Source organism: Cryphonectria parasitica (genome assembly GCF_011745365.1).
Source record: "Cryphonectria parasitica EP155 unplaced genomic scaffold M406scaffold_9, whole genome shotgun sequence".
NCBI lineage: Eukaryota > Fungi > Ascomycota > Sordariomycetes > Diaporthales > Cryphonectriaceae > Cryphonectria > Cryphonectria parasitica.
Genome location: NW_024468917.1, coordinates 1,330,546 through 1,398,057, shown reverse-complemented (window position 1 = coordinate 1,398,057; position 67,512 = coordinate 1,330,546). Strand labels below are relative to the sequence as shown.

The window sequence follows — 67,512 nt, the reverse complement described above, 5'->3', positions numbered from 1 at the left end:
TTGTGACGGGAATTTCTTGTCTGACCCCGCTTCTGCGGTTGATGTTCCCTTGCGTGTGAGAGAGTGAGAAACAAATCCGCATGCATGTAGAAACGTAAGAAAGGGACCCTTGGAACGCCACCCCTCATCGACCTCTTCTTGGGATGACGTTGTCGAACCATGGGATCGAAACGAAGGCGCTCGATGAGATCGCATCCTGTGTTATTTTCCTCTCCCTTCTTCTAGTCCCCCTCCCCCTGCGCCTAGATACGTTCCAGGCGGTGGGCAGTGCAAGACGTGAGACGAGAAGCTTCCCGATGGTATTTCTCCGGCATGGGCATGTTCCGTAAGTGGATGAGAAAGAAGAAACATTTTTGAATCGAAAGGAAGCCTGCTGACGTATCCTGCCTGCTTAGCAATTGCACACGTTAGTTTGTAACATAGTATGACAAGGCGAAGGGGGAGATTCCCACCCTCTCGCGTGGTGCGTGGCTTGAAGTCTCGTACATAAATCTAGTTCGGCTCAGGGGGGCTTGTTGAGATTGAAATTCCTCCCTCCTCCGACTCTCCCTCGTGTGTAGCTGCAGCGGATCATGGGCACAACGTACCCCGTGATTGGGGGCGCATGTTGGAGTTGCTTTGGTGTCATACGGTGCCTTGCAACTTTATGATGCAACGTCGGGATAAATACATGTATACTTAAGTACTTAGGGCAGAAGGCCTCTCAGTCATGTGCTATTATGAATATCTAGCATAGCGGTTCACAGCCAGCACCTGGAAAAATGTAATACTTGTATAGCCAATTCAGCAAGATGCACCTCCCAACTGCAGATATAATGACCCAGACTATTGTCCTTATACTGGTATACATGATTTGCTTCTATCATGATTAGATAGCGTGTGAAGTCTGGCTACAATTTGCACTGTTTTGTAAGGTATCAGCTGTCTCGGTACAAGGCTCTAATCATTGGACTGGAATTGTAAAGATGTTGTTACGTTCCACAGCCCTTAAAGGGGGGAAATTAGTCATTGAGGTATCAATTTCTGTAATCAATTGATGGCCATCTATGTCTTTTGATCTCATTTTTTGTGTGCGTCGACAATCTGCTTTTTAGGAATAAGCATGAATAATACTGCGTTATGGAGAAAAAGAAAAGAAGACTTGGGACACAAGTGACCCCGAGAATAGAAGTCGAGACCCTTCAAAGCAAGGAGGAAAAGTAATTACATTGACTTATCATGTAAGCTGTTTGGAAAGCACTCATCTTAATGACCAGCTAGCCGTCCTCTGAGGTATGCCCATCACTCGATGATCCACCAGCCTCAGGCGCAAGACATCCATCAGAGCTGTCCTCCGAATCCCGAACGGAACTGCTAGTCAAACCTACCGACGGCGGTGACGATGAGCCCTGCGCAAACAAGACCCAGCAGTCAGGATCACCAAGGTCAACCTGTCCAAGGCGCGCAAGCCAAGTCGGCAGCAGATGCCCAACCTCGTCATACGGTTCCAGCCGCACAAAGCCCTGCCACATGCGCACCAAGGCCTCGGCATGCGCAGCGTCCACCCGGAACCACTCGACATGGCGGACGCCGCACCCCGAACAGCCCAGGTGCTCCCGCAGGCGGGCGTTGTGCAGCTGGTGGTGGACGACGCGCTCGATCCGCTGGTGCTGCTGGGCCATGGCGTGGGCGAACACCAGGCTCGGCGCGTACCTGCACTGCGCCGCCCACTGCTTCATCCGGCGCTCGACGTTGGCGGAGCGGCCTATCTTTACGAGACCTACCTTGCGGAGAGGGCCTGTGCCTAGCCTAATGAGGACGCTGCTGGGATGCACGAAGCCGTAGATGAAGCCTGCGCTGGCGGCGGAATACGCCTTGAGTAGCTCGGATTTGATGGCCTCGTTGATTGCGCGGGTGGATTTTGGTTGTCCGTAGGGGTGGAAAGAGCGAAAGGAAGACTGGTCGTCGGGTGGTGGAGGGATCTCGTCTGGCGGGTCTGGCGTTCTATGGGGTTTGTGGTCAGAGTCACATCCTGTGGAAGGCTGCAAGGTGGGATCATGTCTGGATGGGAGCCTGTCACTTTGTGTTGTATTATCACTACTGGGGCTCGGATCCGTCGTCATCATATTCATAGTCATTGCTGTAAGATGAAGGACGCCATTGTGCCTGGGAATGACGAGCGTTGAAACGAAAAGCTGTTGGGTTGGAACCCAAAAATTCGGATCTGAATACTCAAGTAGTACGGCCCTGAGAGCATGAAAGGAGGGCAGGTTATCACCTATGTGTATTCGGAGGATTGCGTTGTGGATCAGTGCTTGTCTCGAGCTGGATGTCTTTTCGAGCGCTGTGGGCATCTTTTTCATCTTCTGAATAATAGTTGACTGGAGTACTGGCAAATCGAGATGTAACTATTATCGAGTTGGAATTGAGAAGAGGGATGAAATTGTTCCTCAAGGCCCGAGAGCATTTGATCTTATATCTTATAAAGACTGGCGAATAGTTTGTCTGTGACGCTATGCAGAATATATTATGAGTGATCTGACAATCATACACTCACCACTTCAGATTCTTGACACAATTTTCAACTAGTCATCACGAGGCCTGCAACTTATCACTGGGTCAAGACCAGTCAGCGATGCGTTCTCACAACGCACGGCATCTGTGTCACTGTGCAGAGGAAGAGGTAGGTTGAGTAGGGCCTTCTGGGCACTGAGAGCGGTACTTGTATGGAGTTGCTCTCTTGTTACACAGTGATCTAAGGCGTCATACATGTAGCTTCGCACCCCCTACATGCCACTGTCCTTCCAGCCTCCGAAAAACATATGCTGCACCATCGTCATGTCCGTCCAATCCTGACTCGACCCAGAGTGCGGCACGCCTGTAGCAAATCCATCGATAGGTAGCACTAGGGTGTCCCCAAACAGCCGCGGCTCCCTCATGCCCGTCATGTTCTCCCAGGTCACCACCGTGCCGGTCTCTTTACGCAGGTGCTCGAAGACGACCTCGGTCCATCCGGCTGGCCCACCCAGGTCCAAAACCTCGGCGTCCGAGAACGTCTTGACCGCCGCGGTCCGCTCCAGCACACGATCCACCATGGCCCAGAGCGCAGGGTGCCCCGGTGCGCCCGCGAGAGTCCATTGGCAGAACTGCACGCGGTGTGAGGTGCCCTTGATGAGCATGCTGTGGCGCCCTGCATCGGCCTCGATGCCGACAATGAGCCTAGTGCGGTCCTTGAGTCCATCGGGCACCCAGTCGGCCAGCGGGCGGACCATGAGCGTGTCCGAGTCGGAATACACGCCGCCCTCGACGGCGAGGAGCAGGAAGCGGAGGAAGTCGGCGCGGATGACGGTGCGCGGGATAGCGTCGAAGAGCTGGCGGATGTTGGCGTAGCCCGGATAGGTGGCGGCCACGTGGTCGACGAGAGCAACGGCGCCCTGCTTGTCGAGGATCGAGTAGGTGTGGGAGGGGCTCTTGGCGGCAAAGCTGGCTACAACTTTCGAGTGGACAACGCCGGGCCTGTAGGCGAGGTAGATCTGCCAGATCTTGGAGGGGATGTGCGGGAGGGCCTGGGGCAGGGTGAAGCCTGTGGAAGCGGTGCCAACCTGGTGGTGGTCCTTGGAATCCGATGCTAGTTGCGAGTTTGACCAGCTCGGGACGCCCAATAGTGTGAGATATACGATCAGAACGACGACGAGGCCGTAGGTGACAAGGCTGAGACGCAAGGCGCTTGGACTGCGCGGCGCCAGGCGAGAAAACCATGACGGGGCTTTTCGACGCTGTTTGAGTAAGCCTGCACAATATCTGTGAGCATCTCTTGATCTGGGAGGAAGAGCTGAGGATCAGAGTTAAACTCAGTGATTTACCGCCACCATTCACTTACCATCGTGACTTGTAGGCGTGTTAGGGATACTAACATCGACGTAGTCTTTGTCGCCAAATAGAATAGTAGAAGAAGAGCCAGCCATTCTGATCAGATCGCGAAAAAAAAACCGTGAAAAATCAAAAGGCTTTGCGCAATTCTCATGAGTTTTGGTCAACTGTCGCCACAAAAAGCAGAGCGACGTCCTTTACTCGAATTCTTGGAGACTACTTAGAAATCAAGGTCGGTGCACATCTCACAGGATCGCACTCGGTATATAAGAGTCGTTCAGCATTGTGTGCTGTGTCTCAGGTCGACCTGAAGGTGCCAACGGCGGTCGTGTTGGTGTGTACGGCTTCATGGTCGCTCGAGAGGGCCATGAACATTGGCCAGACGCATCTTGAAAGGACAGTGCTTGTTCTATTGTGCGGGGACTAAGGCCTGGTCCAGTAAAGATATAATTATACATGATGATGTGCTTGTGAGGCGAGAGAGGGCCTCACGAATGGTTCAGGCGGTCGCGGCCCGGGTAGAGATCCTTCGGGTGAGATGAGCCGTGTCAAGGCGGCCATATGGACGGGGGGATATAAATAACACTCATTGACGACAAGTCAGATATTGATTGAGCTGCAGGATCTTGTTGGTCTTCCATGTCCGATGAGACAAGATCAACACCTGGAAGCCGGAGGAGGAAATCCAACCACCTGGTTGGGTTTCACTGCTGCGATTTTGGCCCGAACCGAGACCTCAAACCTCTCTTCACTGAAAAAGTACCTTGACATGCAATGTTGTTCCTAGCCTCTGAATTATCTTACAAGTTTTCTGAGAGGGCATTTTTGGCCTGAAAACTTAACAGGCATAAGACGTGAGGTAGTAAGGAAGGAAATCCGGCCAACATGCTGCCAAGATCCCCTCACGGAGGTTGAGAAGCATGGGAAGGGAAACTAAGTACTTAGTATGGTAGTGTCTGTCAACCTTCAGGGGAAACTAATACTATGTACCTTCCACCCCACAGGCGGCTACGTCAGTCGTCCCCTGTTGGTTGCCCCACCACCAACACAGCAGAGGCAGGTGGGGTGGAGGGCCTAGGCAGGCGTGTTAGGGGCCCTTCGAGCCCCTCCACGATTGCGGTGCAGCTGTCCAGACAGGCATACACTTGGTGTACATGGCAGTTCAACCAGTACATTCTCAGTTCATGCTTCTACATTCACGGGCAAGCAAGCCAGCCTCGTTGTCGTCCACATTCTACATCACCAGACACTACCTGTCTGCCTGAACCTCCCTCTCGATCCAGTCGAAAAGCAGAACATGTCCATCACCGTCGACAAGATCCTCGCTGCGGCCCCCGTCACGTCGAGGGGCCAGCCCACGCAGCTCTCCGTCGACGCCAAAGGAGAGCGTATAGCCTACGCCGTAAGCTATATCACCACATGAGAAGAAAGAGAGAGAGAGAGAGAGACAGAACAGGAAACATACACACACACAGAGAGAGAGAGAGACTGACGCTGGTTCAATTGTCTTTGATCGTTCAGTCCGGCAAGTCCATCTTCCTCCGATCCATCGACGACCCCTCCTCCTGCAAGCAGTACACAGGCCACACCGCTGCCACCTCCATTGCCCGCTTCTCTCCCTCAGGCTTCTACGTCGCATCGGGCGACGTTTCAGGCACCGTCCGCGTCTGGGATGCTGTCGAGGCCGTCAATACCAAGGGCGAGTACCATATCATCTCGGGCCGCATCAACGACATCGCCTGGGATGGCGACAGCCAGCGCATCATTGCCGTTGGCGACGGCCGTGAGCGCTTCGGCCATTGCATTACCGCCGACAGTGGCAACAGCGTCGGCGAGGTCACGGGCCACAGCAAGCCTGTCAATGCCGTCTCCCTACGCCAACAGAGGCCCTTCCGCGCCGCCACCGTCAGCGACGATGGGAGTATGTGCTTCCTGCACGGCGCCCCCTTCAAGTTCGCCGGCAAGGCCAACCTGCACAAAGGCTTCGTCTTCGGTACCGCCTTCAGCCCCGACGGGTCGACCCTTGCCACCGTCGGCGCCGACAGGAGGATCCAGCTCTACGACGGCAAGACGGGCGAGCCTACAAAGAACATCGGAGAGGGTGTGCACACAGGCAGCATCTTCGCCGTGAGCTGGGCCAAGGACTCCAAGAGGCTCGTCACGGCCAGCGCAGACCAGACCGTGAGGGTGTGGGATGTCGACTCCGGCGAGAACACTCACACGTGGAAGCTGGGCCAGGAGGGGGCAGTTAATGTCGGCGACCAGCAGGTCGGCGTGGCCTGGGCGCGTGATGGGCTGATCATCAGCCTGAACCTGGATGGCGACCTGAACTACCTGGAAGTGGGCAGTGCAGCGCCGACAAGGACTGTGCAGGGCCACAACAAGAGCATCACGGCAATAGGGGCAGGTTCGGACGGCCAAGGCAAGGACGTATACACGGGCAGCTTCGACGGCCGGATCTGCCACTGGGACGTCGAGAAGGGCCTCGCAACTGTGGTAGACGGGCAGACACACACCAATCAGGTCACGCAATTCATCTCCATCTCTGGACAGGCCTACAGCGTCGGCTGGGACGACACACTACGGATCGTCGACGAGTCTGCAAAGACGTTCGCAGGCGCCTCGACCAAACTACAGGCACAGCCAAAGGGCGTAGGCGCATCAGAAGGCCGTGTCGTCGTCGCGACCGCTGCGGGCATCGCCGTCTATTCCAAGGACCAGCTCGTTGGCGAGCTCAGCACAAGCTACACACCGACGTCCCTCGCGTCATCCGGTCCCACGGTCGCTGTTGGTGACGGCAACGATGTGCGCATCTACACCCTTGACCCCTCCCACAAGCTGTCCGAGGTCACCATCCTCAAGAAGTCCACGGCATCCATCTCGACCCTCGCCTTCTCCAAGGACGGCGCGTACCTCGCCGCCGGCAACTCGCAGGGCAAGATCTTTGCCTTCAAGTCAAGCGACTGGAGCGTCGCCGCGGATCGGTGGTCCGCCCACACCGCGCGGGTGATGAGCATCGCGTGGAACGACGCCGGCACCCACGCCGCCAGCGGCGCCCTCGACACGCACGTCTACGTCTGGAGCCTGGAGAAGCCCGCCAGCCGCGTCAAGGCGCTGAATGCGCACAAGGACGGTGTTAACGGGGTCGCGTGGGTTACCGGGTCGACCAAGGTCGCGAGCACGGGCGGGGACGCCTCGGTCAAGATCTGGAGCGTGTCGGGGCTGCAGTGAATGTATAACGGCAGTGTGCTACTGGCTGCTGGACAGAGAGAATCCTTGACCTGGACGCGCATCCGGAATCCCCCCCTAAAATCAAAGGACGTCGAGAAGGTTCTGTATGCCCGTCTTGTCCGCCCCCCCCCCCCCCCCGCACACACACACACACACACTGTGAGAAGCAATCTACTTGTCGGTATACACATCAGCGATCAGTATGCTTTACCAGCTGCATAAAGATTATCTAGCTACATGATTGTCACACCAGCGCCGTGCTTAAAAATCCTCAAAAGCCCCCGTGACCTTGGGAAAGTTTTACTAGTTAATACAACCCAGCCGAGCCTCGCGAGCCCCACGGCTCAAGGCTCAAGACTCCAGGCAATGCCGGTGACAGCTTCTTCTCACATGTAGTCAGTCCCACCAGATTAGACGCCGAGTCCTGAGCGAGTTCTCCGTAATACTGTACATGTGTGACCTTTCCTAATACCTGCATGCGTTCAAAATACATCGAAAAGCCCGCGAAAACCACAGGCAAGAACGCTCGTAGATATGCAGACCGTCTAGGACCCAGTGTATGTAGAGTATGACGAGGATATGAATTATCGAATGCAAGTTGTGTAGCGATTGGATAGGCCCAAAACCCATGGATAAAGGGGTAAAAAGAAGAAGAGAAAAACCGCGTCTGCCGCGGAAGTTGGCTGAAAGGAAGGTCGTGACAAAATGTCGTAAAACTCGTCGTCGTAAAATTGGGTTGATGTCGCATATGTTTGTGTGTACGCGCGTTCTGTATTCCGCAATTTGCGAATCTCTTCCCCCAAAGTCCGCGCCGTCGAGAGCCACTTCGGCCTTTGGAGAAGAGGGTATCTAGCCAGAACGCCCGAAAAGGAAAAAAAAAAAAAAATTCAATCAAGAGACCCAATCGTCGCTGTCCAGATTGTGCCTCAATTTGGGGGAAGCCCTATCCAGATAGGTCGATCATAATGCTACCACCAAGAGGTGGATAATTCAAAGGGGGAAAAGATATTTCACACCGGAAATGAATTCCTTCAGGCATCCGCCATCTCCGTGTCAAGCTCACCATCTTCCTGAGGGCCCCAGTTGCCCTCGAACACCGTAGCACCCGCACGCCGGTGAGTGATGACCCAGCGCAGAGAGTCGACTCCGAGCAACTGCTGAATGGTTGGACGATCAGCAGGGTTTGGCGCAAGCATCCATGTCACGACCTGGTCCAGCGAGCCTCCATGACTGGCTTGAATCATAAAGGCAGGTGGGTGCTGGAGCTCGCTGCGCTTTGGGGCACCAAACAGATTGCTGGCGTCGTGCGTCGGCGAGTGCATGAACTTGCATGAAAACTCTGGCTGGTCATCGTCTGGAGCAGAGCCAACCTCCTCCTCATCATCATCGAGAGGAGAAATTTCCGCGGTCAATTCCGTGTCCCCCACAATAGGCATTCCCGTCACGTCTCGTACGAGGGCATCGGATTCGCTGCCCGTCAGGGGTCCTGTTGGGACAGCTGAGAAGTTCCCCTCGCGCAGCGCAAGCCAGTGAGGCCCATTGTCTGGAAGCCAGACATTGCTGGCGATCTCAAACATGATCAGACCAAGCGAGAACACATCCGCAGGTTTATCATATTTGCTCTGAAGGATCTCTGGAGCGATATATCGACGGTCACCCTCTCCTTCGATGCCTCGTGCAGCAGGCCACGGCGTGGCCATACCGAAGTCTCCGATCTTTAGCTGGCCCTCGTAATTGACGAGAACATTCGCAGGCTTGAGGTCAAGATGAATGAACCCGGCTTCGTGAATGCTTTGCAGACCCTGCAATCGCTGTTAGTACCTGGTACAGTATAATCGCGAGAGTTTCAAAGTGACTTACCATGCCTGTCTCGACCAAGATCTTCCAGATTCTGAAGTCATCCAGACGGCCTGCTGCGCCGACTGTACCCAGGAAACTCGAGAGACTGCCTTCTTCACAGTATTCGGTCTGAATGTAGAGGTGATATTGCTTCTCCCAGCTGTCGACATACTGCAGCACGTGGGGACGACCCCGAAGCGTCTTCAGTATTTTGACTTCCCGCATCTTGGCCTCGCGGTCCCTGGCGCCAAAGAAGGGGAGCCGGGTCTTCTTCACAGCAAACACCTGTGCCTGTGATGGAGTCGGAGGCGTTCCAGGTGTACCGTTCTGTGAGATCGCGGTCGACGCTGGTATCTTTGCGACCCTGTAGACTTGAGAAAATTCGCCCTTTCCAACAACTTCGACCTGATCGAAGCGCGACTTGAGATCCATATCCATGTCGGCAAGACCTTGGCCGTTCACAGGAGTGATGCTCATGCGTCGGTCGGCGAATCCCCCGAAGGGAGCTCCTTGTCGCGCCGTTGGTGTCTCAGGCAGAAAAGACCCGAATGTTGCGCCATTCGAAGCCTCGTTGTTAGGAATCGACAACGAGCTGAGGTCGGGAGGCATCAGAGCATTGTTGTCGCGCGGAGTTTTGGGCGACTTGGCGGCAAATTTGTCAAATGGCCCCAGAGGGCTTGCTGTGATCACGACGGCTGTCTTAGTAAACTTCACTCTCTTCTGACTGGACACGAGAGGGCCTATCAGACCAAGTCTGAGCGGCTCGGGTGTCGCACGGGCAACCTGCGGCGTGCGAGGCTTGGTATGGAAGGAGAGCAGCTCTGGCGTGCGCGGGGACAGTTCACCTCGAGGAACGGCTTCAGTCTGAGCGGTCTCAAGGTGTGTCTGCTTGGCAACACCGGCGCTGAACGGATGTTGACTGAAAGATGACTTACAGAGTGGGTCAGGAATATGCCGAATGTCGCGAAAGCTCACTGCAGAGACGGTGGCAGGCATAGATGCAGCAGCCGTCTTCACAAATGGCGAATCGGGGACTGTTTTGGAATTACCAATGCTCCTGAAGAAGACCGATTTGGTCGGCGTGGGCGGAAACTCGACACTGTCGGCCAGGTTCTGGGAGTCGAGATCGCAGTCAGGATTGAAGATGCTGCCTCTGCGAGCTTGCGAAGGCTGGAAAGACTTGAACAAGCTGGAGACTTTCTCGGGTTCGCCAAGCACGAAGCTGTCCTTGCGGCCTGGGGAGAAAGGGCTCGGAGGCGATCCGAAGGGGTGGTGTCGTCCCTTGCCGCCGCCAGAGGAGGGAGGATACGTATTGGATGGGTAAATTGGTTTTTTGCAGGGCGTGTCAGGCATAATCGCCTTCGATTCACCAAAGGTGGACTGTCCCAGCTCTGGGTTGCGGTTCACCTTGGAAATGAGTCCAGTGGACTTGAAGGCATCCTGCAACGGCCTCGCATTCTTGTAAGCCGGAGTCGCAGCATTCTTGGTGCCATTCTCAAAAAGAGGTCTTGCGCCCAGTGGCAAGGATTTGGCGAACGGGTGAGCAGCCCTGGGCCGTTCGAATAGCACGGGAATATGTGTAGGGGAGTCATCGGGAAGACTAGAGTTCGAGGAAGACGTCGTCACTGATCGCGACAGCGGGTGAGGCTGGTTTGTAGCATTCGGCCGATCCAGCAAATGCAGCGAAGGGTTCGGTAGCGGCGGTTGCGAAGAAAATGGGCTGTCTCGAGGCAGCGCAGGCTGCACAAACTGGTCCAGCGACACGCGAGGCCTACTCTTCGTGAAGGGCGTCGCAGCTTCCGTACCCATCTGAGCCAGGTGCCTCTCCCCCTGGCGGCGTCCCCATGATGACTTGTCGCCCGGGCGCTGCTGCAGAGTGGACCTTCGCAACGAGTCGTGCCGCCGCGGCATGGCTGCTGGCGTCGGAGAGACTGGGGGTTCGGGGGGGAAGGAGATTTCAGTATCGAGCTCGTCGTCATCGTTTTTGTTTCTGTCTTCGTGAATCGCGAAGTTTCGAGGCGCGGGAGAAGTCAAATCGAAAATGTTGGGCTCGCTGGTCGATGTGCTCGTAACCCCATGCATACTGCGTCGCTTCGGCACGGGGCTGCCAACCTTGCCCTCAATGGGACTCATGAAGGCGTCACTGCGCTTCAGAGGGCTGACTGATGTTGTAGGAAGCGGATCGGCTGCAGATTCGAACAAGCGTGGGAAGATATTCTTCGAGGCACCACCAGACACATCCAGATGCATGGAATGGCGTGACTGATGCCTGTCGTAGCTTTTGCGCGAAGTCGGGCTAAGTGTCGGCGGAGCATCCACAAGGATATCGTTCTCTTGTCCCGACAATGTATCCGACGATGGTGGCGAAAGTGATCCAAGCATGTTTCCAGAATCTGTGGTGTTGTTCAAGATGCGCTTGATGGGACTTTTTGGCGAAACACGAGTGGCGCGACCGAGGGGTTTCGCAGATGCTGCTTTGGGCTTGCCTGAGCGCAAGGACAGTTTAACGCCAGGTCGGAAAGGTGTGGAAAGATTTGCCTGTGAATGCTGGTGGGACAGTTGCGGTGCAGAGGCAGGTGGCATGGGTCGTTGTATGATTCGACAGGGAGATGGTGAGCCTGGTGTAGAAATAGTCCCTTCCGAACTTTGAGAGTAGGATCTCGCAATGTTGAGCTTGGATGGAGATCTGGATAAGGAACGCCTGAGGGATCTGACAGCAGCTGTCACGTCCACATGATGAACAGTGTTGGGTGATGGGAGGGTCAAGGTGCCCCCGCTGTTGTTTCCATAAGACATGACCAGACGGATGGCCTTGTTGGTTTGGCTGGTTGGGTCTTGTGTGCAGGCAGGTCCGTATGAAAAGGCTCGCTATTGATGGAGTTGTAATGATTAGCACGGCTTCAGAAGTCAGTCAGCTCTGTCTCCAGTCTCAAGCGGTCACAAAAGAAGGGGAAATAATGGGCATACAACTTGGCTCCTTCAGTGCACACCGAAGTAAAGGCTCGTGCGAAGCTGTAGTGATTTATCGCAGAGTTCAGAAGTATCGCCCAACTCCAGAGAACTAGATGAAGCCCTTGCACAGATTGGGCCCAAGGCAGCAACAGTAAGAGTCAGGAGCAGGTGGAGAGGTTTGCAGACTCGTTCAGCAGGTTGTAGGTAATGAGGTGGAGCAGGTAGGGAGAGAAGAACAGTCTCTCTCCTTCAGACCATCTCGGTGATAGCAAGAACAATATCTATTGTCTTTTGGTCGGGTCCTCCACTGTATTCGTAGGGTGATTGGAGATCTAGGGGTCGAGGAGGCGGTTGCGTCACGGCTCGATGCAGGGTTTCGAAATACGTAGAATGCTTAAGGATGTCGAGGATAAAGTCGGTGTCGGGTCTGCCTGGGTAGTTTGCGATCCGGTATCCCCCTGGTAGGAATCGTCCAGAATGGTGGTTGAAGGCGCAAGGTTGCGACGGTACGCTCAAGACCGCAAGTGAAGAGGCGCGTGGCAGAGACGAAGTGCGGGTGAATCGAGATCGCAGATGCAGACGACCAAAGAACACTCGGGATTAGGAAGTGGAAATCGGGAAAGGACTGGTCGAGGATTCTACTCTGATCTGTGATTACCACACTATAGGAAAAGGGTGGCGGCTTCTTTGCAGGGAAGGGGTCGAGAAGTGATATTATGGTGTGTAGAGTGACGGAGTGGTAAATCCGAAGCGTGTTGGCGGTTGCCCTGTCTGCCTTTGACGCGTGAATGCTGAAGTGTAGTCGCCTCGTTGTTTACCCCTTTCCTAAAGAGGAATGGTAGGTCGCGTGTCACCGCCCAAAAGTCGCGTTTTAGTGGGGCCCTCTCATTCCAGGAGGTTGGGAAGCCCCCTGCCGCCTCTCCTGCCCAAGCCCCAGGCTTTCTCTTTCTATTCTTCGTTGTCCGTACCCAATACACAGTATCATGTCCACAGTGAGGATTTCTCACTTTGCCACACACCACACAACCTCAACGTCTCTGTGTGTATTGGCTTCGTTGCTGCTAATCATCATGTCATGTTTGTTCTATAAACAGTCTCGCGGCCATCATGCAGTGATTTTTAAGAGTAGGTCTCGGCTGCATGTCAGAGCTTGAGACCGTCCACCCGGCCACCATCCATCATCCACCCAAATCCTTCCGTGCCCTCCAGTCTCACTCCGTTTAGCACTGACAACAGCCAATGGACAACAGTGGGAAAGATAAGGTCCCCACGGCTCTGGGACCGCCCCGTTCTCAGGCACCGTTCCCTTCTGGCCCAATCGCATAAATACCTGAACAACTTCACGATGCAACAGGGGATAGTGGGTTGGCACATTGGACAGGTGGGTGCGCTGCAAAGTTGCACGGAGACACCGACATCTCTTCTGTACGGTGCTGGCGTGTCTGGCGGTCGGCGACCCGGCCCCTTGTGCGACATGGAGGAGTGTTGCGTGCGCGCCGGGGGATGAATGCCTCCTTACTCCTGCGGTCGTGCAGACTCGTCCAAGATCACAGGCCCGTTACTCGTACCGGCTTCTTGCATGCATGAAATGCCCAAGAACAAGGGGCTCGTCTCCAAGGCTTCCCCATCTAAGTTCACAGGGCTCCTCTGCGATCTGTAGTCGTTGAATCATCGAGGCTTGGACGGGCTCATCGGACATAGTCAAGTCCCAGCTTCGTCCGCAGGCGGCGCGGGGAGACCCTGAGTGATGAAACTACGTGCCAAATGTGACGTCTGCAGGACCCTTGCGTCTATAGAGACTACATCATCGCGTCCCTGATCGACACTCGTAAGCGGCGCTAGCATCTTACATATACGTACACACACATTATACTACCACGACTACATACATATGCAGTACTACGAGCTATGCAGAAGGCGAACTTCAACGACAGATCAGTAGTGGCACGTCGACGCGCTTTAACAAAACTCATTCATCGTATGGCATTCGGACCACGCCAGCAAGCGGTCTCAGTCAGCAGCCTCGGAGTCAGACAACCACACCTTTTTGCCTGATCAGCGATCGCGACTGCTGATCAAAACAAACAACACATCATGCCCTCTTGGACCTTTTTAATAGTCTGCCCTGCAATTTCTCACATTTCATGCATCAGCCAGATGAAGTATCGTGCGCTATGTCGCTTCGGTCCCGGCGTCTCACCCTCCACACCCTCTTGTTCGCGGGATCATGTCCTATGCAGAAAACATTACTGTTAGTCTTATTATTGTTGACTTTGATCCTCCTCTCTGAATCAAATTGATCGCCAGTATGTTTATCCTATGGATAAAAGAAAGGCCTAAACAAAAGCTGCGGCCCGCTTCAGGTTCCTGTCAGACAAAAATGGCTCCCAATACAACTCTGACTATCATGACTTTATTATAGTATTGAGATGAAGAAAATATCTTGTGCAGTCCCCTAGGCAACAGTTCAATATCCCTTCCCAAACAAGCTAGTAAATAGCACAACATCACGCTGCATTCCACACTTATGTCATCGCAGCAGCACCCAAGTAGGCAGCATTCGCACTGAGACGATGCGCCAAAGCACTACATCACAAGCAGAGCGAGCTGCCTCCGCCTCGCACCTTTGTGCCGGATCGAAAGCAACAAGACCTTCCCCATTAATTCTACCACACACACGCGAGGTCGCAGCTATCGATCAAGCCCGCCTGTCCGAGCTGTTGACAAAGATTCGGGGCCACGATCTGTACATTGTGACATACGTCGTCTTAACATAGTCGATTTTACCCTGAGGTTAGACGGGAGTAGGTGAACTTAAGCGCGGGCAGCTCGGCTGCAAGCCGCAGAGCTTAAGTGTGCCAAACGAGACATTACAACAAATGTTGGGGGGGGTTTTTGGGGGGGGGGTTTGGTTCTGAAGATTTTGAACAAATCCTCGATATTTCGTCGAAGTAGGCATTTTCTTTGTCAAAGTGTAATTCGGCCAATTCTGGACCTGAATCCTTTTCCTCAAAAACTACAAAAAATCACATTGCTCACGCCCGAAGAAGGCAGGGCGCCCGCTGTCTTTATCTCAAAGCGTCTCCGTACTGTGGACAGACTGTTGTTCCCCGAGAATTCATGCTCGTTGCCAGGGGATTTGTCCAGTCTGTTACCACCAAACGCCAGGGTATCATATAACTCAGTAAACCAGAACGCCACCTTCTTTCGCTTCGCTGTCCTAGGATGTTTAAGGGTCCGTGTCAATTCCAATACTTGGCTCCATCGCATCACGTTAAGGTATGGGTGCAAAAGCCAGCTCGCTGTGATCATCATGCTTGCTTTGACTCATCACCTCACCATTCCTTCTACATTGCAGAGAACCCGCCTTTGTGTGCTTGAGAGTCCCATGAGGTTTGGACCTTGATCCACGAGGTAGAAAATTCTCACTCCATGCAGGTTGTTTGCCATGATAGACTACTGTTCCTCGCAGCAACTTCGAGGCCTCTCTACTCGGGGCCAACATTGATGCGAATCCATTCACACCAAGTGTCAATGTTCTCGAAGAACATCAGCATGCGGGCCAGCCTCTCCTTGGTGTGCGCTGGGTTTGGCGATGATCCTGAGAGAGGGTTCCCTTCCTCATCAAGCACCTGTCCTTGATCGTCCACGACGTTTGTAGAATCGACTGTGACCACGCCGTTCACTCCGATATCGACAGTGACATCTGCGGGCCTTTCTCGGAAGGGAAACATGATTTGTAGCTTAGGGTTTGGTTGTGGGTGCGCGTTCAGCGTCACGTCGATTTTGACCGCGCTGCTGTCGAGATGGTCCGCGTCCGCCATTGCATTGTTCATGAAGGTATCGTATTCATCGGTTTTGGCAATCATCGTCAAAGTGTTGTTGTCATTTGCAGTTGCTGGACCGGCCGTGGACTTCTCAGCCTGGCCGCCAAAGGACTTGTCGAGCAGGTTCCGTAGGAAGGCGTACTGCCTTAGAATGGGCAGCATGTGGATCAGTTGTTGAGGATGAGAGAATGGCAGCTCGCTCAGGGTCTGGCCGTAAACAGGCTTATGTATGAACAGGCCGTTCTCGTGCGCTACCCGTTTGGAAGTGCCATCTTTCTGCCTCGTGTTGACGAACTTTTTCATCTTTACTGTGCGTGGCTCGCTAGGATTGTAGTGCCCAACAACAGGTAATATAAGATAGTCGAAGGTCTGCATGAATGCAGGATGGACCACAGGCGCCCCGGTGAATTGGTGGATGTCGCTCCAAACCGTAATGGGGAGGGTGACTGGCGGGTCAAGTATGGCCATGAACATGACTTCTGGCAGCCTTGGGCTCGTCAGCAGCAGCTCGTCGCCAGGCTTCTCGGGCAACACGACATCAGGCGGCTGCTGCCAGTTTAAATCAGGCAGCAGGCCCTCTGGCGCGGAGACTTCCACTTCATCTCCGATCCATTTATTCGAGACTCTCAGAGCGCCCTGGTAGACCATAGGATCCCTCCGGGCACAGCTCACCAAGATGGCCCAGTGCTTCGAGTCCTTGTACCAGCGCTCAGCTTTTGCTGGCGGTGGGACAAAGTATCGTTGATTGCGCCAATACTCCAATCGCAGGCCTACAAACCCTTTCTCGTGCATGAGAGGGCGACCGGTCCGCTCGCACATCGCAATGATGCGGAGGTGCTCATCGGGCTTTCCGTCGTACCTCGGCTCTTTGCGTAGCTGCTGAACATCCCAATCATGCACCTTCTGCAGACTCTCAAAAAGCCCTGCGATCGCGTCATATGTCAACAGGACCGCCCCCTTCTTTTCGTCGATGATGCTGAGCTTGTCAAGAGCTGCGAGCGTTTCGAGGTTATTTGCGAAGTTGTCGAGCTGTTTGGTCCAAGCCATCTGGCCTGGTGCCAGCTTCAGGTTCTCCAGCAGTATAGCCTCCGCCCGGGCCGTGTGCTTCAAGACATCTGGGCCTGAGTAAGCAAATTGAAGGTCGACTGTCCGCACCGCGTGGTCTTTGATGCCGATCTCCAAGGCGATTGTAGCTCCTGCTATAAGTAGTACCTTGTAAGGTTTTCGGTCTTCCCACATCGCATCCAGGGCATTATTCTTCACGAGCCTCTCTAGACCCTCTTCACTGACAACACCCTTCTTTTGCTGTACAGATGGTCATCGTCAGCGAGCCCGTCAGGTATATTTAAGACACGGCAGGATCGCCCTACCTTCAATATATGTGTGATCTCCTCCAGCTTCTTTTGCCTCTCCTCGTCTCCACTGGGCCGTGGTATGGTTATGCCACCTACACCCATACCCATGTTATCGAGTGATGCATCGAAGGTGCCCATGCCCAACATGCTGTTAAACGCTGCGGCAGAGGGGCTGTCGAAGTTCATGGGCGCCGATGCACTATTGCTAGACTGGCTGTTCACGCTATTGTTCACTGCCATCATGACGCCGGTCGCGGGCGACTTCTTAACCTGCTGCGGGGACGACTTAGGACCGTGAGGCGAGAAGGCTGCGTGGAGGTTCGAGTAGGGCGTCGAGGCAGATGCGCCCGGTGTCGCGGCGGCATACTGAGGCGTCTTGCCCTGCTGCGAGGGCGCATGTTTCATGGGCTGTGGGGTAGTCATCTTGATACGTCTGGCAATTACGCTTTGGATCAGGTTGGAGTCGAGGGCGGCGATACTGATTATTGGAGTCGGGCGAGGCTGACGATGGCTCGAGCTCGAAGCTCAACCCCGCCTAAGTGCTCTGGCTCTTTCGAGAGCCCGCCGTGTGGAAAATGGAGAGGGTTCAATCAATTTGCAGAAACTGAATGAATCTGATAAGGGCGTAGAGAAGGACCAGATGAGCGTCAATAAGCAGAAGTTCTGGAGAAAACCAGACTTATTAATGTAGGAACTTCTGCTGTATAGCAGCTTCCAGCAACAGAAACAAAGAAGTCCCGGCAGGCAGAGCAGGCCCCCCGGGTCGGCATGCCAGCCGGGAGCCTACAGCAGTTTTCAACAAACATGTGGGGGCAGCCAGAGCTTGCAGGCGGCTGGCTGCTCCAGTGAACTTCCACCCAAATCTCCCACCGTTTCAAGCATATTTACATGTTATGGCGCTACCAGCGTAATGGGTTGTCAGAAAGAAATTGAAGCTCACACAATGAAGCTGGCATCCCATTTTCTCCTCTCCCAGACAAGACCCAATGAACATCCAATGGACATCCAATTCTCCAGAAGGTCTTGTTGTTCATAATTCAGCAGCAGTCAATATTCTCATTCTTTATGGCACATAAGCTAAGAGGCCAGTTCGAGCGACCTGAGAAACAACAAAACCCAACAGGCTTCAAGGCCTCCAAGTTGCAACTTTCAGCTTCATGTCAGAGTGCTAACGCATCTACTAGAATTACCCCATGAGGCCTCGTTTTTTTTCTTCATCTTCAACCATCTCCCTCGTCAATGCTACAATTATTTAGACTTAGCTATGACTGCATGCCAAGCGACCCCAATGCCCTCGACTTATTGGCAGAGAGAAGGTACCAGTACATCTCTGCCATGATGCTACTTCTTCTCTAGTTGTAGAACAAGGTACTATACCCATGGACTGAGTGTTAAAATGAAGTAAAATGAAAATCAAAGTACCATTAGTAGGTTGTCCTCGTCTTGGCAGTTTGCTAAAGGGGAAAACGGCCCCGGGACGGAACCAAGATTCGCTTGAGGCTTCTCTTATTCGTGAAAGCCTGTTAAAGGCTTGGTCGTGGCGGTCTCACGTTGCCATGTGTGGATTACAAGTTTTTTTGCGACCCGAAGACTGATCACACGCCATGAACACTAGGGTCAAACACAAAAAAGCGAATACGCTGGCTGTCTGACCGCAAGTCCCAACTAGCCGTTTCGCTACCATTGAATGAGCATGGAGGGCAATTATAAACTCATTCATGCCAACCAACCCAGTCGAAGACACATAATTAGCACCCACCGCTCTATCTCGGCAGGGGTAGGTGCCATGGGTCCCTGATCAGAGCCTTGATGCCAGACGATGGTGTGAACGGGAAGAACGGTTCGCCCGGGAAAGTTGGAGGTGGCATTCATGATTCTCGCCCGCATGCGATGACGGTCACGAGGACCCCTAGGGACTTTACGAGCCTCAAACCGATGGTTCCAATCTCAAAGACCGCCTAGCGATCTGATAAGACCGGGGGGTTCATCTCAGCTCGGAACCCTAGGAACAACTTTATGCGCATGGCTGTGATAACCCCCTTCTACGGTGTTATTGCATTAGGCAAGGTCAGGATATTGTTGAATGCTGTTACTTGAGGTTCTTGTAACTCGGTGACGCCTAAGTAATTGTCGAATACTCTGGCCCAACTAGGCATGCATATTGAGCTCTTTCCCTTTCAGTCTTCTAATTGTGTATTTGATGATCCGGTTGATAATGGCATAAACTACAATGTATGCAGCGCTTGTGTAAATATGTGGATTTCAGAGTATTCAAAGTATAGCAAAGTGTACGTCATTGAAGCTCGCCTCGTAATTAATAGAAGTTTCAGGTCTGCAGGCGGTCAATAGCAGATATCAGCATGCATCTCACTTGTCTGGAACATGATTTGACGAATTTCTGTAATGCCCAGAATCTTCCAGCAACACTGAACCTACATTATAGGAGGCATGTAAATTGTTGAATTTATTTTAACAATCGGTAAAATGACAACTCACTTTCATACTGTAATGCTATCAATACGAGCTTTAGGGTGGTATATACCAGTGTCCAAAAGCGAGATCACAGATGAGCAACTGGAAGCCCTGGCTAGTCGGAACCCAGCGAGTCGCTCGATCCCGTCCGATCCGCCATCTCCACCACGCCCCGCGCATACACCCACTTACCATCACGTGAGCCACAATTCCAAAACAGGATGAAATATAAGCAACCTTGAAAAAACTGGCTCAACAAGCCACGGGCGCATGGTTTAGTGGTATAATACTCCCTTAGCATCTAGCAACATGGGAGTGGTCCTGGGTTCGATTCCCAGTGTGTCCAAAATTGGAGGTTTAAATCCTCGACCACCCTTTTTTTTTCTTCTTAAAACGTCCTCGCTGCTCGTTCAGATGGTTTGGACATAGACAACCTGAAACCAATCCCAGGCTCAAGCCTCGCCGCTTTTTTGCGAATACGCCGCGCAGATATGCAAACACACACGTGAGGTTTTGTACTCATCCGGATCAGCTCTACTTCCAGGTGTTCGACATCTGTCACAACTTTCCGCCAGAATTCGATTGATTGACACCCTAGCTTGACTTGGGTGCAAACTCAGCAAAGGACTGCGCTCTCTGCCCATCTAGGCCTGGGGACAGGTTGGTTCATTGGACATGTGTCAGCGCCACTTCGCTTTACGCCGGACGGAACTGCGTATATTCTTATTTATACACAGCACTTCGCAGGCAAAGAAATTAGGTGCATACTTGCACCCTGCCAGCGGATCAGGTTCGTCTCCTGTCCCATTATCCGGTTTCGGGCTCGGCCCTGTCTGTCCGTACTTATTCTACAAATGTCTAAGAAAGTACTTATACGGAGTGTATCTCAAGTATTCATCAGTCGTAAGCCTAAGACGCAGATTTAATTGGTGACACGCGAGCTTGTATTACTATAGAAATAATTTAATTTTTTTTTTTATAAAAAAGGTCTTACACAGCCGCCGCACATGCCATGAACCCGAGCCAAGATTTCTTTCGCAGTCTCGCCATTTTTGCTGCACGCGTTGTGAGATCGGCTGAGATGTGGGCAGCGAATCTCGGGAGACCACCCACACCAAGATCTCAGAAACCCGCCAGAAACTTCCGAGATGTGCATGCATGCCTTATTCTCTATTGCAACAACTGACGACGCTCGTGACCAAACCCCTTGTCTGTATTCCCCAGATTGATGGGGCTACTTCAGATCGATCTAGCGATGACGTTCCGTGTCGTCAGTGCTTGCTAGCATTGTGGAGAATGCCACAGTTGCCCCTGCATGTGGCTGGGGCTGCCGTCCCGCCCTTACCTTGCGCCACAGGATCGACATCGCCTCATACCTCAGAAACTTGCAATTAAGGCCCAGCTTTGTTCTCATAGTGACGACAGTCCAGTCATCCGTTACTCCTTTTGGTCATTCGCTTAGCTGATAATTCTTTCGAACATGATCCCCTTGGGCTTGTGAAGTACTTTCATTTTCAAATTAATCAAATGTAGGCAGCGGTAGACGGGAAAACGTCAAACATGGCAGCATGCGGTTTAGCGGTTTACATGGTGGCACGGCAGTAACGCTTGGACCTGAAGCTTATGGGGTCATCAACATCGTCATCCTATGCCGTGCTATCCCCGCAAAAAGGTGAGACGAGGCTTTTGGGCTCTTGTGTTTTTGTACTTGCAGGAGCTGTCCCAAAAAGTTGGCATTAGCTCTGCTTCTAGACAATTCTGTACAACAGTTGGACAGGAGAGGCAAGGCGTTGTTGAGTTGGAAGCTCTTTTCCTCAGTGATCATCCCAGGACGGCATTGACGATGATGCGTCACCTGCTGAGACAAGACCAATCAGGTTGTTCAGTTGTTCAGTTGCCAAGTGTATTGTTGCTGCCCTTGGTTTGTTTCCGGCAATTCCACAGTCGTAGGGACGGGACATCCCGACCTGATCAGGCCTCCAGTGTGACTTCCCTGGGCTTTGAGCTGCCCAGCTTGGTCCTAACTATGGAACCTCTACACAATAACAAAGCACGATGACGATGAGGGGTCACCCAAAGAAGCTTGTATCCATGTTCCTGGTTGGAAAGGGAGGGAGCCAGTCTGCTTAGCATGGGATTGTACCATCATGATGATGCAATACCTTCCAAGAAACACCACTTGGAGTGACCCAAAGATGTATAATATAAGACCAGTATTCTTCCCATTTATCTCACCACATGTCTTACCTTCTTCATCCTCAAACAACAACAACAACAACAACAACAACAACAACACAATCAATTTCAACCACCTTTGATACCCATCTCTCTTTGAGATACATATTGAAATAACTACCAACCACATTCCTCATCAATCACCTACCAAAACAATACCCAACATGTCTGGACTCGTCAACAAGGTCAAGGAGGCTCTCCACTCCGACAAGCACGCTGAGACTGGCACCCACAGCACTCACAACAACTACAACGAGCCAGAGGGCGCTCACGGACCTCATGGTTCCCGCGCGGCCAATGCCGCCGACCCACGTGTCGACTCTGACCGTGATCACCGTGCCGCCCCTCACCATCACGAGGCGGGCGTTGCCGGCGGCCACTATCAACCCACCGGCCACCACCAGCCTGGCGGCCACCACCAAGAGGGAGCTTACGGCGCCCACAACTCCCGCGTAGCTAACGCTGCCGACCCTCGTATCGACTCGGATCGTGACCACCGCGGAGCTCACCACGGCTACCAGGGTGGAGCTGGAGAGATTCCCGGAGGTGCAGGTGGCGTGACGGGATACAATGACCCCGTCGGCACCCACGGCGCCCACAACTCCCGCGTGGCAAACGCTGCCGACCCTCGCATCGACTCGGACCGCGACCACCGTGGCGCTCCCGGCGGTGCTGGCACCGCACACTATGGAAGCGGCCCTGGCCCTGCGGCCAACACTGCTGGCCCCCACCGCAGCGACGTGTTGAACAAGGCGGACCCCAGAGTTGACAGCGACCTGGACGGAAGCAAGACTTTCGGCGGAAACAGGACTGTGCAGTAAGTCACTGAGTAAAGTGCGGAGCGCAGTCCTGCACGGGGCTGCGAGGAGGGAGAAGGAGGGTGACCAGGGGCTAATGTACCGGATTTTTCTACTTCAGAGACCACGGTGCAACCCACAGGGACCCTCGGGATGCGGCTCAGGTACCTCCCTCTGTCTTGAGGCAACACGTTGGCGAGCCTGCAATTGAGCATGATGACCACGCTCACGGTCGGTCCGAGAGGCATCAGTCCATGTCTCACCAGGATGCGCACCGGGGGATTTAAGAGAAAGGCCTTTCTGGTTGAGGTTCCTGGAGTGTAATGATTAGCGTGACCTTTGTCTCTGTTAATTGTCAGAGAATAATTTTAACTCAATTCCTCGATGATGCTATCCCTGGGGGAAAAATGTTCCAGCAAAATTTCATCATTCATAAATGTAGTGTTTTGCAGGTGTGGATTGATTGAACATAGTATATGCGTGAAGAGCTCTTATGTCCATGTGACTTGGGTTCCCATCAAACTCTTGAAGGCACCATCAAGGGCTTTCCTTTTGCTGGCCTGTCCCTGTCGAGACTCCTCCGAAACATCATCCATCGCATCTTCCCCGTCATGACCCGGCAACCGCGGCATCCATGCGTGTATCTGCCCATCGGTACGGCCGCTGTAGACACCGCCAGCCGCGTTGGTGCCTCCAGCCACGATACCGCTGGAGCCACTGCCTTCGCATGCACCGGCACCACGCCAGACGAGACCGGTGATGCGGTTCCTGACGGAACGCTCCCCCGCGCGGCCGGTGGTTCTGACGCCTGCGATCTGGGAGCCGGGCGCTCGCAGGCGGGTGACGATCGTGCCCTCGTGCAGATCCATGACCAGAATCTCGGTCTCGTTGGGCCAGAACAGCAGCTCCTTCTTGGCGGGCGTCAGGCCCACCGGCGTGACGAACATGGGCACGCTGGCCAGCTGTCCGTTGCGGATGCTCGGGCCGAAGCTCGCAAGCGTGTTGGCGCTCGTCGCTGCGTCCCAGACGCGGATCCGCCGGTCGTGACCGGCAGACACAATGTATGCGCCGTCGTCGGTCCAGGTGAGACCATTGACGGGGCCCGCGTGCGCCTTGGCCGAGACGCGGACGCCACGGTCCCAGGGACTGTGGCTGTGGGGGCGGCCGCCGCCACCGCGCGAGAAGATGCCGAGGCTGTCTTCCTGGTCGAGGAGGCCGAGCAGGGCGCTGGCGCGGCGCACGTCCCAGATGCGCACGGCGCCGTCGAGCGTGCCGCTGGCGAGGACGTGCTCGTGGCGCGGCGACCACGCGAGGGACAGGACCGCCCCGCCACCCGAGATCTGGCCTGGCGGGACCAGAGTCTGCACCGCCGCGTTCGAGCGCAGATCCACGAGACGGACGGCCGGGTGCGCGGTGCCGCATGCGACCAGCAGATGTTGTGCGATGGGCGAGATGGCGTGCGTGTAGATCTTTGAGCCCATGTCCCACGTTCCTGACATGAGCACGGTACTCGTGTCCCATATCTTGAGTGTCTGGTCGTAGGAGCTCGAGAGGAAGGCGCCCGGGTCGCTCGGGAAGATCGAGAGGTGGGTGATGCCAAATTTGTGCGCCTTGGCCGTAGAGTCGGAGCGGTGGATCGTTGCAATGGGCTTGTAGGTGTGGGCGTTGTGCGGGTTGCCGCATTGCTCGAGGTCCCACAGCTTGATGGTCGCATCAGAGCCACCAGATATCAGTCTGAGGTGCAGTTTAGGCTGTCAGTAAGGGACTTTTGTATATCCAGAAAGCCAAGAATGTATGGGAACATGTGTGTGTGTGTGTGTGTGTGTGTGTGTGTGTGTGTGTGCTTGCATGTGTCATACATTCGTCCATCGAACCGCTCAAGGGCAAGTGCATTCACTCCAGCCTGGTGTGCCCACAGATCTTGACCTTGTTCATGATTTGCTGGTGCAGACCTCGAGATTCCTCGAGCAGTGCTGTCTGTTGTTGCTGATCCCTTGTGTCCACCATCAAATCGAAAGTGAGGTGCTGGTCGAAAGGATCGAACGAGCTTGGTGGTCTCTAGCTTAGCGAAGACATTTGGACCAAGGGCGCCCGTCGCCCTTTCAAAGAGAGATTTATCCATAGACTTTGATCATTGTGCTGCTTGCCTCCCATGTTCCGGGAATCGAGTCTGATCCTGGATGGAGTCAGGTTGTGTTGACTAGGGGAAGGAAGAGAGAGAGAGAGGGAGAGAGATTTGTTGTGGCAGACTAGGTTGATGATGATGTGAGATGCTTTGGAGTAGTGGTTGCGACGAGACCCCACGCTGTTCTAGGCAGACCATGAGGGGCCGATGGGGGGGGTCTTGGCGCATGTGCAGAGCTTCACAAAAGACCCCAAATTCCCCCAAAGCCTGCTGCTGTTTCCTCCAGACACAACCCCAGTTCTCAAGCTTCAACTTTCCTATGCGGGCCCCCCGCACAGCCAACTTTGCCACGCTTTCTGGCTTTTGAAGCCCTAGATGACTTCCTTAAACCGCCAGAAAGGCACCTATACTTATGGTGAGGATAGCACTGATGCATTCACTACCGATCATGAAACAGCGAGACGCAGGCAGGCAACAGTATTTGATGCAGTCGCAGGTATGTACATTGTACTGCCCTTAGAATTCCATCTTTCAGCCTGATGGTCCAACTCACTCGTCCACCACTGCCAACAACAACAGGTCGCGTCTCGCTCAAATTTGCCAAAGGCTCTGCCCTGAGTGGTAGCCGCAAGACGTCATCAGGTCATCATCAGCTTGCCGACCCCGTCCTGGCCCCCGAGGAGGTTCTGTTCGCCCGCAAGAACGCACCTCAGCGATATGCAGAAAAGGACACCTATCTCGCTCACGAAGACCTCGTCGACAACGGTCGCGACATTCTTCCCGAGAGCGATATGCTCAAGGCCGTTCACGCATACACAGGACACTTCTATGAAGCGATGGCACAACGCCATGAAAGAAAAGGCCGTGGGCACATCCGGCGTGTGGATGAGCGCAGCATGGACGAGACTGCTCTACTGGCGTTCGGCATACTGCTTGAAGAGGCTGCGAGGGACAGCCTGGGAAAGAGCGGGGATCTTGTGTTCACCGAGGGCGTGGAGAGTACACATGAGCAGCATGAGGAGGACACAAATGAGGAGGAGAATGCCCAGGGACAACAGCAGCAAGAGATTCGTGCACAGCGCCGTTCACAGCGCTGTTCAAACACGCCTATAAATTTTGAAGGCGAAGAAGAGTTCTGGAAGCGAAAGTACTCTAAAAGACGCAAGGTCCAGGATGAAGGAGGTTGAGAGATCAGTCGATTGCAGAAGATCTTACCCGCGAATGGAGATCGAGAGAGAGAGATAGAGAAAGCCTTGCCAGGCATGACGAACTGGGTCAAGGCCCGGAAGAAAACATAACTTGTCAAAGTTTGCTTTCTGCTTCTAGGACGACGTGGATCGATACCAGGATCGTGAGAGCTGGTGGGTATCTTCCCTACTTTCTCTTCCTTGTTTCCCCTTGCTGACCTGTACCCGATGGATGCTAGCAAGATCGGTTACATGCACGGCAATAGCCGATTACAACCTTCAAGCATCCCACTCATGCCGTAATATTTTCCACAAGTCGCAGCTGTCTATATGGGCGTGCCATTGCGATCAGACAATCGCAAGGGTGCCTTCTGGCCAGCCACATGGTAGGCAAGGATGCAGAGACCTTGCTAGCTGCAGCAGACAAGGCCCGTCTTCTCTGCAACACCAACGAGCAGCACATCAAATCGGCGGGGAGACTTATCACAGCAGCAGATTTCGAGGTACCTACTCAGGTATGATGTAGGTGTTACTGGTACAAGCATTTCGTGGTTTCCTCGAGTTGTTTGTCTTTTGTTATACTGCGCATGAACACACGAGTGGAGCCCTCCTCGTCATCCCCATGCCATTTGCTTCATGCAGTCAGGTTTTATTGACGACAACGACGTAATGATGATCATGACAAGGACAAGGCGTCTGAAGGCTGAGATTGGCGCCATGAACTGGGCCCGGTCAGATGGAATCGGAAAGTGTCAACCTCATATTCAATCTGCATCTTCAAGCAAGGTGCAACAGGTTGTAGACTTGACAGGTCGGGCGCATTCCATGGCTGTCTCTTGCAGAAGCCAGGCGTCTCCGTTGCGTCCTGAGATCCGATCTTGTGGGGGCAAAGGGGCTCAAACTACAATACCGCCGTTTGACTGCACAAGGATCGAAGCATCACCGACATCAATCTTGTACGCAAAGCATTATACATACCACGTTCTTGCATGCGTCCGAAAGAACCGCCTCGAGATATATACGCACGTAAGACGTTCCATATTCGTAGCCGCCCAGCTGCATCCGGCTCCTTCTACTACGCGAAGACTCTCCTTTGAGCGACGTGTCGTCACGAGAGCACAATTATGCAGGGAGAGAGATGCGTCCTGGTAGGCAGGCGGGGGTCTGCTGGAATGCAACCGCCACGCCCTATTCAATCTTCACCTGCCCTGGCTTGATACCCACACCTGTACATGACGCCACATGACGAGAAAAAAAGACGAGAACCGTGCAACTCCTTTAGCGGTAGCCAGCAGTGCCCGTATGTATTTGGTATCGCTCGGTGGACTCTTCAGGGCGCAGCGGTGCTACCACAGCATGCAGCAGCGCCAAATTATGGTCGCTGGCGCGTGAAGCATATTACATTGCGTGCTGTTCGACATCAGGATAGGCTGCAAAACATACAGAAGGAGGCGAATATCATAAATGATACCTGATAAACTAATGCCATCTGAATTTGGCGCATCCAATTATTTTCGCGCAGAAGCAAGCCGTACCGTATATGCTTGACATCGAGATGCCAGACACCTGCCTCTTTCGGGCCCAGGTCCAACACACCTCTTGTCTAGTCTTCTGCCCAGACCTCTCAAGAGCTTGTCTGTTTTTGCAATACATCATGACAAAGCCATCCTCCGAGGTGCTGGGCCAGCCATAACCAGTGGGTGGGAAGCGCGTGAAGGGGGGGGGGGCGGGGGAGGTATGTTGCACCACACGGCACCCGATGAGCGTCGGTCCGGGCCCCACGAGATGAAAGTGACAGCTCACAATCCCCAAGGCAAGCCAGTCGAGAGAAGGGCTTGGCCGTCCCGCTCTCGACCTGCGATTTCTCTCTCCTCTCCCCTCCAATTCATAGCCACGCGGCCGGCATTGACCCCGTCACGGACGAGAGAAAAAAAGCCAATGACCATGCTCGGCTTCTGCCCTCCCTTGCGACGAAGGGCGCCACTTGGCGTGCTGCAAAGGCTGCCGTGTCTCTTGCCGTCTTCTGTGCCGTCCTTGTGCGTAAATGTGTGTGTGTGTTGCGCATCTGAGACCTTGAATGGCGACGGTTGTTGGAAGATCTGAAATGAACGGAACCAAAGTGGGATGCGCGAAAAAAAGAACAGAGAGAAAACCAAAGCCGACTGGTATGCTGCAGGCCGCCTGAAACATCCATAGCCCCGCTACCGCCATTCATGTGACCACAGTTTTTCGACGTATCGATTCTGGAAAACCACCCCTCGTGGACGACGCCGAGTCGACTGTGCAACTGGGATCTTGGCAGGCTCCAGCTGACGATTGCCGAGATGCTAGGTGCGCATGCAACTAACGAGGTGACAAGAACGTGGGAAACTTTATCTTGTTGTCTTACACCTCCAAGGTTCCGAATGGCCCCCCAATGCTTGCGATACTAGGCCAGAACTTAACGGAGTCGAACGGCACCCGCTGTGGTGGCGTGTGTGGTGGTCCTTGGCTTTTTTCCCCCAGTCATACTGGCGGGCAGGAAAAGACAAAAAAGAACATTTTCATAAAAATCTTGCGATAGATACTCTTAGAATGTTGCGTGTATCATTATTTGCCGCCCCCTTATTCCACCAAACGACTCACAATCCCTACTTTCAGCTCAACATGAATGATGAATCAAGATGTGACTCTTTCACTAAGTCACGGCGGCTCCTTGAGGCACGGGAAAGAGGGGGCGAGGAAAATAGGATCCAGATCTCTGGGCTGGCTGCCACGCCCTCGGCAAGAGAACCCATTTCCCTGCCTCAGCACATCCTAGATTCAACCTCGGACAAGCTGCGGCAAAAGTGATTGTCCCCCTGGAAAACAACAAACTCTAATCTCTTTCCCCTCTCCTTGCATGCCCAACTTCGGATTCGGATGGTACGTTCGGGGGGGGAGGGACGGGGGGGGGCGGCTTGATCTACTACAACCAAAACAAACAAGAAAATTGCTCTCGACAAAGGGGGGGGGTAAGGAGGGGTTTCCGAAGTATCTGTACTTCAGTTGCCATCTTGAGGAAATATTCAGGGTCCTCGTTGGGCAGAGAGACACACACAAGCACGGGCGCACGCACGCACACGCACACACACAAAACAAAGCCCGCCGTTGCGCAGCCCATGTGCGCTGGGTACTTTGAAAGAAAGATTGATATGGACCAGCATTTGCTTGTGTCGTTGGGCACGAAGATCGACAAGGCTCGCCAGCCTGGGACATGATAAGCACCCACCGGCGCAGGAACTCAAAAATAGACGCGGCCACAATTCCATCCGTCACCCCTCCTCTGCCTCCTCCCCTCTTCTCCCCCCCCCTCCTCTTTTACCCTTAGATCCAGTTTTGAGTCCATCCCCCCCCCCTCTTGAGATGAATAAAAGGAGAACAGGGTCCCCCCCTCAGATAAGATCTCATAGCACTCGCACTTAGTTCACGTCACGTGCGTGGAAACCGAGCTCACGTACCGCGCTGCGTGTACATTACAGTTGGGATGAAAGATTAAGGCAGTGGCGGATAACGCGGCCATGCCATGGTGATGCACACGTATGCATGCGCACCGCCCCCTCCTCCCTTCCGAAGAAGAGTGAAGACACAGGCGGTGTGAAGTGCTGCTGCTGCTGCTGCTGCTGCTGCTGCTGCTATTACTATTGGACTGGGCTATCTCGGTGTTGTTTAAACAATACCTTGTTGGAGGTAACACCGACGCCTTTGAAACATGTCTCGTGCGATGTGCTTGTTCATGTTCATATTCTTTGTACTTTTTACTTTAAACCTTAAGCCCTTGGCAGATCGATTAATATGGACTGTTTGCGTTAGTGTTGGGCGCAGAAGAACACGAGAAAGTAAAGAATAAGGGCTGGTGGTGCGTGTGGTACACTACCTGTCGCAGCTTCTCGTCTGCAACCCAGCTTCCCTAAGGCGATTGCAGAAGCGACATGGTCAAACCTTTTTTTTCTTTCTTTCTTTTCCTTCTCTCTCCTCTCTCACACCTTTGAGAAGACCACGTGGGACAAGGACCTTGTTTCGACCCCCATCGGAGGGTTGTATGCAGATACGAACTCTCCGAACGCGGCGGTCAGAGTCATTCCAGCCAATATAGCTTCACGGAGCCGCAGTATCCGACATAAAAAAGTTGGAGTGACCGGGGGAGCCAATGGCGCAAGATTTCGCCCCATGTCGCAGGTAGACGCGTATCATTTTCATCTCCTGAGAAGGGCGGTCTGAGTCTTGTCCATCTCTAGTTTTTTTCTTTTTTTCTTCTTCTTCTTCTCTTTCGATCCCCCTCTCCCCCTCTTCTCTCTCCCAATGCCCACCAACCTGATATTAGAGGGCGGTGATCAGAGCTGGTAGACTGTGTCATGCGAAACTACGGGCTCGGCGTGGACGACGACTCAACAAGCGCCCAGCCCAAAAGGACGACCCGCATGGTGTGGGCATAGTACCGCCCATCATGACGATGGGAGAAGGGAGGTGGGGGGGGGGGGGCGCGGAAGGAAGGCCACACACCACACAAGCCACGAGGGAAGCGATTTTAGAGACGGGATCATCCACCAGCCACCTGAGTTTTGTGATGATGATGATGATGATGATGGGGAAGCATGACAAGTAGTATCGGTCCTTTGTGTGTGTGTGTGTGTGTGTGTGCGTGTCCCGGATATGACCGTAGGACCGCGGATCCGAAGCAAGTACTGTACTTCCCCCGGTTGTCGGCTCGACATTTGGCGTCTTGAGCCTCCTTTGCTAGTACTGTGATCGATGCGCTGAGATGGTGCTTTGCTTGCTCGAGTTTTCGTCATTTTCGGAGAAGGAATCGTGACCTCTCTCGTTCTCTTTTCACTTGTTCTCTCACCACGTGTACAGCCAGCGGCGCTCAAGTGCCGCACAGCAACGCCCATAACAAGTGCGAGTCAGACAGGACAGACCCTGCTCTGGCTGCCTGTTGCTGGCCCGTGGTCGATCAGGCACTGACTGCTTCTATGTGGGGGATCGGGAATCGGGCATACCCAGAGAGTCCATGGTGCCTAACCCAACAATGCTCAACTGGCACTTTACTTGGGAAAAGGCTTTCTACTGCTACTGACAGGAGAGTGGCGTGGATGGGCACATCAAAGTTTATCGAGGGAGATCGATCGTGCTGACCGCTGCTGGGAATGACCGTGTTGGTGCTTGTCCCATGGATTTCCTCATTGAGTTTGAGACGAAAGGTCTCGAGACTGAGTGCCAGTGCGTTGAGCTCTTGGATTTACAATCACATGGCATTGCAGCCTGTAGGACATGCATGTGTATGTTGTTGTTTTTTTTATGCTCTCGGTATCTCCAATGTTATGTATGTATGCATGTGCATAGACTACTACGTTTTTGTTGTAGCACGAAGTGCTCAGAGCACACACTGGATCGTGGAAAGGGGCGGGTGGTGCTGTCAGATCTCGCAGCGGATCCTGAAGGAAGAAGAAGGGAAAAAAAAGAAAGGGTTTGATATCCACTCGCAAGCCCTCCCCCAGGTTCTCGGGTCTCTCCTGCCTCAAGTCTAGAGACATGTGCCAGGCCGCGCCACCTTGATGAACGACATTGATGCCCAACGGCACCAGGGGAACCCAAACTGATGAAGGGGGAGGGGGGTTTTCAGGTACCCGGACGGGAGCAGATCACCGCTGCAGAAATGAGTGCCCCAGGACCCTTGAATGGGAGGGGGAAGGAAAAAAAAAAAAAAAAAAAGAGGACCCTGGATGACCACAGATTATAGCTCAGGGACGATTGTGATGGACACAGGGAAGACCTCGTCGGGTAGGTTGGTGACCTGTCCCTGTCTTTGTCTTGAATCGACAACGTGCCGCTACAGGAGCCATAATTAGATACAGGATTAATCCACTTGTAGTTTCGTGAGGCAAGCAAGAGGTCATGTGGTGGAGATGGTGATGATGAGGACGAGGCTTCATTCGGCTGTCGTTGTCGGATCCGACACCTTGCCCCTCATCCGAACCCCCTCACCCGAGACCTCTCTTTCTTTCTCCGCTTCAGCTGAAAAAAAATCGAAACACCAGGAAAAGCAGGCAAGGACACTGAGTCAAAGGAGCTTTCTTCGCACGGGAAAGCGGGCTGCAAGGCCCGCGCCGTAGCTCCTTTGCCCGTCGATGCGGCCTCCTTCGGCCCCGCGCTTGTCTTGGATGGCAGCGCTAAGTCGGTTTTCCCGAGAGGAGAAAGGTTGCTAGAGCCAAGAAAAAGAAAACAAAGGAAAAATAAGAGGCTGTGTTACAACGTCGTCCTCTCTTGGCCTAGGGCAGTAAGCCGGTGGAGGTAAAAGATTTGCCGATCTCAAAGCTGTTCTGCTGCCATCAGAAGAGGAGGACGACGAGGACGACGGGTTGGGCGGTCGCAGTGGTGGTGTTGGTGATCAAGCAAGCAAGCTCGACCTGATCCCAGTTTCGGAGAGATGATGATGTCCGCCCCTCTTCACAGTCGAGAGATGCTACGTGATGGAATGCAGCGGTGCAATTCTGATATTTGGCTAGTGGCATATCCTAAGGAACCAGGGAGCGTACCTTCCCCGATATAAGAATACGGGGAAGGCACGGTGGGCACCTCCTCCCATGCGCTCAAGCTCGACAATGGTCTACCGAGGGACCTTGCGAGTTTGGGTACTCAAAAGCCGATCGGCTTTGGCCGTACATGCATACTGTATTTCCGACATACACTGTGATAGCCGCACCATTTTCCCCTTCTTTTTGAAGGGGTCTGGTCTTGTTTCTTTGAGAGAGGATCACCAGACAAGGGTGCAGAGATCCCATTCAATCAAATGGTCGAGCCGGATGAAGGGATCTCAAGCAGTCCCACTTGAGACAGACAGAAAACGAAGAAGAGAAAATTAAAATAAAAACTAAATAAAAATTAAATTAAAAAAAAAACCCCCTATAAAAAAAAGTCGACAGAAAACCACATGTCGTTGGGGTGACAGTTTGTGTGGCGCATCGCCACATGGCAACGAGAGAAAAGAATATGAACACATCTTTGGCTCGGTGAGCCCGGAGGAATAGCTGAAGGAGGCCCCATCATTATTAGCCCCAGACGGGTCAAGGGCCCTTCACGAGCTCGTGATTATTTCGATAGACTGACTGTTCGCCCACAGACGATTGATTTGCACCAGAGTAAGAGGGTGGTGCGTTACGTCAAGTCACCCAGTTTCGTCGCGATGCCTCCAGTCGCAAGCACGTTAGAACCGCTATTGGGCGTGACGAGGAAGCACGGCCCCCAAGCCTCAGGAATGTGGGCAGACCCAGTGAGTAAGTGAGTGTGTGTGCTGTGTGTGTGCTGTGTGTGTGTGTGTGTGTGTGTGTGTGTGTGTGTGTGTGTGTGTGTGTGTGCGTGTGTGTGGACACCCATAGTCATGAGTAAACTCTAAGCAGGCCCACTGGGGTCCTACAGGCCAGGAGGAGCCTGCAACGTGACGTCCTTTTTTCTTTTTCTTCAAGGGTCTTCTTCCTCTTCTTGATAATGAAGGAGTCCCAGAGAGGTGCCCATGAAGAGTAGCAAGTAAGGCGCTGCCCCAAAAGAAGAGAGAAGATTGTGCGTGTGTGTGTGTGTTGTCTGGCAGACAACACTCCCTCTTTTCCCTCTCAGGTTGACAGCGCTAGTCCGATATTGGCATGTCAGCCGGCGAGGAGGATGACCTTGCCGAAGGAACCGCAGCACTGATTGCTGGGAAAGTTTCGCGTGCTTCGAGAAGGCAATCTGAGCCTTCGAAATTGTGGAGAGACCCAGTGTGTACCCATGCAGCAGCGTTACAATGGAAAACCAAGCAATATCCCATCCCCGCCCCAAAAAAAAGAGGCCGTGGGAACCAAGTACTCGAGGCCAAGTCTCGGTCGTGCTGTACCGTATTGAGTGCCGTCCCCCCGATCCATCCTTCTCGAGTTTTCTTTTTCTCCTCCTGGCATTTCCTTAGTCCCTCCCGGCCTGAGCGCATGTCGATATCGAACTCTGCAAATGTGCTTTTGACGTTTGACTTTTTCCTTGGAGAGAGGGGGGGCCGCATTTTCTGGCCTCGTCACATACATGCCTTGCTGGTGTATACCCACAAGCAACCAGGTTTACCCAACCGCCTGCCTTGACGATTGGTCGTTGTCACCTCCCAGGCTTAATTGCTGCCGAGGCATTGGCGGTCTGTGCATCGCAAAGGTTTGTTTCCCCCTTCTCTCTCTGCTTTTTCTTGTTGATGATGATGGCATGACCAGCTCCGAGTTTCATCCGCAGCTATTTTTGCGCCGGACGAGATAAGATGGCGTCTTGCACTGGGGGGGGGGGCCACAAGGCCAAGGCCGAGACGAAAAAAGGTACCCCCCCGTCTTGTATGTCACTTTCCGTCTCTCGCCGAAGAATACTTCATGCGGCGTCTCGGTGTGTCCGGTACAATCGATCAATCAAATTATCTTGTTCCTTGAGAATCACCCCCCCTCGCCCTCTCCACCATGTCCCCTAGCGACAATGAAAAATTACTGAACCGACGTGGACCGCTCAGTTCATTGTGATCGCTAAAATTTGTAACGCGCATTCGTATCCATCCTGCTGTGGGCCTTGACCGGACCCTGTTGAGCGTGACCAGCCATGCCTTGGTCACGCGCACATCAATTCATCATCGTTCACTGTCATCAGAAGGGAGAAGAAAAAGAAAAAAGAACAAGTGAGAGATTACTTGTTCCCGGGAAATCGGTAAATGGCGGTAAGAGCTGGTGGTTGACGAGCAGTTCCTGGCGGTCACGGGTTTCAGGCCTTCACAAGTCGCTATGGCGTCCAGGACTTGGCTAGATCTAGAAGGGCAGACCGAGAGCGAGGCGTTCTGGCGCTGCTGGATTGGCGTACACATGAGGTAGCCCAGGTGTGGTCAAGATCAACTCACACCGACACCCATGAGATCACCAACGGGGGGGGGAGTATTGGATCGTCCTACGCGTTGATGAATCCTTTTTTTTTTTTTTTTGGTGCTTTCTTTTCTTTCCCTCTCGCCTCCCCCTCTTACGGCCTCAATGACTGGTCACTGGGGTGACAACGCTTTCCTATCAAAACCAAGTCACGAGGATGTGGCAGCCGACAATTCGTGTTGCAAAATGGTGGCGGTCTAGAACCAAAAACCCCCGGCACAAGGCTATTGGCTGGCTGACTCGCCACAGACGTGCGCCTTAAAGTGGAGTTGCAGCAGGTCTGGCAGCAGGTTCTCCGCTTATCAGTCTATCAATCTAATCGGACGTGCACGCCGCATTTTGCAGCCCGACACTCGCTGCGTCTCGGCCGAAGGATAAGGACGGACGAGCCCTCGTCGTGCGGTCCGAGAGACACCTAGAGACACATACATACACGCGTACAGTACACATGGAGGCAGAGTTAGGAGAGAAGAGAGCAAGGAAATGGCAGGCCTGACTATGTCCGCATCCCCCGTAACATGTACCCCGTCCGGTTTCACCTCCCTCTCCCAATGGTCAACACAGCCGAAGAAGATCGACAGCCTCGTCGAGTCTTAAGTTCATGGGGTTTGATCCTCTTTCTGGTCTGATGAGGTCAGAATCGGGACCAGAAGATGCTCCACAGAGCAATATGACGGCCAGGCGTCGACTGCGGCGGACACGCCCACAAGGGGCAGAACAAGAAGGAAAGAACTTGGATCTAGAATACAAAAAGGGAAAATGCCGAGCATTGCATCGGCTGGTAAGAGGTTCTACGTAGATCCTGATCCTGGGGTAGGAACCATTGTCCAGATGTTATAAGTGGGATCGCTGTGCCCATCATCACCGGGTCCCGTAATAGCATGGGCGCTCTGACATTTGTCCAGGCCATGTGCCTCACGGCGATATTCCGTCAGTCATTGCGTCAAGACAGGATGGTTTTGAAGGCAGGATTACACATGATTATAATAATGGGCGCACTATAGTACTGCTATGTATGTTCTGGCCTGTTCTGTTCCCACCAAGAGGCAACCATGTGGTTCTGCGGTCACGTTGTGGTACTCGGCCAATTTTACTTGCCTTTTAGATTAATTCACGGGTGGATAAAAGTATAACCACCCCCTTCCCAAAAGAGGCCAGTGATATAGGAAGGGGGGTGCAAGGCAAGAAAGGAAGGGAGAGCGAAGGGGACAGAGAGAACAAGAGATAAGCGAGAGGCTTCGCCCTTGTCCAGGGGTCCTTCTGTCGAGGCCTCTCAGCCGCATTTGAAGCGAGAACCTCCGATCTGCTTATTCTTAGGCCTGCAAAAAACACATCCCAAAAGAGAGAGAGATGTGACCCGATCGTACCCGGCGGGTTGGGAACTAGGTCGATGATTGTTCAATTTCCCTTGGCTGGGTCTAACAGGCCCCAGGATCTTAGCCGGTACATGAAGGCGTTTCAAGCTTCTGGCTGGTCTCTTGCCCAATCACGGGGGTGGGGAACACTGCATATGGAAATATGATGCAATTAAAGGGGTCATCGTAAATTTGATGCACATCGACCCTGCAGCCTCAGGTACATTACATTGCATGCTGCAGCATGCAGCCCATGTCTGCAGATCAACTGACAAGCAACTTTGCAACAACGATTGTTCATCAGTTCCCAGTTTGTGGCTCCCGACGGAGGAGGGGGGAGAACACAAACCCCCCCCCCCCAAGAAGCAAACCAAACAACCCCTTGCAAACTGTGACTGCACCAAACCGTGACCACCTTACTACCTACAGTAGTAAGCTGTAGCGTCCCCCTCCACCTCCACCCCCCATTCGAGCCTGTCGAGCCTTGTCCTCTTTCACCGCCCTGTCTTATCTTTTTGTGTCTATGTGTGATGTGCCTTCTGTTTTGTCCTGTGCCGTACCCCGCAGTTGAAGGTTGGTCACCCTGCCTGCCACCTCGTAAGCCTGAACGAGTACGTGCGGAGTAGCTGATACGAGTACAGCAAATGGTATCATGAGGTACGTATTGCAATATGTACACCATGCTATGAACCATTCAGACCAGGCTTATGAGACGTGACACGAGAACGACAGAAACTTAAAATAAAAAAAAAGAAGGAAAAAAAAAAAGAGAGAAGAAAAGAGCGTGTTCCACAAGGTACGACTCAATGCATCCCAACCATTTTAGCAGTGTACCTATAGTATCATAGTATCATAGCACATAGGACCCTGGCTGATAGTGTCATTTCTGCGAACTGAACAAATAAATAGTGGACCCTTTGACTGGGGGGGCAGGCAGGACCAGAAGTACATACTTACTATAGTACATAATGAATAGTAGCAGTAGCGGGGAGAGCTGGTCTCCGTCATGAGTGGAGACGTGTAGTCCTAGCTCGTCACCGTTTTCTTGCTATACCTGGGATGATCCCTACCTGTGGCCCTTACGTTCCTGCCTGGAGTGGACCGTTCCTCGTCCGTCTGGACATCCAAGCAGCCACGGCTAACCTTGTAACACACGCCTCCTGCTGGCTGGGAAAAGGAATGATTGGGGGGAAGAGGGTGGTGGCCATAGTACGCAGTAAGGTAGAGTTGGTAAACAGCTCCTTTTTCTTCTTTTTTTCTTTTTCTCCCTCGAATTATTCTCATTCTCATTCTCATTTCTCCTCTTTCTCACCTGGGTTCCCCCCCCCCCCCCCCAACCTCTTTTTTGTGTGTCTATGTATCAACGTACTGTGCCTTCCTACAAAGTAGTACCCTAGTTGCTGAGTACTGTATGTACTGTTACCAGTACCGTACCCCTCTCTCTTTCCTTCCCTCTGTACCCCTGGTCAGAGAAACGGACCACTGGTAGTTAAAGGCCAAGGGAACCCACTACCCACTCATCTACAACCCCCCCCCACACCCCGGTCCTCCAACCACGACGCCGCATCCCGCCTCCGCCTTACTTTGCTGCCCTGCGCCCAGACACGCCTCACGACACACGAAGGGGGGAACCTTTTCCAGCTTCGTCTTTTTCTTGGACCTGATTCTCATCCTCCCACCTTCATTTGTTCCCAGGCCAGCCGTGGCTTTTGATTACTCGGCGCTCGATTAGATCCACCCTATCTGCACCCCCTGCCTCGCTCGGCTCTTGACTTCCGGCTTCTTGTCCCTTCTTCAGCAGCAGCACTTGGTCGGGTGTGTCACGTTACCTGGGCAGTATCACCCCAGGGATTCGTCCAGCAGCACCGCCCATAGCAGGAACCAAGCATCAGTACACTGTACCCAGTACCTGCGTCCAGCACCAGTACCGAGACCAATACAGCACGCGCATAGCACAGCACAGCACAACACACGCTACAAGTCGGTACCTTGGCCGGTCTTGTTCTGCCTCGTCCCTACCTGCAAGCTAGAGAGACTCTGGCATCCTCTCCTTTCCGGCCCTGATAGCTGCCCAACTGTCGATCTCCTCCTCGCGCCTCCAACGAAGTTTCCTCACCGGTAGCAGATCAGGCAACTGTTCTTTGCTCCTCCTCTTCCTCCTTCCCCTCCTCCTCCTCGTCCTCGTCCTTGTCGTCCTCTCGACGTGACGACGCCCACGCTCCCGCGCAGCCGTCTTCTCAGTCAAGGCGCGCCGCCTATCGAAAGCTGTACTGCTGCCACGGGAGTAGGGTGTGCCTGAGCCTCTTCTCCCTTCCCTTCTCGCTGGGTCCTCATCGATCCGGGGGACCGAAGTAGGCTCAAGCCTAACCTGCTACTGCGCCAAGCCTAAACTGTCGTCGAGACCTTGTGGCGCAGTTATCGGGCTAAAGAAACCCGCGTCGATTTGTTGTGTGTTTGCGTGTGTCTGTGTGTGTGTATGTGTGTGTGAGCGTGTGTGTCTCCGTCTCTCTGCTTGGACGAGAGGGAGAAAGAGAGAGGGCTTTGAGAGCTTTCTTTTCTTTTTTCCCCTTTCTTTCCCCCCCTCTGTTTCCTTTCTTACTACCTCCCCTTCTTTAAAGGGGGTTTGTGTGTGTGCGTGTGTGTGTGTGTGTGTGTGTGTGTGTGTGTGTGTGTGGCACTGTGTGGTCTGAACGTGGACGTTTTTCCTGCGTCTTGCGTTGGCCCTTGGCTTCCGACCTTGGTGCCGCGCGCAAGCTGGCCCGTCTCTAACCAGCCTTCCGCCGTATCACACACATCACATCCCATTATCTCGGCACCTGGCGACCATCTCCAGAAAGATCCTTGTCCTTTGCCCCCCCCCCCCTCCCTCTCAGTCCAAGAGGACGGAAGCTCCACGTCCTCTCACACACATCCTGGACTTCATTCGAGCAGTCACCCTGCGCCTTGATCACCAAGGGGCCCTTCGAGACGCGCCCACACACACTCTCTCTCTCTTTCTGACGTTCTCCCCCCCCTCCCGAGGCTACCAGCTTTGCCCCTCACGGTCTGACCACACTGCCCTGCCTGCTGCGTACACTTTTCTTCTTCGTCCAGCTCCGCCTCGCCAGAGGGATACGTACCTCATCGGCGTCCACAGTACCTGACTGCAGGGCAGGATCTGACCCTTCCTGAGCACCAACCCCTGCCCTGATCCTAGTCATCCTAGGCAGGTTCAAGCGCATGTCCATCTTCCTACTACCTACTACATCACGCTTCCCGGTCCCGGTCAACACGCCTGGGTCTTTAGGTCTCAGGTTGTCGGATCGAGAAATTCTTCCTTGTTGTCGTCAACCTTTCTTCACTCACAGCCTCTTTCCTCTCCTCACCTTCGCTGCTCTTCCTGCTACGAGTCAGCATCTCTCCTCGGCCTGAAGAGTGGCAATAGGCGATTCCCCCGCGGGAGAAGGGGAAGAGAGAGATAGAAAGAGACAGAGAGACACACACAGAGAGACACAGAGACAGGGACAAGGAGAGGAAGAGAGAGACACACACAGAGAGAGAGAAAGAGAGCATTGGCCTATCATCTTCCACCTGATACTTCCCATGGAATCCGCGGCTGCGCTTGCTGCCTGATCAACTCGTCGTTTCTACTCGCGCTGATCTGGGACACTGGCCCTGTTTGCTGGCTGTCAACCCTGGACACACGCGCACCCAACTTTTTTTTTTAAAATTTTTTTTTTTATCCTCTCACATTTTTTATCACCCGGGGTCCTGGGTAGTCAAAGTACTGTACTTTGCCTCACATACATAGTATACCTGACCACCCAGCAGCATGGAACAAGGGCATACAGGGAAGCGGCCTCGCCTCTCGACTGGATGGCCAGCGGGCCCCTCTCATCATGCTCTGTCACTTCCTCCGCCGCCTTTAACTACTCCTGCTCACCATCCACAACCTCTTCCTCCTCCTACATCTTCTCAATACTCCCCCTCGCCGCACTTTCCTCCTTCTCCTCACTCATATCCCTCGCCGCATGCCTTCCCCCCCAGGCCTCAGGACTATCCTCCTCAACCTCCCTCACAACAACAACAACAACAGCAACAACAACAACCGCCACCACCACCGCCGCCGCCACCACCGCCGCCGCCGTCATTGTCACAGCAGCAGCAGCAGCAGCAGCAGCAGCAGCAGCAGCCGCCGCCGCACTTCGATGACCGTAGGCAGCATGAACCAGAGAGATACCCGCCCAGCCAGGATCACCGTCACCATCTCCCACCCTCACCAGTGCACCAACCTTATGCACCGCAAGCCTACCCACCCCCGATTCGCGACTCCATGGTGAAGAGGGAAAGCGAAGACATCAAACTACAATTACCCCAGATCGTGAGGGCCAACTCGAATGGTCCTGACCAGTCCCAGTCTCATCTGCCTCCACCGCCGCCTCCTCCCCCACCATCTACTGCTGCTGTGCATGGCCATCCGTCTACCGGCCACATGGAGGAGAGGAGGCATATGAGCTACGACAACGGCCCCGGGCCGCAGCTGTACCGTCAGCCTTCCTATCCTCCTCCGCCACACACCCCGCTGTCTCATCCTGGTGGTCCTACCACCCCATATGAGCAGACCCAGATGTATCCTCCGCCGCCCATGGGACCAGATGGTACCTATCCACCCATCTCCTATGCAGCCACGGCTGGGAAGCGTAAATCTCAAAGAGCTTCACAGGTATGTCCGCTGAGACCCATGTGTATATATCCCCTTCCAGGAACCAAGACATACTAAGTCCGTTTCAAGGCTTGCGATAGCTGTCGGCAGCTCAAGGCGAAATGCGACGAAAACAAGCCTTGCAAGAACTGCCAGGAAAAGAACATCGTCTGCAACTACCGTGATCCGGCCCCCAAGCAGTGAGTATACCAAATTTCCCCCTCCTCCCTTTCCCCAAATTTTCTCCCGAGAAAATTCGGGGCGTAGTCCGCTCTGACCAGAAATCATACAGGCAAGATAAGGCCACCCAGGATATCCTGGAGGCAGTGCAGAAGCTGCTCCTGGCAGATAGACGAGAGATACTTGGCGAGCTCGTGGCAATGAGGAACGAACTCCGAGAACTCAAGACTGGTGGACAAGTGGTTTCGGTACCCATCTTCCAGGGCAATACGTTGCCCGAGAGCAAGAGCCTGCCTCGTGTGGTAGACAATGCCCTTGTGGTGGATACCAATCGTGCAGTGGAGATACCCCGTGCATCGGAAATGCATCACCCAGTGTCTCCTCCGACCCAGATGGCCGAAATCGAAGAGACGGTCTTATCCTCTCCCGGGGAAGGGCCACCAGCAAACGGCAACATTCCAGATCCTGAGGCTGCTACCAAGAGAATCCGGCAAATGGAGACCGAAGATGAGGCTGATGAGCCGCCAGGCCAAACAGTCCGACCCCAAGAGGCGCCATTTCCCCACGATCACACAACCCCGGCAGGTCGTCTACTCTCGTGGCCCTCGATTCGGAGAATAGTCGGGCCAATGTTAGACAAGGAAGGGATCAAGTATATCGACAATTACCCACAACGCCGAGAGGAAAGCCGCGGCCAGTTGCCCCTGTTCGGACGCGGTGATGGATCCACCAAGTCAACGACTGAGCCAGTCCCGACTTACGAGTACCTGGACCTTGCAGACGACAGTTCCCAAGCCGGTGACCATCCGTCTCCCTCGACCGGAACAGACTGGGGACCTATCGGAGGCCCATCGCCGCCAGGAAGCTTGCCAAGTGATTTGCATGCAAAAGTGAGCCGGACGGATAGTCCTCTGGATTTCGATGAGGGAAAAGTATGGAAATATGTCGGATCTTACAAAACTCACATACAGAACATGCATCCCTTGATCCCTCCAGAGGATCTTGATGCTATGGTGGTCTCCTTCCTCGACGATGTCGGTGCTAGAAAGTCCAAATCCCAGGCAAAATTTGTCAGCGCGCCAGAAGGAGCAATGCAGTCGGCAACCTCCGATTTCGACAGGAAGCGGAAACGATCACCCGGACCGAATGGCGCCGAGCCGGGCCCGCCGTCCAAGAGAAGTAGACCTCAGCGCTCTTCCAAGCACGCCTTGGTGCTTCTGGTGCTGGCATTGGGCAAAATCTGCTCATGGAGGGAGAGAAAGCTCCCTGAGGCGGTCGACAAAGATTCTGCTCCGAGTCACGGCTCACCAATCGTCCGAAATGGTCACGTCACATCACCGAACCAGAGCTCCCCTCCAGCGAGTGCAGTCTCACAGTCTCCAGGACAGGCCGGGCTACCGTCGCCTAAGGATCACGACCGGTCAATCGCGAGCAGGCGGTCATCCGTGCAGGCCTCGGGTATATCGGGTCCTACCAGCGCAGCATCGCCCGCACCGCTGAAGAGGAATTACGAGGTGATTCCGGGTCTTGAATACTTCGCCTACGCGACAGACATACTCGGCAATCATTTCGGAAGCTATGAACTGAGCCAAATACAAGCACACATCCTCGCATGTCTGTACTACGGGCAGCTGGGACGTGTCCTCGCAAGCTTTCGTCATATCAGGTTTGCCTGCCAGATGATTGTGGACAAACTTCAGCCGCAAGTATACCCTGCATTTCTAATAAAATTTCGGCATTGCTGACAATAAACTAGTGCTATGGAGCGATTGAGCCGGTTCCTGAGCTTCGATTCTGGGAGGGTTGTCTCGCTCAGAGACAATAAATATCTGGTTACATTCTGGACATGCTGTCAGCTGGAGAGGTGAGGAGTCAGCATTCCGGTTCACCAAAAAAAGCATGATGCTAACGGTCGCAGCGACATCCTCGCCGAACTGAACCTTCTGCCATCAGGAATCCTCCAATACGAAGGCCTTCTGCCGTACCCCGACATGACAGTTCTTCATGACGAGCTAGGCTTCTCGGAAGAGGTAGTTAACAGTTACATGGCGCAGCTTTACTTACGCAAACGGATGAACGAGATATCCGGTCAGCTGTACAATCCTAAGCACAGGCCTGTGTACGACGAACAAGTGGACATCACTCACAATATCGAGTTGATGCTGGCACACAAGGACGTGTGGGCTATGAAGTTTGCTTTCGATGTGAAAGACGATCCCTCAGAGGACATCCTCCACGCCCGTTTCCGCGCCAAATTCTGGGGGGCCAATGTCATCACCTACCGTCCATATATCGAAAACATCATGCGGTGGTGTTATGGCCGATGTCATCCGGAAGAGGCCCGCGATCTTCCACAATGCACGTTGCTGCGCGATTACATGCACGTCAAAAATCCAGACGAGCTACCTCCCGGGGTTCTTGACAACGCTCGAAAGGGAATAGCGGCGTTGATGCAGAGCACACAGGCCTTCCACGGCTTGAAGGACAAGCGTTTCATCATCACCAATGTCTTTGGAACAGCACATGCGTAAGAAACCCATATATTTTTTTATTTTTTCTTCCGTTTCTTAATTAGAGAATCCATGCTGACCTGAGTCACAGGCAATGGGGCAACCTCATTACGCTTCGTGCAGCCTACGAGGATCCAGTGCTCGGGCCGGAGGTTGACGAACCAGAATTGCGACACATGCTCAGGAAGACCATCGAGTTCCTGGAAGTTGTTGCCCAAGACTCGAGCAGTCTGGCTGTTGACCTAAGGATCCTGAAAGGACTGCTAGAGTCAATGCCGCCGAAGGACACACTGATATACGGGATGGCCGCATTCCCGGACACGCCGAAGCCAGAGGAGGAAGAGTTCAAATCACCCACGCCCGTCGTATTCAACGGACCCAGCCCGCACACCAGTACAAATACCCCGAACCACATGAACCAGTCGACGCCAATGGACTGCTCTTGAAGCACACATCAACCTCGCCTGAGCGATCCAGCGCGAACGCACGTGTTGAACACCATGGGAATTGCTACCTTGACCGAGACTGCACATGGCTGCTCAAGGTCGGGTGCGCAGTATGTTATTTCAGGGCGATTAACGCTGTCATTGCACGATGTTATCGAGCTTGCCTCCCGGCTTCGACGCTACTACTTCATAATGACAAAGGTTCGAAGGAAACGAATACAAGTGCGCTTGTACATGAATATTCTAAAACCAAAAAGATGAGTAAGAGAGAAGGAAAAAAAAATTACGCCACCAGAAAAAAAAATAGAAACAAAAAGACAGGGATGGAATGACTGGTATCTGCAGGGCCTACAGAACACTGGAGTAGGAGTCTTCACGGACGTAGCTTCGCGCCAGATGTGGATTCCGGTCTGCTTTCTCTCGTTTCCTTCCAAACTTTCCTGCACACATCTTTTCACACTAATGTTCCACGGAAAAGGTCGGATGGAAGGAGGAATATGCATGGGGCTTGATGGGAGGGGTCAGGTGCGGTTTTCTACAGTGTTATCAAAGCGCGGGACGGGGCGCCTAGCATGGGCGGGCTGGGGGGTTCTGGGTACATATATATATCCATCATCAAAATATGGAACAGGAGGACGAGTCTGGTCGGTTTGCATAGCGAGTCCAATGGGGGATTGCCATGAGGGCGGCGGGGTGGCCTTTCCTCCATCATTGTCTGTTTTGAATTTCATCTTTCTCGGGTCATCGCATCAACGCAAGCAACGGGTGGGCTGCATCCCTGGGAGGAGATACCAATTACACATCTAGGGGTCACTTGGTTTCATGTGGTCTCATTGGTCTTTTTGTTCTGGTTTCTTGTTTAGGTTTCTCGGGGTTTTTTTGGGGCTACAATTTCTTATTCCTTTTTTGCCTTCTATGATGATGAGGATACCTATGGGTGAGCGGGGTGTGGATCAACCTGTACATCTACGGTCTTCCATCTTTTGTGGTTTTTGGTGAGGGGTTTCTTTTCGATGCGTCCGCGTGTGTCGATATACTGTGGAATCAAAGGTTACCCCGTCAGGATTACACAAGCAGCCTGGAGAAAGCAATCAAGCTCTCAGGATGTTTGGCCGAAATGATACGCTCTGCTCGAATCAACTCTAAACTTTCCTTTGCTTTCCCGGCACAAGTGATATTGGTGTGGGGCTCCGGAAGAAGGGGGGGGGGGGGGGGCAGGGTGCCTCTGGCTTTTTTTTCTTCTTCCTCGTCCTATCCCATATGCAATGCCACCACCCATTCATTCGTTCATTGCCTATCCAATATGCTCGTTGAAACACGTGTGTCGGACTTTTTTCGTAGCCCCCAATGCCAGCCCCGCCATCAAACATCACAGCAACACGACGATCAGGCAGAGCCAGCCGTCCGGGTACGCCGCTTCGCGCATCAGTTCCTCTAGCGGGGCCGTGAACGGCACGGGAGCCCCATGGAGCACGACGTTTGCCAGCACCGGGTCCCTGCTGCTCGGGAACAATGAGGGGAGCAGGCTACGCAGCGCGGGGCCAAGGGTCTGGGGGGTTGACCCTGTAGGAAGGGGAAGAGAGGGCACAGATAGTGGTCTTGTTAGCGAACATGGATAAGACAAATAACAGCCAAGACAGGAGGCCGGGGAGGGGATAAGAAAGGAGTGTCAAAAGAGGGGGGGTGGGGGAGGCGCGACGGCTTCGTCGGGTCGCTTATCGGGAGTCTCAACAGTCTTGCGTAATGAACGACCTTCCTCGCTTGCTCCTACCATACGCGGTCGCAAACCCGAAGGATCAGGATCGTGTCATGGACACTGGTCTTTTGTGGAAGGGGTAGGGTAGGGAGGGGGGGGGGTGTGGTCAGGGCGCGGCGTGGCCAAGGGGTCAAAGCTCTCTTTGTCTCTCTCTCTCTCTCTCTCTCTCTCTCTCCCTTCCTCTCTTTCCATCTCTTCCTCGCTGAAATCAGGGCAACAGAACGTAGGAAAATAGGATGATGGCTCACGGTTTGGTAAGCGAGGCTCCACGAGGGACTGCATCACCTTGAAGCTTCCCGGTGCAGATCCGCTGGCGTCGCCGCCCGGCGGTGTAGAGGGAATGTAGATACGGATAGGAACGTGTTTGAGCGGTGTCGGAGGGTTGAGAAGCTGGGCGTTGACCTTGGCGAATGAGGCGTAGTCGTCTGGAGGGGTTTTCAGACAAGGTGTCAGTCTCACATCCCAGGTCTTTCTCACTCCTTTCTCCTTCTTGGGGCTTCTCTTGGGCCTTCGTTTGTTTCTCTTGAGCATCCCTCCCCAACTGGAATCAGCCATCATTTAGTGATGGGGTGGAGATCATGTCAACGGCAAGCAAGGCCAGAGAGGGTGGAGGTAAGGGAGGGGTTCCTGTGCCCTGACAGTTGACGTGCAGCAACGCGTAGATCTCGAGAATGTGATCAGGGAGTGGCATAAGTGGAGATGGTCAGGAAGAACAGCAGATGATCGGAGCGATGTTATCTCGGTCGTGGAGCAAGTCTGAGCGCCGGAGTCGTCGAGATTGTGGGGAAAAGCCGATAGATGGCAATGAGACAGGATAACCAGTCGGGATCAAACTTACTGTCCTGCACCGCGTTCCAAAGGGCCGTGGTGTGTTCTTTGGAGAGGCTCATGATCTGTTTCGCGTTGCCGTTGCGGATGAAGTCGGCCTGGGTTGTGGGGGAATTAATATCCAGCGTCAGCGTTCAGCCCAACAGGGTCTCCCCTCCCTCTTTGCCCCGTCACGGAGCACTCGAGTACCAGTTTTTTGACATGAAGAAAAGAAAGAGAAGGAAGAAAAAGGACCGACTCACTTCCTTCACCCCGTTGAGAAACGTATCTCCTATGTCCCACTCGTAGCCGTCACCTACCTCCAACCTCCAAGGCAGCTGGGGCTGATACAAATCCACGAGCAGGCCCACGGTCAGGTTGCGGAGCTGTATCTCCTCGTGATGAAAACTGCTGCAAGGAATGCCAAAGTATGAGGAGAGCCTCGGCAGCAACTGGGCCAGGTAGCTGAACCGCGGAACAGCAGTGATGAAGGGGCTGCCGGGCTGTTGGAGGGCCTTGTGGGCGATGAAGAGCGGCACCCTCTGGCTCCATAGCGTCTGAGGGATGCTGTTTCTGAGCTCCTGAGGATTAGGGGAGGCTGCTGCATAGGTCGGTGAGGATGGTTGTAGAGATGGTGGTGAGGACATGGCGCCACGGGTTTGCCCGCGCAGCGCAGCGCAGCGCGGCCGATCGAGTTGACCAGGCGAGCACTCTTGTTGGCCTTGGGAAGTCCCAAGTCGTCGACGACGGACAGAGGTACAGGATCCGAACCTGGTGTCAGTCTTTCTCCCTCTGGAAGGTCAGTTTGGAGACTCCTCTGCCTTGACTTCTCAGGGGAGGACGAAGCTGAAGAGGGGTGTTGATGCTGCTCTATGGCCGAGATGTCTCAGCCCCGTCGAGCTCGTCTGGTTTTGTGATGCCCTGTTCGCAAGTCCCGGCCCTCGATATTTCTGGGTGGTCAACCATCGATCCCGTCTGACAAGCTGATGCTTTCTTTTGGAAGAGATCCTCAATGGTGGAGAGATCTGCCCATGACCCGGGGCTTGGGCCTGTCGTCAAAAACCGACGCAAACGCAAGAATACACACGGTGATGGCCTCACATGAGGTCGGGAAGGTGCGAGGGTGAGGGTTCGCACCTGGTCGCGATAAGCGATAAGTCTGATGGACGCCAAGCCGGGTTAAGCCTAGCATCAACGGCCCCACCCGACATCCGGTAGTGTGAGCAGCCTCCGTTCTATCTGGAACTTTCACTATACTCACATCTCACTTTCTCGAACGCCTCATCAACAGTCACGCGGTGGGCGGCGCACCCCTCCCCCCCTGCGATCTCCAGGAAGCTACATGGTTCCTCACAATCGTTCCTTTAATTGCATAAACACCAAGCATCTGTGAGCTTGTCATATAGCATGGCACTAATGTTCCTTGCAAGTACCTTGCATCTGCTACTTCTCTCGCCTCCGCAAATCCTTCCCAGCTCGGCTGTCAGAAACGTTACTCTCTTCATCCTGTCCCTTCTTTTCTTCTTTGCTTTTCTTTCTTTTTCTTCCTCCCCTTGTCTCTGATACGAACCAGAATTATCGTCCCACGGGAAACATAGGAATCAGTAAGACATGCATCGTCTCTACTTTCTCTTTTCTCTGTTCCCTCGTAATTTCTCACCCCAGTTTGCAAACGATCGGAGCGACCTGGTCAGGAACCCCTTTGCGAGGGCAATGTTACACGGCCAACTTGTCGACGTGTAAGCTGCAGGGGGGTGGGGGGGGTGTGTGGTAGAACAGCAGATGAGATGGTTAGATGAGTATCTGCGTGGTTCGGGAGACAAGGTCCGCGCTCTGTTGTACTGTACATTTCCCTCACTGCATGATTTCGATGGCGGGAATTGCTAGTGGGCAGGCCGCCACTGCCCCCCTCCTCTCCGTTTCGACACACCCAGTCACCGGTCCAACATACCCGCCCGCCCTTCCATGACCGGTGTTTGCTACTGATGAGACACACCAGCTCCCCTGCCTCCAGGCTCGAGAGGAGGAGGCACGTCAGGCGCAACCCCTATCACGTTATGTGTGTGTCGCAGGGGTGTGACTGCACGACGACTCTGGGGGGAAGCGGAAGAGGAGAAAAAGAAAAGTGAACAAGCAGAAGAAACAGGGCCTCTTATAGACTCGACCTTTTAGGAGATCAAATACCCAGGTCTTCTTCAATCAAACTCCGCGACGACGGCTTCCGCCAACGCCACGACCAGGTCCCGACAATACCCTCCGGCCGGACAGGCCCTTCTTGCATGTGAAGGATGCTATGCATGTCTCCATTTGTTCTAGCACGCGCAGCTTGGCCGCCTCGGTCAGAGCGCAATGCATACCGGTTCCCAATGAGCTGGGACTTAGCTCTTGCAGGAGCGGCATGCCTGCTTGCATCCGTGCCAAGTCATTCCGTCCCAGGGGAAGGGAAAGAAAACACACACGTCGAACCAACGTTTCTCGACCGTTTCCTCCCCCCACTCCTGGCCCCGGCCCTTGTCGACCGAGCACTGCTGGTGTGTGTGTGTGTGCTACAGAACACCTGTGGTAATCCAAATCCGTCGTAGAATGCAACCATTGTTTTGTACTTGCGTGCCGTGATGAGTTCTTCTCTTTCCTCATTGCTCACAACCTTTGGGTACACCACCACACCGTTGAAATTCCTTCAGCCCCCTTCCCAACTTCCCAACAGAAATGGGGCTGTCGGGTTGGACTCTGTTCGCGGCCTCAGGTGATCTCGTGTACAATCTTTTCCCACCACCCCTGATTTGCAACCCCCTGGTCAACTCACGGTCAAGAGGGGCGGGTCAGGTGGCCTGATCTGCAGCGATGTACTCAACTCACTTCCCGCCTTGCCGCTCCAAATGCAGGAGTAGTGGTATGAAAACCTTCAAACATCCACACAAACATAGTAGTACAGCATTATCCCCAATTGGAAGGTGTCTCTTCCAGACCGCTTTCCGAAGTACCCATCATCAATAAGAAAATAAAGAGGAAGAGAGAGAGAAGTAGAGTTTGTGTGGCTGGTTTGAGAGAGAAGGCGGAGGGGGCATGTAATTACATGGCGACATCTTGAAACTTGTAACAGTACCTACCTGTACATCCAGTGCCTACCCTTTTTTCTTTCTCCCCAATGCCCACTGCGGGTTCCCAACAGGGCACTTTTGCACAAGACCACTTGTGCCATGCATGCTCTTGCCTTGCCAGCAAAGTGACATGTTTTCTCAGTCAGTCAGTACCCAAAGAAGAGGAAGGGGGGGCAATGGTGGGGTTTGTTCATGAGCACAATGGCAGGAGTGGGTTCCTGACCCCGGGGCCCACCTCAGGGAAGGGGCAGCATGAAAGATGTACGCCCAATGATCAGTACCGTAGAAAGGAAAAAGTAAAACATGTTGGACTGTGGTGCACGCGCACAGTCAGGGTGCTGAATTGGGTAACCAGAGCGTGGATAATGTCACATCTCACTTTTGATGCATCTCTGGTTCCTTCCCTCTCTTCTTTCATTGATGTTACATAAGAGAATTCATGATAAATACAGAGACGGTCTGAAAGGAACAAGAAACAAAGGACAAATAGAAAATAAGAAACAAGAAGGAAAGTAGGTGAGGGAGGGAAGAAAAAGCAAGAGGGGGGGGGGGGGGCGGGTTTTCTTCTGGCTTTTCTTTTGTCATCATCATCGGCAGACTTGATGCATGTGTTTAATGAACATTCATAGTGATTGAACCTCGACAAGTGAGAAAATGGGAAACCAACCAACTAATTCATGCTAGCTCATCAAGACCTGAAAAGGAATGCGGTTGGGCTCACATGCATGTGCCAATCCAAGTTCAGGCTCATCTGTTTGCTGGGCAAGTGTTCACAGGGGAAAAGCAGGATGTGCCATGATGCATAAGCAACAAACAACAAGCGGAGTTTTTGAATGGCTCTCTCTTATCTAAAGTACTGCTATAGTACATAATAATAACAAAAATTAAGTTGAGATAACCTCAGGTATGCTGAAGAGCAAGATGATGTGTATCTACTGCTCTCTCCATAGTGTGCTGTTCTCCCGAATGACTTTGGAGCAGATGTCTTCATACATCTATATTTATGATGGTGGCCAGGTACCATTGGATGCCTCCACACCACCGAGGGCCTCACTCTAAAGCAATGATATCATGATCCATACAGATCTATGTGAGAGTACCAGCTGGAGAAAGTGCCGAGTATTTGGGGGACATGGTCAGTCTGAGGCACTGCAGTTCCCACAATGCCCTTTTCACTTACGCGATGCACAGCAGACAACCCTCTGAAGGGGAGACAGGGTGAAGGGGGGGGCCAGTAGTGGAAAGATTGCAGGCCTTCTTCAATCTCCACCAAATTGATGGCCACGGGGCAGGTGGAAGATGCAAGGACTTGGTCGAATGGATCCTGTGCTCAAAGCACGTGATACGACCGCCCAGAACATCCAGGACATCTTGACCAAGATTAGGAGAATCTACAATACAGGACAGCATTACAAATGAAAAGAGAACCCCAAGATATGCTTTCTTCTTCCCACTCTTATCTGTTCATTAAGTCGTCAGTGTCATCAATCATGATTAGGAACGGTACCTCCAGTCCAGGACTGTTCCATCTGTCGCGTGGAGCTGGCAGGTTCCGCAAAACGTCCTCCTCCAATAACAAGTTGTCATCAAGTCACCCCTGGATTCAGTGGATGCTGGACCATCCAGATCAAGCCACAATCTTGCCGTTGAGGTACACAGCCTTATAGAACCTCTCACTCCACTCCTTCAGGAAATCGGCGCTCTCCAGGGCGGTCACCTCGAATAGGAACTGCTCCGGGTCAACATCCCCACTCATGATATAATAGCCAAACGCGCTCACACTGGAGAAGATGGCGGCGTCATACAGAGGAGGGATGTGGCCCCTGCTCATGAAGAAGTCCTTGTCGGACCGGGGAGGATGGTAAGTACCGCAATGGGTACAGCTCCTGGCGGGATCCCATGTGAGCTCACGCATCGTCACGACCTCGGCACAGGCTTCGAAGGGAAGTTTCTCGGTGAGGCGGAAGGCAGGCAGACACCAGGGGCCCTCTTCGCAGTCACACATCTCCTGGAAGGCGCCTGTCTCGAGGATCTGTCTAGGTGTGGAGCCTATGATGAAGATGTCTTTCTTGACGTCGAGATAGATGCCGCCCTGAACGGATGGATGCCTCTGGTCAGTCCGCGTCCTTGTCATGTCATGGCTCGACAGATGCTTCGAATACGGCGTGATGTGTATGTGTATGAGCATGAGAAGTGGAGAGAAAGAGACAAGATAAGTGTCAGAAATTACCCTAGGTTTGCCCCTTTCGGCCTCGCGGTCAATCTGCTGGGCGATGGCCGGAACATAACGCAGACAGCCATCACCATCGTACCAGTCGGTCTCGTTGCCATACTGTCCAACGTCCGGGTAGCCCAAGTCCAGTACGGACAGCCTGACGTAAGTTTCGAGGGCAGCTTCGCGAAACTCCATGTTGACGAAAAGAAGGGGCGAGGGATTGTCCCCAAGGTCCACCGTCGGGGAGATACGCCGCGTGGTGGGGTCGAGCAGCACCACTCGGGTTGGACGGTGCTTGCGGTCCTCGTCGAGCGCCGCGCCGATGATGAGCAGGCGGAGCTCGGCCGATAGCTCTGTGAATTTGTGAAAGACGGGAGATTTTTTCTTGGCAACGGCCTTGCTGCACATCTCGCTCTTGCCCTGCATCTTGGTCATCCTAGGCACTGGCTGTTATGCTGGTGTTGATATGTGCGTGTGGTTCGAGGATGGCAATCTCTTTGTCAGTCGGTTGATGTGGTGTCGGAATGAGAGGCTGGCTCGCAGTTGCAATGGTGGTGGTGCAGCAGGTGCGGGGGGGGGGGGGGCGAATGAACACCTGCAGATCAAGATGCAGGGCCGACACCGACATACACACGGCGGGGCGGGATTCCCAGCCTTGGTCTAATGGGTAGACAAGAGTGAAAAGAATGGAGCGGAGAGATGTTGGCTAAAAGATTGGGAAAGGAAGTGTGGGAGGGCGGGCAGAATGGACGATTTCGAAAGGTGAAAGTCGACAATTGGAAAGAGGGGAGGAGAAGATATGTTGGCCGGCTGCTGTTGCTTGCTGAGGTAATGAGGGCAGGTACCTCCTAACAAAAACATTGGCGCCTCGATTGTGAAGCCAGCAGTTGTACACCCAAAATAAGATGACGCAGCTCTCATCCAAGGCAAGTCAAGTCCGCTTCGCAACTCGGCTCTATTTGGAGAGATTCGCCTCAGACTAGGGTGCTCGTCACGAGAGTAAATAGAGTCGTATGGTGGATTGACTCGTATCAAATTACTGCGAGGGCCTGGGGCGGGTAGGGGGGGGGGGGTGGGTAGTACGTGCAAAGTGGCAAAAGACAATTGAATGTACTGAGGAATGAGAGACATTATGACGTGCAGTAGATGTCTGCCGGATTGTATTGCTGCGAAGAGAGTCTGGGGTCGGACTCGAAACTCCTGTACGCACTCGCCAATTTGTGTCTCTATATGCGAGGCTCGAAGATGGTGAAGTCTTATTTTCCTCATCCTGCAAAGTCTCAACCGCACTGACTGATCTGACAACGGTCCTAGTTCATGGAAGTAACCGCTGCTACCTTTCTAGCAAAAATCCAAGCGTGACTCTTTGGCCTCATTTAAAACCGCGCCCACGATTCCGCTTGCTAAAGCTACTAAACCCGCCACGGCCCCGATTGTTACCTCCTCCACCCCCACGAGAACCACCTTGCTGAGACCCTCCGGCAGCTTGAGACCGAAGCTCGCCCTGGCCCGCCTTGGGGACCTTTCTCCCATTCCGCAGAGGGTAGTCCTTACCTCCCTGCCGCAGAGGAGGAGGGATGGGGCGAGAATCATCAGGCCAGGGGTTCCGGTCGCGTCGAGGATAGCGGTTGTTTGTGTTTTGCTGGGGCTGCTGCCGCTTCTTGGGATTCGACGGGCCTGCTGCAGATATTGCTGGGGGGCCACCAAAGCTGATGTTGGACGCGATTTGGATCTTGCCCATGGGCTTCTGAGCGGGCCTAGCCGCGGTACCTCGTACAAGAGCATCCGCGTGATCCTCGTCATCACTCTCTTCGAAGAAAATATGTGACTGTGGCTTGATGCTGCGACCGGGAATCACGGGCGCCGAGATGGTTGGTGGAGGAGGGAGGGGGTTCCTGTACGCGAGAGCTTCCTCGTTGCTTGCGGGGTCGATGTACAGAGAGGCGACCGAATAAGTCCAGATCTTGGTGGGAGGGACACTGAGGTCTGCAAGGCCACAATCTCCACCATAGTGGCCCTCTTCCCCGCAGCAGTAACAGAAAATAGGCAGCGACTTGACCTTTTTGACCTTGCCTGGCTGGGGCCGGTAGACCTGCCAGAGGCTGGTGCAGTTCTGCTCCGAATGGTCATGGCCCTCGCAGACGGCGCACTCCATTGTGACTTCGCCTGGGGCTGCCGCAAGCTTCTCTGAGCACTTTGCTTTGGTATGCCCAAGCTTTCTGCACTTGCTACACCGTTGGCGTGTTGGGCACTCGTAATTGAAGTGTGGACCGGAACAGAACTTGCATTTGGCCTCGGGGCAGCTTGTTGTGGAATGGCCGGCCTGGGCGCAGGTGAGGCAGAAGACCGCGTTGTCTGGAACTTCAGGGTAGTAATGGTGTCGCTGGTCGAGTTCGGCTTGAGGGACTGATATCTCCTCTGGGGCAGTAGCGGCGGCGTCCATCTCGACATCACTGGCTTGGTCTTCGTCAACCTCGCCATCCTCCTTCTCGACCGTGGTGTCTTGTGTCTGCTGAGCAGCAGCGTGATCGCTTGAAACTACTTCAGATCCATTGTTGGCATCGTTGGGTTGGACTGGATTGTCCGAAGTGACATTGGGCTGTTGTTGCCGTTTGGTCTCTTTCGCTTTGGCTTCCTTAGCCTGCTTTTTGGCCAGGTTCTTGGCCATCTTTTTTGGGTCAGGTTTGAAGTCACCTGCAAAGTCTCGCAAGCGGCTGGTTTCGGGGTCCTTCAGATGCTTCTTTGCAGTGGTGTGCATGAGCTGAGGCATGTCAGGTGTGATATCGCCCTCCAGCCGCCTCATAAATGCCTTCTTCAAGAAACTCGGTGCGAGGCCGACCTTTTCTATATTTTCCTGGTTCTGGGCCACAAACGCCTCACACCACTTGTCTAGGATGGATTCAAATATTTCCAACCAGGTAGTGCCCACGACATATTCAGACTTGATAGGATTCACAGTCCACAGCAGGTCTCGTTTGTTGACAGGCGCAACGGTCTCTGCCTCACCGGCTTGGATAGCCTGCACAAGCCCGTCGCGCTGATGTGGCGTTAAGGGATTGTATATCAACAAGTCGGGATTGCCACCTTGCTGCTCTGAGCCTTGAGCACCTGTACCGAAAGAAGTACGCAGCCCGGGTACCCCAGAAGTTGGCCGGGTTGGTTGTGAGCGTGCGTCGGGGGATCTGGAGCCTTGACCATCGCTTGGACTCGAAGTCGATCTCTTCTCAGTTCTTGGTGAACTGATCTCTCCCTCATCGACGCTCGTCGGTGTATGGCCATCTGCACTGCTGAGCGAGGAACCCTTCCTAGCTTTCTTGCGAGGAGGCAGGTCCTCTTCAGCCTGTTCTTCTTGTCCTTGGTCCTGCACTGCGTCGACTATTGGGCGCTTGCCCGTCGCTGCTGGCGATGTCTCCCCTCTCGCAACAGGCTTTACAGCCTCTCCAGCACCCTCTGGCAGTGTTCCGTCGCCTGGGGTCAAAACATCATTGGCGGCCGTCATCTCCGCCCCTCCGTCGACTGTCACCTCTGCGTCGGCCATTCTCATCAATCAAGGCGGGGCGTTGTCTCTGGCGGCTCTCCTTGAATGTGGTCTGGTTTATGTGGCCTTCGCATCGGCTCCGCTGGTTTCGTGGCCCCCCCTCTGAAGCTTTTCCCGCCTCGGCCCCACTGGTCTGTAATTAGATTGGGGCCCCTATCTTGGACAATACGAGTCTTGACAAGTCGCAGATATGCCCCTCAATATTCCATGCCTGGGGTAGGTCGAGGTGAAATGAGATGTGCACACTGGTGTGTGGTAAATGGTAGACACTGATGATATTGACACAAAATGAGAGGACTGTGGCCTGAGGTGGGACGAGACCCTTGGACAATTCACCAGAGTGGTTAAGCGGGTTGGCGGGGTGTGGTGATTCCAGCCTAGTGAAGAGGTAAAATCCTTGGACAAAGACCTATGCCGCGTGATAGATCGTACAGCTGGTTTCTTAAGTCATAAAGGAAGTTATGGAGACCAGAGGGCGAAGCAGCTGGAGGTGGTCGTCTTGGCGGGAGAGATATGCAATGCAGAGATGGGCCTCTTGATGAAGTTTTTGAGAAACGCGTCGTTGCCAAAAAGTTGTTACCAGTCTGATCAGCTATCCCATTTTCGAGGTGGACCCTGCACCTTTGGGGACATGGAGGTGGCGATAGCACTAAGGCATGGAGCTACCTGTTATTGGCATACAAATTACATGAATGGGTCAGGTAACAGTGGAGACGTCACATAACAGATGAGCTACAGAGGAGTCCGCGGACCAAAGAGGGCCCAGGGATATGGATTAGCGGTTCAGTGTTGCAGCAGAGGTGCAGGTGGCAGGCTGGAGCTGGAGGTGCAGTGCATCGGGACAGGCGAGCCGCTCCAAGGTTCGGAAGTCTAGACACTTTGGACACGCAGGGCCCTTGTCTTTCTTCAACATCCAAACATCATATCTCCACGTCACTGTTTTCAAAGACAGTCACGAGGTTCCTTCAACTGATCAGTTCCTGCCTCTGATCCTTTGTTGGCCTGGCTTGACTCTGTACAGCCAAAACACCATTCCCTTAATTGTCCATTGCTACTGTGTGAGTTGTTTTTGGCCTTCTTCCTTCTTCTGACAATGGCGGTGACATGAACACAACAACCATCCCCCCCTCCTCCCTCTTTGCAAAGCATAGCCAGCCGGGTCCTGTCTGACCTTCTCCCCTGACCTGACCAGCACACCGTGCCCACATTGGACCCAGGGCCTGTGTGGCTCACAGAGATCTGGCGATGTGCAGCACGGGCTGAATCCGGTCTGGGACGAGGACCCAATAAACCAAGGCATATCTGGATCCTGTCCCCCCAATGAGCAAGACATACACACCCACATCCTCTCTTCTTTGAGACAACATCAACCCTTCCCCTGCTTGTGATCTATCCAGCTCATTTGGTTATGCCAGAGAATGTCTGTCGGCTGACCTAGACTGCTCGCTCTTCTAGCCATCTTTTCTGAATCGATACTGTTTTATCTCTTTCACCAACCCGAACGAACCCCTTCGCGACAGACCAGTGCAACAGCTCGACGGGACAACTCCAAACCCGAACGTACCTAGCTCAGCACAAGAAAGACCGACTTGAGTCTCAGCATCCCGATCGAGTATTGCCACGCTGCCACACCTTCCCTCCCCCTCACCTCCCGCCCGTCCGCCCGGCCGGACGACCAACAGCCCTTCCCAGCGATTCACGACAACACCGTCAAGCTGTCTTCCCCAATCCTCCTCCAGCGTACCGTCTCCTACGACGCGGGCACCAACAATCCGCGTCGAGGAAGTGTGTACAAAATGGCGGAAGAACAGAATTCGGCCCGTAGGAGGAGGTCCAGTTCGATCCTCCAGGTGTATCACGAGCCTCTCGAGCCTGTCGAGCAGCTCAGCGATCGCGCTGCTTTGCCCAATGGCAACGCAAACTGGGTGAATGCAAAAGGTGAGGAAGACTTTTGAAGAAAAGAAGGAGAGAAAAAAAACCCCCCAGCAGCCTTGAAGAAGAGGTGTGGGGCAGGGGGAGGAAGATCTCCCTTGGGGTCGTCGAATACAACTTGCCACGAGGCGCACCTTCTTTTCCATGAAGACGGGAGCTAATTGTCAAAACATTTATAGGGGCGTGGACGATTCACTTCCTCCTGATCATGTGCCTGAAGATCTTCTACGATATCATCCCCGGCGTGTCACAGGAGACCTCCTGGACGCTGACGAATATTTCGTACATGGCCGGATCCTACCTTATGTTCCACTACGTCCGAGGCATACCATTTGAGTTCAATGCAGGGGCCTACGACAACTTGAACATGTGGGAGCAGATCGACGATGGCGCGCAGTACACCCCGGCCAAGAAGTTTCTGCTGAGCGTACCGATTGTGCTTTTCCTCCTCAGCACGCACTATACCCACTACGACCTGGCTTACTTTACCATCAACTTCCTGGCGGTGCTGGCAGTTGTGATTCCCAAACTACCTTTCGTGAGTATCTTGCATGCAAATGAACGCGAAGCTGAGCAGAATAGATGAATGCAAGAGACTGACAGCGCATTTTACAGAGTCACCGAATGCGGTTTGGGATCTTCTCCGGCGTACCGGACGAGGAATAGGACTTGGTTCCCGCGGTCAAGATCGGGCGTTTGGCTTTGCGATTTCTTTGGAGATTGGAGTTGCTTGGAGTTGTGACAAAAAGCGCAGCCTGCTGAACACGAGGGGTTTCTATACCAGCTTCGAATCGAGACTAGGAAGAAGGTCTTCTGCCAAGTTCAGGACAGTGTCGTGCAAACGATACGAATCCCTTTCAGGCCGAGGCTTCACGCCGACTTTTCGTTTCTGGCTCACCCATACTTGTCTCTGATGCTATGCAGTTTGTGTTGCTGACCTGGACGGCTCGTGTCTCAAGGGTTCAAGCTACACGGGGCACCTGGCTGGTGGTGAAAAGTGGTTTCTTGCTTGTTGGGGCGGGGGGCTATCAATCTGATGGATGCGCAGGGCGAGGCGTCGGATCATAAAACTGACAGGGTCAGGCAGGTTCAACTTCAACCATGGAATACAAGATGCAATATTTCTACCTGTGTCCTACAACTCACTGTTGCCCTTAGCATGCACCGTTGTCAACCCCTAGACTCACCTGGTCCTGAACTCAGCAGCGTATTGATAAAGCCGTTGTCAATACTATCAATCAAGGCCTGTTTAACTGGACTAGACGACCATTGTCGACTTATCATCATCTATCATCTATCGCATACGTAGGTTGATTGGTACTGGGTGGTTGTAAGTTCCATAGGCGCAGTTCTTAGGGAGAACCTCTCGGCATGGGTTCAGGTTCAACGCACCGTTTCGCCAAGCTCGCAACCTTCTCACCCCCCGAGGTTGTGCTTTGCTTCTGCTGTAACGATATAGTTCTCGTAATGGCAGCCATAGCTCCTCGACCACGCAGACACAACGTGCCCTGGCCCTGCCATCCGAGCCAAGAACGGCTGTGACGGAAGGGGGGGCCCACATCGGAGAAGCGTCGGACGGGAAGCACCATGCCCGACGTCATTCCCTCACCCTTGTTTCCTTACCTTTTATAGCCGGCCTCGGTGATGGTCAAGGGTAGTCTAGGAGGACTGGCTTGGTGAGTTGTCAGAAGGCGCAGTCTCCCTCGCTCTCGCCCTGTGTGTATGTGGGTAAGTAAAGTCTGTCTGAACGCAGAGGTGACCCCTTTCCGTTGAGATCACACTTTCTACATTCAGCTTCCTCGATGATCCCTCGGAGGTCCGCGGTCGCTACGGGACATCTTACTGCGAAGTGGTGGTGTGCGGCGATAACGAGCTCGCTTAGACCTGGGCGCACATCCATCATCAACATCAACGCGTTGACAGCCAGGAGCTCCTCCTCCTCCTCCGCCTCGTCGTCATCATCTTCGACCTTTTCCTACATTACCTGCTCGAGCACCCGCCCGTCTTCCCTCCTCGTCCGCCCATCTTCTCACACACAACTATTTTACCACCAACACCAACACCAACAGCAGAGAAACTTCAGCGTCACGGCAGCCGCCAAGATGCAGGAGAACGTGCCCAAGCTGTACCCCAACCCGGAGACGGGGGCCAAGGTGACGGACTACTCCGTTGCGCACTCGACGCCGCTGCCAGAATGGCTCGCGAGATATCACCAGTGGGGCTGTGAGGAGACCAAGGTCCCTAATTTCTTGATCTCGACGTATCAGGCGCAGATGTTGATCTTTCTGGCGAGGATTGTGGGTGCCAAGAAGGGTGAGGTTTATATGTGTATAAATATATGCATATGTCCCTTCTACTATCTTTCCTACCCCCCTTCCCTGCTCCCTCCTTCTCTCCTCCGTGTCGAGACGAAGATGATCCGGCTAACACGACGAGCGGGAAACAAGTGCTCGAGATCGGCGTCTACATCGGTTTCTCCGGCATGGTTTGGTCGCACGCTGTAGGGAAACAAGGCACCGTCGTTGGGCTGGAGCTCAGCGAGGAATACGCGGCCCTCGCGCGCAAAGGGTTCGCGGACAACGGCGTCGACAACGTGCAGGTCAAGACGGGCGATGCCGTCGCATCTCTCGAGACTCTTGCGCCCGCCGAGCCCTTCGACCTGATCTTTGTCGACGCCAACAAGGACGCCTACCCGCGGTACCTGGACATCATCCTTGCCCGGTCGCAGCCGGGCCAGCCTGATCGCCTGCTCCGACCGGGCGGGCTGATTGTGGCGGACAACGTGCTGCGTCGGGGGATCGTGGCGGATGCGAGCAGCACGAACCCGCATTATGCGACGGATGTGGAGAAGCACGGAGAGGCACAGAGCGTAACCTTTATGAAGGCGCTGCATGAGTTTAACGAGAAGCTGGCCGCGGAGCCTAGGCTGGAGTCGTTCCTTATGCCTCTCTTTGATGGGCTGGGGATGGCAAGGTTGAGGGATTAGTGGTTTCTTTTGTCTGGCCGTGGTGTTGAGAACGAGCTAGGTTATGTTATAGAGGCGAACGTGGTGGATGATGATGATGATGATGATGAACTGCCAATTGTCTACCTTGTTACACTCTACAGCCTCTCTGACTCAATACACAGGTTGATTCCCTTCCCTTTATATATATTCTATGCTTATCTCGTCAGGCCCATTTCTCCTCCTTCTCCTACGTACTCCTTCAACCGAGCTCTTCCCACCGCCTACCTCTAATGCCTTGACTGCACAGGCCTAATTATCAATGAAATCCGGCAAGGACCGTCTTTTGTACGGCCCTGCAGCCATAATAATCTTCTTCGTCTCCAGAGTGATCTCGAGTGCATTCCCTCGCTCCTATTCCGGGCTTCATAAGCAGCGACCGCCCCGATCCTGATGCGCGAGCCTTCAGTATTCCAAGTAGCAGTCACGGCGTCGCTGTTGTTCTTGAGGAGAAGGAGGGGAACGGCAGGGGTAAGACGACCTCCAGCCTGACAGGCGGCTCCTCATAACACAGGCAAGATGCGCACGTGCCATCGGGGTGGTGGTGGTGGTGGTGGTGATGGTGTCGCCGTCGAGAGGCCATGGCGACGCGAGGCCTTATCGCGACCATGACGTGACACGCGTCAGGGGTGGGGCTGCCGACGAGAGAGGGAGACGGTTTTGCAGTCGGAGAGGCGTTATCGAGGAAGCTGCACAGCGCGTCGTCGAATCTCTTTTCCTCCTCCACAACGGCGTCGAAGCTCACGCCCAGAGAGCTGGGCGAGAGTGGCTCCTGCAGCAACTGCGGCGCCGGCGGCAGCGGTCGGGGGAGGAGGATGCGGCCGAGGTGGTGCTGGGACTGGTTTGAGTCGGGGCTGCTGTCTTGTACGCTCAGGCGGGGTGTGAGGATCGCGGGACCTTGTCGATGGGTGGGATGGTTGTGGAGGGGACCGCCGCCTTGTTTTGTGGTCGCCTCGTGGTGCTCTGGCGGTTTTTGGTGCTGCAGCTGAAGTCTTGTGGATGATAATGATGCTATTCTCTAATCGTGTGGCTGGGCTTTTCCCCAGCGATCTCAACTGCGAGGGTTTGATCTGTCCGAGGAGGTCTTGTAGGCGGGTGTATCTTTCTTCTTCTGGTGGGCATGCACCGTTCATATCATCTCATCCTCGGTATTATCTTGCTGGGAGTTTGGAACGGAGAAGCTGGCCATTGCACTATGTCACTACTTTAGTTAGGGCTCGGACAGGATAGGTAATAAGTAGGTTTACAAGCAAGTCTTGTGATGGACCAGTAACTCGGAATGTTCAAAGTTTACGCTGTCATCGTCCTTTTCGGCGCACAGCAAGGAGCTTCTCAAAACATTGCTGCATGGCCTTGCCCATCAGTTCCTGCTCTTCCGGTGCCAATTGGCAGGACAAGAAAACCAGCATGGATAGATTACAGTGTTGCTATATATATTGTGTTAGCCCTTGTTGTGAGAGCTCTGGTGCTGTATATTCCTCTCGAAACCATGGTGGTGGGATACTATGTCATTCAGTGGTCGTAGGCCTGCCGCCTAGTTGAGCTCGAGTCCCAGTCTTAGTCCCAGCCTCTTCGTCCTGGATTGAATCTATAAGAACTGGAATCCCTCATTTAGAAAGGTCCCGTTTCATGGGCGGTAATCTTGAGAAGCTCCAAATTTACTGGTAAGGGGTTGAGATATTGAGAAAGGCCCTTGCTTCTAGGCTCTTTCTGTCCACAGATGATTCTAGCACCATCTGATGTGAGGACACACAAGCAGGGGCCAGGACCCCCCCCCCCCTCCTTCTTTTCTTTTCTTTTCTCTTTCTCTTCCGTCTTTTTCTTCTTCTTGCATGCTCCGCTTGATCTCAAGCTGGCAGGCGGACGACCACAATCACGGCGCGACTTCACACTTCGTCTTGTCTCGAGCGCCGTGGCCAAGCCAGGGCCAGCTCAGTCCGGAGCCTCCCAGTCGCAAACTACAGCAAAGTGGCCGAGGTGGCTGAGGTTGATGTCCCACATTGGCTGGTACATGGACACCATGCCGCCGGTTCGTACGAAGTTTCTTCTGCCCAGCGCAGATATGCGCCCGTCACCGGCTAGTATCACCTTTGCAGAATTTCCATCGTCCCGCGCAGATGATTTCTCGACCTCGTGAGCCCCGACAATCCACATGCCACTGCCGTCCCTCACCTCGTCAACCTTCATCTGGACACTTGCACCAGCTGGCCTGTCATACTCGGACGCCCCTTTTACCTGCACAAGCCAGTCGCGTACTTCCGCGGCCAGGCCGCCAGGGACGTACTTCGCACCTCGCCGCTGGGGAGAGAATGCATCGGGGAGGGGAGGACGATCTGCTGTGGTTTCTGTAGCTGCGTCTGTAGCTCTAAATCGCGGCGCAGCTCGGAAATTTGGGGGGTGACGGGCTGCAGGCTCGCTCGGCGAAGCTGGCTCCGAGTCCGTCATGGGGTGCTCCTGGTCTGTTGGGGGCTGTGACGGGCTCTTCTCGTGCTCATCTGCAGAAGGGGTGTGCGCCACCTCTGTAAGCCCGTCGTCCAAAGCCATTAGCTCATCTGAAATGACGCTGAAGACGAGGCTATCACCATCATGGGCAGGGTTGGAGTCCAGGTCGGGTGAGATGGACACCCGTCGGCGCTTTGGTGGCCGCTCAGCACCCTCCCCAGATAGTGACTTTGATGCCGAGGGGGAGTCAATCTCGATGGACTCATTGAGCGAGTGCTGGCTCAGAGCTTCTTCTTCATCTTCCCGAAACCCTGGTGAGATGGGCGATGTGTCGATAGCGTCGCTCTCGAACTGGGTTGCTCTGGGCCTGGCCGTTGCAGGCGCAGGAGTCGAGAAGAGGGGCAGCAGCTGCTGCTGGTGGCGAGTCTTCTGCCCGGGAGTTTCCGAGACATTGAACCGCGGGGTCGAGGCGAACTGGTGAGAGCCGCTCTGGCGTGTTGTCGGGGTTTGTTTCTGTGCTGATGGTGGTGGTGCCTGGCGTTTGGAGAGTAGAAAGGGTGGCTGTGCTGGGGTCTTGGGGATGAAGACTTAGCATGATGGGCTGGCATGATAAATGAAGTTTCATGACATCTTACCGATGGAGGAGCCATATTTGCTGTCCCTCGATTTCTTCAGGCTTCACGACAGGGCGCCAAGATGGGACGGGATTCCAGTGCTGGCTAAGCCCCATTCATTCACCTTACAAGTAGCATCACTGAGAGGACCACATGTACCTCTTGATCGAGCCAGCCCGAGGGCATCACATGGGTGGAGGAGATACCGCTGCCGTAATCACCACAAGCATCAGCGCAGACCTGGTGGCAAGGCCAGGCACGTCAGATCTTGTTCCTGAAGGGTACGAAAGATTTGAATGGGGAAGTCACGACGTGAGGTCGAGATCGCGTAGTTGTGCTTAGTCATCATTTCACACAAAGCAACCCAGCTCAGTAGCTCTTGCCATCTTCATCTCACCACTATTGCACTGTCTCTCTGTTCCCGATTTTGCGTTTGTCACTTGAGCAATGGACCACAAGTAAGCCACTCAGACAATGGTGAGGGCGAGGAATCCCCCCAGACTCGGCTCATCAGAACCTGGGTGAGAACTGTTGTCACTGTTACAATCCGTATCGTCTTACATTGATGACCAGCATGACCAAAGATCCTCAGCTGAGCAGTCTCGCTGCCTGTCTGCTCTGGACAACAAGAAGACTATGGATGCTTGATGCACCGTTGAGATTCCATGATCCATGATATCATCTCGTGGTCACCGCCTTGTGGGGTCCACGTGAACTCGCTCACCTGCCCAGGGTTTTCTTCTCCTGATAGACGCCCTCAATTCTGTTGCAGCATGCCTGTGATATCAGATATCAATGCAACCTCACGCAGACGTGGTAGGGGTATTCAGAAAGGGGAAGACGGGTGCAGATCAGCTTGCCCAACAGAAACCCTATCGAGGACGCTTTCGGGTACCAGTTCGCCAACGATTAACCACAAATTCCAACTAGAGAGAGAGAGGAAACGCAGGACCAAGACCCTCGGTGATCTCCTCAAGGGATCTTGATAAATGATATTAGGTTTCTGAAACCTACCTAGCCAGGAAGGGCGTGGGTACGCATCCGAGATGGCAAGCCTCGCTCGCACTCGTCTGGGACTTGCCAGAAGGATTCTGGTCGAGATGGGCTGACACACAAGACGGCTCAACGTTCTGCTCTGCACAGCGACAGCCGTTCAGCATGGCTCAGAATCCTTTTAAAACGCCCACCGGAAACTACGGAGCTTTGTGGAGTGTGGGGGCCGAGATCTACCCGCCGCCCTTCGTCGCCCGCGGGTCGGCCGAGGGAAGAGACGTCAAGTCAGCTCACCCTTTAATGAGCCTTCTGTCTTCCGGCTGGTAGATACGAGCCTCATTGGGAAGGTCATGGACACGAGAGAGAGAGAAAGATGGACCGTGAGACGGACCGAGGCTGACAATGCGAGATATGACATCTCTGAGATCTTTCGTTGATGCCTCCTGCACTAACAACTCATCTCGTGCTCAGCTCACCTTTGTCTGGGAGCGATGTATCATCGAGGAGAAGGGTGAAATGAGAGGGTGGTCAATCGAATCCCTAGGTGCTCGAATAGGTCGGGTCGTATCATCACCCTCCTTGAGGTCAATCGGTTGTAGGACGTGGCGAAGCCTTGCGTGCCGCCCTCACAAGAACAAGTTTTCCTTCTTGGAGGAAGAGAAAAAGGGAGAAAAATCAAGAAAGAGGCGTCTAAGCGAGGAGGCGAGGACACCACTCTGCATTCTTGTACAGCAGTATGTGCCGTCCCCTTTCGCTCTTGCGGCAACATTAGACGAGGGGAATTATCTTGAGAGGGTGCTCAGAACCCTTGATGGTGGTCACATCTCGGATCTGGGCGACAAACGTGACAGGTGCCCCTCTGACAGCCCGACCAATCCACGAGAACACCGGTAAGTTTGTCTCAACAATTTGCAGAATGATAGAGGATGAGGGGGTAAGAACGGACCTGTCATCGTGCCATCATAACCCCTTCCCCCCCTTGTGAGTGTCCCGGGCTGCAACCACCAAGGAAGCAACGTTGACGTGTCCCGTCACATGTGGTCTCACTTACCGATATTTCCTCCGCCCCAGCATGTCTCATTACTGTCCGTTGGATGCTCCCAGCAGGTACCCATGTTTGGTCGGCGGATACATGGCAGCGGTATCCAAGACTGCGGGGTCCTTGGACGATCGCTATTCCGCCCTTCTGTGCCACGGCCATCGTCGAGGAACACGATCCTCCCTCCAGCACAACAACGGAAACAAATCTCACGCCATCACCACCATCACCGCATTATTGAATCATCGTCAGCGTGATTTATGACAGCCATGTAGTGCGCTGCAAAGCAGCAGGTTGAGATCGACTCATCTGACGCGAGATCACAACCGACCATTGAATCTCGATAAAGAATTGAAAGGCCAGCGACTGGTCCTCCCAAGTCTGAAAAGTGGATCGGACGGAGCCTGTCAGTCATCACGTTGTCAGGTTCTATGTATATGCGTGTATCACAGACTCGATGGTCATGTGGAGAAGGAGGAGGGGTGCTTTGCTCAAAGGCAAAAACAGACGGACTCCGCGAAAACGAAACCTCAACTGCGGCCGGGTGAAGTCCCCATCAGTACATACAACATACTATGGGAGAGACGTCGGGAAACTTGGGGGCGGGCACTCACTCTGGTGTCAGCGCTACGCAGCGGTCACAAACATTACTTGAGAAGTGAGTGGGGCCGTGTGCAAATGTGAAAATTTTCCCAAAGCCCGTTCGTGTGGTGAGATGTGATATATCACAAAACGGCTGAGAAGGGCGCAAGCCCGGCCGTTTTCGGCTTTGGTTCCGAATGCTGGGGTTTGGACCAAATATGATCTGATCGAGGCGACTACACCAAGGGGCCCTCCATCCTGTCAGATCGCAGACGAAGAGCCGATCTTTGCTGCATGGAGACATGTGAAGGCCAGGGTGGTTGGGGTGTGGTGTGTGTGTGGAAAAGCCGGGCGAGTTGCCTCTTCTCGGAAGTCATTGACGAGCTAAGCCCGTCTTTTGAACACCCAGCAGCTCGGGGTTTGAAATCGAGCCCGCTCTGTCCACTGTGGGTATCGTCATCCACAGCACACAAAATAGATAACTACGCCGCTCGTCTCACCGGTCGACGGGTTCGTCTGAGCACGGTGTGCACCGCAACTCCTCCTCGGCGATATCTCCCCGACGCTCTTTTCCCACCCTTTCTACTTTCCAGTACCACATACAGCTCTCAAGGAAGATCATATGGTGTGCAACCCCTGAGGTTAAGTGAATGATGGCGGAAATTGTTCCGCAGCAGAAGCTGGTGCGGCTGGAGGGAAGGGAAAGAACCACTTCTCGGGACTGATAATCCTGCTGCCGTCGCACAAGCTGGGTCGTCATCCTGCAGACATTTCGGGATCTCAGAAGACTTTTGGTGAGAGGGGAGAGGGGGGTAGAGAGAAAGGGGGTCCCGGGGGGTCGGGGAGGGTGGTGGGTGAACGACTGGTGAGGCAGCCATGGGGCGGATGCCCACCGAACAGGACAGGACAGGGTAGTGTAACGAGGGGATAAAACGGGCGACCTGCCTGTCAACCCACCGAAGGGCAGATGCAAGTGTGAGATCCATTATGGCCTCCCCTATATACCACCTGGCATATGGAACCCCAAGGCCCAATCTTATCGGCCAGGACTGGTGGTGTCCCCCGGAGATATATTACACAAGCGGCCACCACCTATCTGCAAGATGTGAGACGATACGTCCGTGGGGTCGCATTCTGTAACCGACAACGGTGTGCACCAAAGTTTTTGGGTATCGGATCATTTGGCCAGTCGTCAGATCTCAAGAGAAACCTTTTTTGAAGAAAAAAGAAAAAGGGTTGGTTCACTTGGCGGAGACGCGTCCTATGAATCACAACGCCGGATATTGCGTAAATAGGGCACGCCATCGAGGGAGCACACACACAGAGGAGATGTTCTCTGTGTCTCCTCGATGACAATCATTCACTGCATGGTGTAGGCAGCCGTCCCACTCCCAAAGGGAGCATGTGCTGAGCCAGACCAGGCTCCGACTGGCGGCAACACCCTCAAGTGCACTCGTTGTGTTACTCGCCGCATGTATAAATGGTGATGCCATCATTCAGCCTATTTCTCCTACATTTATG

At 53.7% G+C, this 67,512-nt stretch overlaps 14 protein-coding genes and 1 non-coding gene across 15 annotated transcripts; 7 read left to right on the top strand and 8 right to left on the bottom strand.

Moving 5' to 3' along the window:
• Nucleotides 1-1,256: 1,256 nt before the first annotated feature.
• Nucleotides 1,257-2,117, bottom strand: M406DRAFT_334426 (DUF1766-domain-containing protein; the record flags this gene model as incomplete). Its single annotated transcript, XM_040920937.1, has 2 exons — nt 1,257-2,011; nt 2,081-2,117. 2 exons carry the CDS (start codon nt 2,115-2,117, stop codon nt 1,257-1,259), a joined length of 792 nt encoding a protein of 263 aa, XP_040771786.1.
• A 648-nt stretch (nt 2,118-2,765) lies between these two features.
• Nucleotides 2,766-3,467, bottom strand: M406DRAFT_47756 (family 32 glycosyltransferase; the record flags this gene model as incomplete). The annotated part of the gene is made up of 1 exon (XM_040924346.1): nt 2,766-3,467. A coding segment is annotated over one exon (702 nt), but the record flags the coding sequence as incomplete, so codon positions are not given.
• Nucleotides 3,468-5,146: 1,679 nt separating this feature from the next.
• M406DRAFT_268742 (WD40 repeat-like protein) lies at nt 5,147-7,080 on the top strand (the record flags this gene model as incomplete). The annotated part of the gene is made up of 3 exons (XM_040917964.1): nt 5,147-5,251; nt 5,371-5,552; nt 5,604-7,080. 3 exons carry the CDS (start codon nt 5,147-5,149, stop codon nt 7,078-7,080), a joined length of 1,764 nt encoding a protein of 587 aa, XP_040771784.1.
• Nucleotides 7,081-15,359: 8,279 nt separating this feature from the next.
• On the bottom strand, nt 15,360-17,476 carry M406DRAFT_47604 (uncharacterized protein; the record flags this gene model as incomplete). Its single annotated transcript, XM_040924340.1, has 2 exons — nt 15,360-17,003; nt 17,069-17,476. 2 exons carry the CDS (start codon nt 17,474-17,476, stop codon nt 15,360-15,362), a joined length of 2,052 nt encoding a protein of 683 aa, XP_040771783.1.
• Nucleotides 17,477-19,789: 2,313 nt separating this feature from the next.
• Nucleotides 19,790-19,871, top strand: M406DRAFT_t113. The gene has a single exon. It is a non-coding gene; the product is annotated as a tRNA-Ala (tRNA).
• A 1,920-nt stretch (nt 19,872-21,791) lies between these two features.
• M406DRAFT_358346 (uncharacterized protein) lies at nt 21,792-23,012 on the top strand. Its single transcript, XM_040923873.1, has 2 exons — nt 21,792-22,577; nt 22,679-23,012. The coding sequence occupies exons 1-2, from the start codon at nt 21,925-21,927 to the stop codon at nt 22,842-22,844; spliced, it is 819 nt and encodes a 272-aa protein (XP_040771782.1). The 5' UTR covers nt 21,792-21,924; the 3' UTR covers nt 22,845-23,012.
• A 36-nt stretch (nt 23,013-23,048) lies between these two features.
• Nucleotides 23,049-24,679, bottom strand: M406DRAFT_268659 (WD40 repeat-like protein; the record flags this gene model as incomplete). Its single annotated transcript, XM_040917956.1, has 2 exons — nt 23,049-24,291; nt 24,417-24,679. The coding sequence occupies 2 exons, from the start codon at nt 24,677-24,679 to the stop codon at nt 23,049-23,051; spliced, it is 1,506 nt and encodes a 501-aa protein (XP_040771781.1).
• Nucleotides 24,680-25,317: 638 nt separating this feature from the next.
• On the top strand, nt 25,318-25,671 carry M406DRAFT_242766 (uncharacterized protein; the record flags this gene model as incomplete). Its single annotated transcript, XM_040916186.1, has 1 exon — nt 25,318-25,671. A coding segment is annotated over one exon (354 nt), but the record flags the coding sequence as incomplete, so codon positions are not given.
• Nucleotides 25,672-40,562: 14,891 nt separating this feature from the next.
• On the top strand, nt 40,563-43,785 carry M406DRAFT_216035 (uncharacterized protein; the record flags this gene model as incomplete). The annotated part of the gene is made up of 7 exons (XM_040915477.1): nt 40,563-40,853; nt 40,923-41,032; nt 41,125-41,206; nt 41,294-42,718; nt 42,779-42,876; nt 42,931-43,539; nt 43,614-43,785. Coding segments are annotated over 7 exons (2,787 nt in total), but the record flags the coding sequence as incomplete, so codon positions are not given.
• A 1,552-nt stretch (nt 43,786-45,337) lies between these two features.
• Nucleotides 45,338-47,742, bottom strand: M406DRAFT_342978 (uncharacterized protein; the record flags this gene model as incomplete). The annotated part of the gene is made up of 5 exons (XM_040921822.1): nt 45,338-45,531; nt 45,973-46,149; nt 46,563-46,650; nt 46,795-47,098; nt 47,669-47,742. The coding sequence occupies 5 exons, from the start codon at nt 47,740-47,742 to the stop codon at nt 45,338-45,340; spliced, it is 837 nt and encodes a 278-aa protein (XP_040771778.1).
• Nucleotides 47,743-51,259: 3,517 nt separating this feature from the next.
• Nucleotides 51,260-52,282, bottom strand: M406DRAFT_334416 (uncharacterized protein; the record flags this gene model as incomplete). Its single annotated transcript, XM_040920936.1, has 1 exon — nt 51,260-52,282. The coding sequence occupies one exon, from the start codon at nt 52,280-52,282 to the stop codon at nt 51,260-51,262; it is 1,023 nt and encodes a 340-aa protein (XP_040771777.1).
• Nucleotides 52,283-53,219: 937 nt separating this feature from the next.
• M406DRAFT_334415 (uncharacterized protein) lies at nt 53,220-55,385 on the bottom strand (the record flags this gene model as incomplete). Its single annotated transcript, XM_040920935.1, has 2 exons — nt 53,220-54,955; nt 55,043-55,385. 2 exons carry the CDS (start codon nt 55,383-55,385, stop codon nt 53,220-53,222), a joined length of 2,079 nt encoding a protein of 692 aa, XP_040771776.1.
• A 936-nt stretch (nt 55,386-56,321) lies between these two features.
• Nucleotides 56,322-58,456, top strand: M406DRAFT_296231 (uncharacterized protein). Its single transcript, XM_040919237.1, has 4 exons — nt 56,322-56,443; nt 56,841-57,323; nt 57,497-57,855; nt 57,933-58,456. Exons 2-4 carry the CDS (start codon nt 57,182-57,184, stop codon nt 57,981-57,983), a joined length of 552 nt encoding a protein of 183 aa, XP_040771775.1. The 5' UTR covers nt 56,322-56,443; nt 56,841-57,181; the 3' UTR covers nt 57,984-58,456.
• An 826-nt stretch (nt 58,457-59,282) lies between these two features.
• On the top strand, nt 59,283-60,461 carry M406DRAFT_358344 (S-adenosyl-L-methionine-dependent methyltransferase). The gene is made up of 2 exons (XM_040923872.1): nt 59,283-59,630; nt 59,765-60,461. Exons 1-2 carry the CDS (start codon nt 59,420-59,422, stop codon nt 60,301-60,303), a joined length of 750 nt encoding a protein of 249 aa, XP_040771774.1. The 5' UTR covers nt 59,283-59,419; the 3' UTR covers nt 60,304-60,461.
• Nucleotides 60,462-62,253: 1,792 nt separating this feature from the next.
• On the bottom strand, nt 62,254-63,413 carry M406DRAFT_334412 (uncharacterized protein; the record flags this gene model as incomplete). Its single annotated transcript, XM_040920934.1, has 2 exons — nt 62,254-63,297; nt 63,399-63,413. The coding sequence occupies 2 exons, from the start codon at nt 63,411-63,413 to the stop codon at nt 62,254-62,256; spliced, it is 1,059 nt and encodes a 352-aa protein (XP_040771773.1).
• Nucleotides 63,414-67,512: the final 4,099 nt, after the last annotated feature.

Coding starts and splice junctions, on each gene's coding strand:
- M406DRAFT_358344 (XM_040923872.1), top strand. CDS start 59,420: ATGCAGGAGAACGTGCCCAAGCTGTACCCCAACCCGGAGACGGGGGCC. Junction 59,631..59,764: donor GATTGTGGGTGCCAAGAAGG/GTGAGGTTTATA, acceptor GCGGGAAACAAG/TGCTCGAGATCGGCGTCTAC.
- M406DRAFT_296231 (XM_040919237.1), top strand. CDS start 57,182: ATGGCGGAAGAACAGAATTCGGCCCGTAGGAGGAGGTCCAGTTCGATC. Junction 57,324..57,496: donor AAACTGGGTGAATGCAAAAG/GTGAGGAAGACT, acceptor AAACATTTATAG/GGGCGTGGACGATTCACTTC. Junction 57,856..57,932: donor TGATTCCCAAACTACCTTTC/GTGAGTATCTTG, acceptor CGCATTTTACAG/AGTCACCGAATGCGGTTTGG.
- M406DRAFT_358346 (XM_040923873.1), top strand. CDS start 21,925: ATGTCTGGACTCGTCAACAAGGTCAAGGAGGCTCTCCACTCCGACAAG. Junction 22,578..22,678: donor GGCGGAAACAGGACTGTGCA/GTAAGTCACTGA, acceptor TTTCTACTTCAG/AGACCACGGTGCAACCCACA.